Genomic DNA, 72,089 nt, shown 5'->3' on the forward strand with positions numbered 1-72,089 from the left:
TACTTGAAATCTTTATCCGATTAAACTGCCTCCTAACTTCTTCATGTGGCCTATTTTGTTCAGGGTTGTTCCACACTCCGTCTTTAGTCTCAATATGAACTCACACCTTAGGAAAACACAGCCGCCCTGTTTCTATTTCCATAGACTTAACACCGCAGCTAAACGCTTTCAAATTAGATGGTGACTTGGCAAACGTAGCTTTGGGCATTAGAAGATGCGCCTCGTGCACACTCCTTACAACCCCAGCATCGATTGCTTGTGTAGCAAATGTTTGTGTGTTAGGGCGTATTCATATTTCCGAAGCTTCAGGAGCAGATGGAAAGGCAGCTTTCTCAGAGAAAATGGCTGCGCAGAGCTGTGCGCGTTCCAGCTCTGTAACAACGCCAGGACGTAATTGAAAGCTCATTATAAGCTCATTTGTAACAGCAAATGAGAATTTCTACCCAGAAGTCTAAAGCGGTCCTATAGACGGTAAAGTGCATGCCAATGTGCCCGTCTCTTCCCTCGCTCACCTGTATAAGGAAAGGCGTACCATATCTGGTTAGTAACCACTGTTTTGAGAACTGTGCTTTCTTCAGACTTTTGGTTCAATTAACATGTTTGAGCTCTGTGAATGTTGATTTGATTTTGTAGCCATCTCGTTCACCTTCCTAGAGGGACCTTGTCACTTTTTGAGCATGGGAGTATCAGGGGATAATTAATTTATCAGCAGGTAATGCATTAGATTATCAGAAAGTGTCGTTTATTGCCACACATGGCCCATCTTCAGCAACTCCTTGGTAGCAGGGAATACACACCAATGACTTTCTTCACAGGCCCACAGTGTTCCCCGAGCCAATTACCAATTCCACGCAGTAGCATTACCTTCAGATATGTAGAGTATAGTCACGGATGTATGGGTAAAAACATACTTAAATTTAAATGTCAGAATGAGAAGGGCAAACTTTGCCAGCAGATTGTGCTCTCTAACATAGATGGTGCAAAAAGGCAAACATTAATTTTATATTTGAAAATTTGGTCTGATTTATTTCCGAGTCTATCAAGGTCTTCCAAACATTCCTCTAGATTTCAAGTGGGGATGACAGACAATCTTTGGGCTCTCAACGGGCCAGATTCACAGAGCGTTTTTATTGGGATTGCACCATTATAAAAGGCTTCTGTGATCAGGCCCAATGTCTTTTGGATCTTGTTATGCCCGGACTGGGCCCTTGAAAGGAGGACAGACGCACCGATGGAGAATGTACATGTATCTTTATTGCGGTACATTCATGAACTGCCCCTCACACTCGCTCCCCTCCTTCTGACGTACTTCCCCACGTGATGTCTCTCACGTGGCCGTGTTGCAGTCTCTTAAGGAGACACGAGCCCTGCAATAGCATAGCCCCGTAACATCACCCCCGGACGAAATGTCCTTGCATCAAGTTCAGCACTCTTCGACCAGGCGTGCTGGTTTCTTTATGGCGCTTTGGGGCCGGGTGCTGGTGCCTTCTTGAGGATCTTCTTCAGGTCTCTCTGTCCTCTTGATTCCTGGCCGGGGAGAGAACCTTGGAGGCGTCCACAATGTGTCTCGCCCATCCACTATCATCGTCTCAGGGTCTGGGGTTTGGAGTCTCTCGGCGTCTGTGGCTGTTACCAAATTGAACTTTGTGCTGTTCCTTGTTATTTCTCTTTCTTCGTTTTCGGCGGTCACCATTGTTCCTTTAACGGCCGTGACCTGTAGTGTCTGCGTGGAGAACCTTGAGTCGGTCTTCTTCACCGTTGGCTGTTGGACAAAGACCTCATCTCCTACTTGAAAGTCTTTCGGATGTGTTCGCCGCTTTTCATCGGTTTGGGTGCGGGTTCGTTCTTTTCTCTGCGCGTCTCTTTCTAGGAGTTGTGGGTCTGTTTCCGGTTTGTTCAATGGGTGTTGAATGATCCTTGTGCGAACTTGGTACTTTACCATGAGTTCAGCCGGGGTCTTGTTTGTCGCTTCATGCGGCGTGTTTCTGTAGTCCCGAAGCATCCTGCACAGAGCTTGGTGGAGATCTACATTTTCTAGCTTGGCTCTTTGTACTGTTTTCTTGATAGATGACATGAACCGCTCCGCCATGCCGTTAGCCTGGGGCCAGAGTGGCGTTATTTTCTGGTGTTTGAATCCCAGGTGCTTTGCCAGTTTTGAGAAATCATGGCCGCAGAAAGGGGGTCCGTTTGTCGGATTTGATCACATCTGGTATGCCCCATTCGCTCACTACTTCATCGAAGATTGCCGCTACTTGTGCAAAGGCGGTGGATGATGACCTTTTGACAATGGGGAAAAGTGAGTGTTCATCAATGAACAGGAGTAAGTATTCTCCTGACTCTAGGGGCCCGTAGAAATCTTCCGCCACCCTTTCCCACGGACGTTCCGGGATCTGTGTCACTTGTAGAGGTGCAGGTGCTTCCTCTCTGGCTGTGCATTGGCATGCAATGCAGTTTCTTACCCATCGATCAACTAGGGCATCGAGAAAAGGAAACCATACGTGGCGTCGTAGTTGACGCTTGGTGTTGTCTGCGCCTCTGTGACCTTCATGTGCTGTCTTGACTATTTCTGACCCCAGGGCCGTTTGGATTATTATTCTGCACCCTCTGAGAAGTATGGTGCTGTCTTGTACGGCCAGCTCTGAGTGAACTCTTGCAATCCTTTCCAATTCGTCTCGGTTTGCTCCTGGGTGCGTTGACAGTGCTCTCTTGTAGTCTTTCCACTTGTTGTGTTCTGTGAGTTCAATCGCCAAGGCCATGGATGGGTCCGCTGCTGTTGCGAGTGCCACTGTTTCCAGTGACATTGCCGGAGGTAGTGCGTTGGTGGTGACATAGCTTATGTATTCTATGTGACCTTGTCTTGGTGTTGACTTTCCGGAGGGGTGTTTCGACAGATAGTCGGCTGGATTATGCTCGCCCCCCGGTCGATGAATGATGTGATAGTCATATTCTTGCAGCCGGATGCCCCATCGTTCGATTCTGGGGGGCATTTTCGTCCGTGGGTTCCCAAACAGCGACAGGAGGGCCTGGTGATCCGTTATGAGGGTGAATCTTTTCCCGATGATAAAGTTGTGAAAATGTTCACATGCCCAGACTGCTGCTAGACTCTCTTTTTCCGCTTGGGAGTATGCAGCCTCGGGGGACGCAAGTGCTCTGCTGGCATACACCACTACATGCCTCGGGTGAGTGTCAGCGCCGTTGGTCTGGGCGAGTATAGCACCTAGTCCCACTGGACTCGCGTCGACCACTATTTCAGTGTGCCATTCTGGGTCGAAATAGGCCAGTTTCCGCGCTTCTGCTAGGGACTGTTTAATGGAGTCAAACGCATCTTGGCATTCGGCGGTCCAGGCGAAGAGCGTGTCCTTCTGGAGTAACTTCCGAAGAGGTTCCGTGATGGTGGCATAGTGGGGTATGTATCGGGCGCAATACCCTGCCATGCCCAGGAAAGAGCGGACGTCTGCAATCTGTCTTGGAGCTTGCAGATTGAAAATAGTAGCCACTTTGTCGGGGTCTGTTGTCATCCCGTCGGCCGAGAAGATGTGACCGAAAAATTTCAGCTTGCTTTTGCTAAATCTACATTTGTCCACGTTTAGCGTGAGGCCTGCGTCCTGGATGGCTTTGCACGTGGCACGAAGAGCGGCATCATGTTCTTCATGGGTGCGCCCAAATACCAGAATGTCGTCACTATAGTTCAGTGTGCCTTTGATCGGACGTATGATTTGCCTGATGGCTTCATGAAAAATTTCCGCAGCTGACGAAATGCCAAAGTTCAGGCGTTTGTATCGCAACAACCCGTCGTGTGTGGAAAATGTGGTGATTCCCCTGGATTCGGGGTGGAGTACCATCTGGTGGTAACCTTGGTTCAGGTCCAGTTTTGAGAAGAGGGTGGACTTATTCAATTGAACTATCATATCTTCAATTTGTGGACCAGGATGCCTTTCGCGCTGGATTGCTGTATTGGCTATGCGCATGTCGACGCAGAGTCTGAGACGTCCACCGTCCTTTGGTACTATTACCAATGGGGTTACCCATGGGGTTGGACCCGTGGCTGGTTCAATTATCCCATCATTTAGGAGTTGATTGAGTTCTGCCGACACTGCGGCCTGAAGATGGAACACGACTCTTCTCGGTGTTGTGGTACGGGTCGGACGGTGGGATCTATGTGGAGTTTCACAGGTGGTCCTTTCAGTTGGCCTAGGCCTTTGCAGATGAGAGGGAACTCTTTCAGGATGTCATTGCGCGACGTCATTTCAGTTTGAGTGAGCGCTGGTTAGAGGAAGAGCACTTTCTCTCTCGTCTCCGGTGTTGGGTCTGTCGAACGGATTTTGTCCCCTTCACAGACATGTATGTCGATGAGTCCCAGGCACGACGCTGTTCTGTAACTGAGCAGGCATCTGCCTTTGGTAGGGCTGCGAATGACGTGGATGTCGTCGTGGTGGATTGGTTATCATGGATGAGCCGTGGACTGAAAAATCCAATCGAATGCAGAGGAGTTGTGGCACCCCATTGGTAGATCTTAGAGTTTGAGGGTGTCAGGGGCGGCCGGTTGGTGATATGATTGAATTCCTTCTCACCCATTATGTTGACGGTGGCTCCCGAGTCTACAAGGAAACAGAATTGTTGCCCTGCTATGTCAACGGGTATCTTGGGTGCCTCACGGGCTTCGCCTTCATCCATGATGAGATTCACATATTCATCGTGTGGATACTGATTGTATTGGTCGAATTCATGTTGGCTCCCTTGTGAGCCTCCTTCATAGTGGGAAAATTGTGTCGGGGGCCCGTCATATTCGTCTCTGATGTGGGACACTTGCTCCTCGCCTTCGGTTTCTTGACTGTCATCCATGGGGTACACATCTTCGACCACTCTGACGTACCTCCTTGGATTCTAGGCGTATGGACGTTGTTGGTAGGCCTGGGTTTGGGGGTTCCTGATAGGTGTTTTGAATTGAGGGGCAATTGGGAATTTTTGTGTCGGGAATGGTCTGCCTTCTCTGCAGACTGATTGGAAGTGTCCCTCTCTGCCGCAGTTGCCGCATCTCTGTGATATAGCGGGGCAGGTCCCTGCGTGGGGGAAAGACATTCCACATCGGTAGCATTGGCGTTGGGTCCTCGGCGTCGTAGAATAGCTGGGGTTGACGCCTTTGTCCCCTTGTCTTGCGTGGCTGGCCTGTAGTGCTGCCACGGTTTCAGCTTTCTCTTGTCTCGTCGAGGCGGTGCTCGAAATTTGGGACACTTGCTTTTCGACTCTCTCTAGAATTCTGGCCATCTGGCTCACTTCCTCTATGGTGATGGGTTTTTTGAGGAGTTGTTTCTTTAAGGTTTGAGACAAACAGCCTTCAATGATCCTCAACCGTATGGCTTCGTCGAGTGAGAAGGCTTCAAATTGACAGTTGGCCCCTTTTATTCGTAGGCGGGTTATGAACTCATCAATAGTTTCATCGACTCTCTGCGTGCATAGGTTGAATGTGTATCTTTCATAGTCTCTGTTGGGTTCAATAACTAATCTTCTGTTTATGGCCGCTATTAGTGTTGGAAAGTCAGCTTGTTCTGCGGGGGGAATGGTCTTGGCAAGGACTTTGATGTCATTGCCCGCCAGATTTAGGAACATGCTTCGTAGTCGAGGGACTTGTCTTCCCCTCCTGCATCAATGAAAGTGTTAAAGTCCTCTAGCCAATCAGTCCATCTTGGGCCTTTGTCTGCTTGTGGCATCATTGAAAATGGGGGAGGCATGCGCCATGCTGTCGTTGCTGTGTTCCCTGCAGGGGCTGGTGTATTCAGTGGTTGTTGGGCCTGAGGTGAGCTCATGCTGAGGGTTTATGCAGCGGGCAGGGTGTGCCTGAGTATGTGTGGTGGCTGTGTTGTCTGACCCACCTTCTTTGGATGGCTTCCGGGCTTTCGTTGCACGTGTTGGTGGGTCGCCGTGCAGTCGGCGTGGGGCGCCCCAGAAAAGGCACTCCTGGGTGATCAGCTCCTGTTGGGCCGCCTAGCGCCTGGCACGTGAGTTCACTGTAGTAGTCTGGAGCCTGGTGGTGTAGCTGCTGTGTCTCAGATGCGGGCGTGGGGTCACACGCTCTTTATATATATATATATTTTTTTTTTACTTCTCAGGAAACGGGCCTGGGATCAGGCGAAGTCGCTGGGACCATACGGGTGGAGGAGGCGGAACTGCCCGCGGTGCAGATGCACTGTCTGTGCGGTGAGGAGGAGGCGGGCCTGGGATCAGGCTCGGCGCCGGGCTCGGAAATGCCCGCGGTGCGGATGCGCTGTCTGCGCGGTGAGGAGGAGGCGGGCCTGGGATCAGGCTCGGCGCCGGGCTCGGAAATGCCCACAGCACGGATGCGCTGTCTGCGCGTTGAGGAGGAGGCGGGCCTGGGATCAGGCTCGTGCGCCGGGCTGGGAGGTGCCCGCGGCGCGGACTGGAGCGGGATCGCTGCTCGCAAAGGAGGAGGACTCAGTGGTCTGGTAGGTCAACTTGTCGCCAGATGTTAGGCCCGGACTGGGCCCTTGAAAGGAGGACAGACGCACCGATGGAGAATGTACGTGTATCTTTATTGCGGTACATTTATGAACTGCCCCTCGCACTCCCTCCCCTCCTTCTGACGTACTTCCCCACGTGATGTCTCTCACGTGGCCGGGTTGCAGTCTCTTAAGGAGACACGAGCCCTGCAATAGCATAGCCCCGTAACAGATCTGATCTGTCCCATCTTCAGGAGAAACCTGTCGTGAAAATAAACATTAGCAAAATATAGTTAGTCCAAACTAAATTTCACACACTTGAATATTAAACTAACATCTAGTCTAACCGTAGTAAGGGGAGAGTAATGGTAACAGCAGCTATTGTCCTCTTTAATAAGTTTGCAAGAAAGCTTGCACCGATGCAAACGCCATCGTCAGCATTCTTGTGACATCAATTATCCAATAAGAACACAAAGAGGCTCAGTGAAAACCTCTCTTGTCACATGATTTCCAAGTGCATTTATTGTAATACATAAATCTATGTATTCATTTTCCATGCAGACACGTGCTATAGCAGCCATAATGAGAGGATTCTCCATTGGTCATTCCTCACTTAGGGGGTAATTCATAGAATTCAGCGCACAAGTGGCGACGCGGCTGGCGCACAGTGTGCCCATGCGAATCCCTGCACCAGCCGCGTGTGCTAAAATACATTTCCGCGCACAGCGTATTCATGGATTCCAGCCACCAAAACCAGCCGTGGCGCACAGTGGCGCAGCGACCCTGCAGCAGCGCCAGTTACGCCCCCAAGAATGCCCCTTGCGCAGGGAAAAGCATTCAAAATCCCCAATCCAGTGCGAAGGGCTGCGCCAACCCTGTACCAGCACGGCAAGCGGGGTACGTGTATCACTGGGGTGCGCGGGAAGTTTCTCACGTGATTTCAGCTGGGTACGTGTATTACTGGGGTGCGTGGGAAGTTTCACACGCGATTGGCCCTGTGCGAGCGGGGTACGTGTATTACTGGGGTGCGTAGGAAGTTTCACACGCGATTTCAGCTGGGTACGTGTATTACTGGGGTGCGCGGGAAGTTTCACACGCGATTTCAGCTGGGTACGTGTATTACTGGGGTGCACGGGAAGTTTCACATGCGATTTCAGCTGGGTACGTGTATTACTGGGGTGCGTGGGAAGTTTCACACGCGATTGGCCCTGTGTGAGTGGGGTACGTGTATTACTGGGGTGCGCGGGAAGTTCCACATGCGATTGGCCCTGTGCGAGCGGGGTATGTGTATGACTGGGGTGCGCGAGAAGTTCCACACGCGATTGGCCCTGTGCGAGCAGGGTACGTGTATTACTGGGGTGCACGGGAAGTTTCACACGCAATTTCAGCTGGGTACGTGTATTTCAGGGGTGCGCGGGAAGTTTCACACGCAAATTCAGCACGGTACGTGTATTTCAGGGGTGCGCGGGAAGTTTCACACGCAAATTCAGCAGGGTACGTGTATTTCAGGGGTGCGCAGGAAGTTTCACACGCGATTCCATCAGGGTACGTGTATTTCAGGGGTGCGTGGGAAGTTCCACATGCGAATGTCCTGTGTACGTGTATTTCGCGGTGCACGGAAGTTTCACACGCGATTTCAGCTGGGTACGTGTATTACTGGGGTGCACGGGAAGTTTCACACGCGATTGGCCTTGTGCGAGCGGGGTACGTGTATTACTGGGGTGCGCGGGAAGTTTCACACGCGATTTCAGCTGGGTACGTGTATTACTGGGATGCGCAGGAAGTTTCACACGTGATTTCAGCTGGTAACGTGTATTACTGGGGTGAGCAGGAAGTTTCACATGCGATTGGCCCTGTGCGAGCAGGGTACGTGTATTACTGGGGTGCGTGGGAAGTTCCACACGCGATTGGCCCTGTGCGAGTGGGGTACGTGTATTACTGGGGTGCGCGGGAAGTTCAACACACGATTGGCCCTGTGCGAGCGGGGTACGTGTATTACTGGGGTGCGCGGGAAGTTTCACACGTGAATTCAGCAGGGTACGTGTATTACTGGGGTGCGCGGGAAGTTACACATGCGAATTCAGCAGGGTATGTGTATTTCAGGGGTGCGCGGGAAGTTTCACACGCGATTCCATCAGGGTACGTGTATTTCAGGGGTGCGCGGGAAGTTCCACACGCGAATGTCCTGTGTACGTGTATTTCGGGGTGCGCGGAAATTTCACACACGATTGGCCCTGTGCGAGCAGGGTACGTGTATTACTGGGGTGCACAGGAAGTTTCACACGCGATTTCAGCTGGGTACGTGTATTTCAGGGGTGCGCGGGAAGTTTCACACGCAAATTCAGCACGGTACGTGTATTTCAGGGGTGCGCGGGAAGTTTCACACGCAAATTCAGCAGGGTACGTGTATTTCAGGGGTGCGCAGGAAGTTTCACACGCGATTCCATCAGGGTACGTGTATTTCAGGGGTGCGTGGGAAGTTCCACATGCGAATGTCCTGTGTACGTGTATTTCGGGGTGCACGGAAGTTTCACACGCGATTTCAGCTGGGTACGTGTATTACTGGGGTGCACGGGAAGTTTCACACGCGATTGGCCTTGTGCTAGCGGGGTACGTGTATTACTGGGGTGCGCGGGAAGTTTCACACGCGATTTCAGCTGGGTACGTGTATTACTGGGATGCGCAGGAAGTTTCACACGTGATTTCAGCTGGTAACGTGTATTACTGGGGTGAGCAGGAAGTTTCACATGCGATTGGCCCTGTGCGAGCAGGGTACGTGTATTACTGGGGTGCGTGGGAAGTTCCACACGCGATTGGCCCTGTGCGAGTGGGGTACGTGTATTACTGGGGTGCGCGGGAAGTTCAACACACGATTGGCCCTGTGCGAGCGGGGTACGTGTATTACTGGGGTGCGCGGGAAGTTTCACACATGAATTCAGCAGGGTATGTGTATTTCAGGGGTGCGCGGGAAGTTTCACACGCGAATTCAGCAGGGTACGTGTATTTCAGGGGTGCGTGGGAAGTTTCACACGCGATTGGCCCTGTGCGAGCGGGGTACGTGTATTACTGGGGTGCGCGGGAAGTTTCACACGCAATTTCAGCTGGGTACGTGTATTACTGGGGTGCGCGGGAAGTTACACATGCAAATTCAGCAGGGTATGTGTATTTCAGGGGTGCGCGGGAAGTTTCACACGCGATTCCATCAGGGTACGTGTATTTCAGGGGTGCGCGGGAAGTTCCACACGCGAATGTCCTGTGTACGTGTATTTCGGGGTGCGCGGAAATTTCACACGCGATTTCAGCTGGGTACGTGTATTACTGGGGTGCGCGGGAAGTTTCACACGTGATTGGCCCTGTGCGAGAGGGGTACGTGTATTTCAGGGGTGCGCGGGAAGTTTCACACGCGATTCCATCAGGGTACGTGTATTTCAGGGGGGCGCGGGAAGTTCCACACGCGAATGTCCTGTGTACGTGTATTTCGGGGTGCGCGGAAATTTCACACGCGATTTCAGCTGGGTACGTGTATTACTGGGGTGCGCGGGAAGTTTCACACACGATTGGCCCTGTGCGAGAGGGGTACGTGTATTACTGGGGTGCGCGGGAAGTTTCACACGCGATTTCAGCTGGGTACGTGTATTACTGGGGTGCGCAGGAAGTTTCACACGTGATTTCAGCTGGGTACGTGTATTACTGGGGTGCGCAGGATGTTTCACACGCGATTGGCCCTGTGCAAGCGGGGTACGTGTATTACTGGGGTGTGCGGGAAGTTCCACACGCAATTGGCCCTGTGCGAGCGGGGTACGTGTATTACTGGGGTGTGCGGGAAGTTCCACACGCGATTGGCCCTTTACGAGCGGGGTACGTGTATTACTGGGGTGCACGGGAAGTTTCACACGCGATTTCAGCTGGGTACGTGTATTTCAGGGGTGCGCGGGAAGTTTCACACGCAAATTCAGCAGGGTACGTGTATTGCAAGGGTGCGCGGGAAGTTTCACACGCGATTCCATCAGGGTGCTTGTATTTCAGGGGTGCGTGGGAAGTTCCACACGCGATTGGCCTTGTGCGTGCGGGGTATGTGTATTACTGGGGTGCGCGGGAAGTTTCACACGCGATTGGCCCTGTGCGAGCGGGGTATGTGTATTACTGGGGTGCGCGGGAAGTTTCACACGCAATTTCAGCTGGGTACGTCTATTACTGGGGTGCGCAGGAAGTTTCACACGCGATTTCAGCTGGGTACGTGTATTACTGGGGTGCGCGGGAAGTTTCACACGCGATTGGCCCTGTGCGAGCGGGGTACGTGTATTACTGGGGTGCGCAGGAAGTCCACACGTGATTGGCCCTGTGCGAGCGGGGTACGTGTATTACTGGGGTGCCCGGGAAGTGCCACACGCGATTGGCCCTGTGCGAGCGCTGTACGTGTATTACTGGGGAGCGCGGGAAGTTTCACACACGATTTCAGCTAGGTACGTGTATTTCAGTGGTAAACGGGAAGTTTCACACGCGAATTCAGCAGGGTACGTGTATTTCAGGGGTGCGTGGGAAGTTTCACATGCAAATTCAGCAGGGTACGTGTATTTCAGGGGTGCGCGGGAAGTTTCACACGCGATTCCATCAGGGTATGTGTATTTCAGGGGTGCGCGGGAAGTTCCACACGCGAATGTCCTGTGTACGTGTATTTCGGGGTGCGCGGGAAGTTTCACACGCAAATTCAGCAGGGTACGTGTATTTCAGGGGTGCGCGGGAAGTTTCACACGCAAATTCAGCAGGGTACGTGTATTTCAGGGGTGCGCGGGAAGTTCCACGCGTGAATCCATCAGGGTACGTGTATTTCAGGTGTGCGCGGGAAGTTCCACACGTGAATGTCCTGTGTACGTGTATTTCAGGGGTGTGCGGGAAGTTCCACACACGAATGTCCTGGGTACGTGTATTCCTGAGGTGTGTGGGAAGTTTCACAAGCGAATTCAGCAGGGTACGTGTATTTCAGGGGTGCGCGGGAAGTTCCACGCGTGAATCCATCAGGGTACGTGTATTTCAGGGGTGCGCGGGAAGTTCCACACTCGAATGTCCTGGGTACGTGTATTTCAGGGGTGTGCGGGAAGTTCCACACACGAATGTCCTGGGTACGTGTATTCCTGAGGTGTGTGGGAAGTTTCACAAGCGAATTCAGCAGGGTACGTGTATTTCAGGGGTGCGCGGTAAGTTCCACACGAGAATGTCCGGGGTACGTGTATTTCGGGGTGCGCGGGAAGTCTCACACGCGAATGTCCTGGGTACGTGTATTTCGGGGTGTGCAGGAAGTCTCACACGTGATTTCAGCAGGGTATGTGTATTTCAGGGGTTCCGGGGAGTACTACACGTGAATTGGCCGTGTGGATCCTCCCAGGTGTTCGCTCTACAACCTCCACGGCCCCTACAGGCAGCCCACACCACGGGGGACTACCCTGCACCCCTGCTCATGTCCCGCAGGCAGCCCATCCACCATGGGCATGCCCCCCAGCCAAGCCACATGTCACCTTGCACTACTGATCAACAACGCATGTCTCCCAGCACCCCCACCCCCCAGCAGTGCAGGGCACCCTCCACCATGCCCCCACACATGTCTCCCAGCACCCCCACCCCCCAGCAGTGCAGGGCACCCTCCACCAGGCCCCCACTCATGTCCAACTCATGTCCCCCTGCACCCCCAACCCCCAGCACTGTGGGGAACCTGCCAGCAGGCCCCCCTAATGTTCCACTCATGTCCCCCTGCACCCCCAACCCCCAGCAGTGCAGGGCACCCTCCACCAGGCCCCCACATGTCTCCCAGCACCCCCCCAGCAGTGCAGGGCACCCTCCACCAGGCCCCCACTCATGTCCAACTCATGTCCCCCTGCACCCCCACCCCCCATCACTGTGGGGTACCTGCCAGCAGGCCCCCCCTCATGTCCCACTCATGTCCCCCTGCACCCCCACCCCCCAGCAGTGCAGGGCACCCTCCGCCAGGCCCCCACACATGTCTCCCAGCACCCCCACCCCCCAGCATTGCGAGGCACCTGCCAACAGGCCCCCACTCATGTCCCACTCATGTCCCCCTGCACCCCCACCGCCCAGCATTGCGAGGCACCTGCCAGCAGGCCCCCACTCATGTCCCACACATGTCCCCCTGAACCCCCACCCCCCAGCAGTCATGGGCACCCTCCACCAGGCCCCCACACATGTCTCCCAGCATCCCCACCCCCCAGCATCCACGGGCACCCTTCACCAGGCCCACACTCATGTCTCCCAGCACCCCCACCCCCCAGCAGTGCAGGGCACCCTCCACCAGGCCCCCACTCCTGTCTCCCTGCACCCCCACCCCCAGCAGTGCAGGGCACCCTCCACCAGGCCCCCACACATGTCTCCCAGCACCCCCACCCCCCACCAGTCAGGGGAACCCTCCACCAGGCCCCCACACATGTCTCCCAGCACCCCCACCCCCCACCAGCCAGGGGCACCCTCCACCAGGCCCCCAGCACCCCCATCCCCCAGCAGTGCAGGGCACCCTCCACCAGGCCCCCACACATGTCTCCCAGCACCCCCACCCCCCAGCAGTGCAGGGCACCCTCCACCAGGCCCCCACTCCTGTCTCCCTGCAACCCCACCCCCCAGCAGTGCAGGGCACCCTCCACCAGGCCCACACTCATGTCTCCCAGCACCCCCACCCCCCAGCAGTGCAGGGCACCCTCCACCAGGCCCACACTCATGTCTCCCAGCACCCCCACCCCCAAGCAGTGCAGGGCACCCTCCACCAGGCCCCCACTCCTGTCTCCCTGCACCCCTACCCCCCACCAGTCAGGGGCACCCTCCACCAGGCCCCCACACATGTCTCCCAGCACCCCCACCCCCCACCAGTCAGGGGCACCTCCACCAGGCCCCCACACATGTCTCCCAGCACCCCCACCCCCCAGCAGTGCAGGGCACCCTCCACCAGGCCCCCACTCATGTCCAACTCATGTCCCCCTGCACCCCCACCCCCCAGCACTGTGGGGCACCTGCCAGTAGGCCCCCCTCATGTCCCACTCATGTCCCCCTGACCCCCACCCCCCAGCAGTGCAGGGCACCCTCCACCAGGCCCCCACACATGTCTCCCAGCACCCCCGCCCCCCAGCATTGCGAGGCACCTGCCAGCAGGCCCCCACTCATGTCCCACTCATGTCCCCCTGCACTCCCACCCCCCAGCATTGCGAGGCACCTGCCAGCAGGACCCCACTCATGTCCCACTCATGTCCCCCTGCACCCCCACCCTCCAGCATTGCGAGGCACCTGCCAGCAGGCCCCCACTCATGTCCCACTCATGTCCCCCTGCACCCCCACCCCCCAGCATTGCGAGGCACCTGCCAGCAGGCCCTGACACATGTCCCCCAGCCAACACGTCATCACAATCTAGATCCCTGGCCCTTATGGGCAGCCTCCACATGCCAAACACCCACCCAAGTATTGCATCCACCTACTCAGAATTGCCAATTACATGATACAACCCCAATGGCAAGTATGTAAATGAACACATGTCCCTCACATACACACAATGGGTGTAAGTGAATGTCAAAAACCATATCATGACATGCATGAAACCAATGATATGATACTACACATTGAAGTTTGATGAAATTTTTTTATTAAAAGCAACATAAATGGGATTAAAAATAAACAAACGACAATGGGAATTAAAAACAAAAAAGCAGCATGTCCGTAAAATAATGAAAAACCACAAATCATAATCCAAAGGAAAGGTGTCCAAAGTCACAGTTCAAAAAATTACAGCCAAGGGAAAAACAAAACCAAAAACCATTGCTCCATGGGTAAATCAAAAAAAAAAACATAATCCAACAGTCAACTATATATAGATAAACAATCCAGAGACCATGATCCCAACTGAAGAAATGAAACCTATCTAAAAATACTACGTATTAAAAAAAACTATATACAAAAATGTTGGCCATTGTCCAAAAGGTCCAAAATCAAGAAAAAAGCAAAGGAAACCTAACACTAACTACATAACTATTTAGAAGGGCATCGGGCTAGTCTAACGGCTCACTGGATGTTGTCATGGGCCAGGGCATCATCGAACTCCTGTTCAATGGCTTGGAGGTGGGCATGTTCCCTGGCCCGAGGTCTCGCAGGGATAAAGCAGTGCCCAGCTCCAACTCCCTGCGAAGACCCTCGAGGCACTCAGCCCGCCTCAGCGCCCTCCGCATGGAGTTCTCCGCCCTGACCATTGTGAGCCGTTCCTCCTCTGCCCGCTGCCGCTCCGCACCTATCTGCTGGCCCAACCTCTCCCACACGGAAGCCACTCCCATTCCAGGGTTCTCCTGCCCTCTGGCCGATGCCTGCACCACTGATGTTGATGGCCCCGAGCCATGATGTCTCCCACATCGAGCCTGCCGCTGCCTCCGACGCAACTGCCTGTGCCAGCACGACGGCATCCAGGCTGATGGAATCCACCGACGCCGTCGTGCACGTGCCCTGCCCGATGATGCCGTCACATCCTCCATCTGCTGGGGTCCAGTTGCTGGTGTGTCCACCCCTGCTGGACCTCCGACTCCCGACTGTGGCAGGGATGGGATCCCCACCGAGTTGGCTGCATTGGTCGGGGCAGGTCCACAGGGGGCCCTGGTGGCATCTGGGCCGGAAGACGGCATGGAGAACGACTGGCGCATGGTCTCCACAGAGGAGGAGAGGGTCGCCAAAGTGCCCGATACATGTACGAGACCCACGACCACGACCGCTCCCATCTGGGCCACGTTGGCACGGTGCTCTTCGTGAAGACGTGCGTGCTCCCCCCGGGAAGCATGCACCTCATCACGAATGACACCCGTGCGCAACGCGACACCAATCAGGACCTTCTCCATACGGCAAGGGGGCCCCTCGTCCGCAGGTGGAGGGGAGTCAGATGACATTGACATCCCCCCTAACTGCGGACGGGCCTGGGATGGGGCATCCCTGCTGGTGCATGGTGGTGCAGTCACAGTGTCAGGGACAGTGACATGCACAGGCACCTCCACGGCGACCTGTGCTGCCTCCTGCCCCTGGACTGCACCACTTGCACCAGCAGGGATGCCCCCAGCAGGCCCCATGTGCGGCTCAGTAGCGGCCTCCTCCTCCTCCTCTGTGGAAACCACCAACCTGGATGGCTCCACACCGTGTTCCGCCGTTGCAAGCCCCTGTGGGGGCTCACCCACCCCTTCCGCTGCAGCCGTGGGGGCATCCCCGCCGCTTTGCTCCACAGCGCCGTCTCCGCCCTCTTCTTCACTTTGCGCTGTGTAGAGGGAGACATATAACACAAGCATCAGGGTACTGTACAATAGTCCCCTAGACAGGAAGCAATAGCAGATGAGTGGCACTGTCAAAGATCACTTCCATCATGTCCCTCCACAACACATGGGTCAGTGCAGGCAAAACACATGCAGTAACAGGCATGGCACATGCTATGGACATAAGCAAATATGTCCAAGGGACTCTTGAAACATACAATGTTGTTTTTGAACTCACATGCATCATGGGTCATGCCTATCACATTCACACACTTCACCGTACTTTCATCCATCTGGACTCGTACACCCCAGACGCAGTGGATGCAAGGATAGCTAGGCTGCATCAGTTGATCTGAACATTGACACAGACATGTGTCATGCATCCATGGCATTAACAAGTCACAGACACGCAGGTCAGACACACAGACATGGAAACCATACATGTACATGGCATCATCACCCATCCCTCACCCCCACCCATGTCCAGGAACAGAGACTGGCATGCTCTCATGTGTCCATTCCGCATAGGGCTCCCCATGTAGCATTTAAACACATACACCAACCGTGTGCTTCACACATTACTGGTCTCACATGCATGACCATGATGTCCCTGCACACACACATGCGTACATGGCCTATGTCACACATACAGGCAAGTATCAGACAACCAGCACACTGCAACATGCCCTGTCTCACACAGCAATGCCTGGCCACTTACCGCTCGACTCCAGACGGGTCTGCCTCTCAAGGACCTGGACATGGAGCGCTGGGGATATGCATTCCAGGACCCTCATCTGATCTTCCGACAAGTGGCCCCGGCGCCCCTTAGCATCTGCTGCCTTCAAGAGGCGCCGGGCCTTGTTGAGGGTCCTGGACCTGAAGTCCTCCCAGCGCTTCTTGACATGATGTAATAGTCGGACTGCCACCCCCTCCGTGTTGATGGCAGTCACGATGTCCGTCCAGATCCTGTCCCGTCCATCCTTGTCGGCGCGTGATGATCCGAAGAGGGCATCATAATGCCACAGGACATGCTCCACCATGACACCATCTTCCTTCTGACTGAAGCTGGTGGCCCTCTGCCCCTCTGGCTGGGGGTCGCCAGTGGTCTCGGATGGTGTTTGCCCCGACATGGCGACCCCCGAGGCAGGCGTGGGTGGGCAACTGGGTCCTGGGGCTGGGCTGTGGAGCGATGGTATCCCAGTCGGGAGTCTTCTGTTCTAGCAGGGGTGGACACAGCAACTGGACCCCTGCAGATGGCTGATGTGCAGGCACCAAATGGCAGGGCACGGTGGCAGCAGGCAGGCAGGCAGGCAGGCAGCAGCAGATGGCTCGTGGGAGGCAGCTCGGGGATCTGGGGGGCAGTAATTCGGCCTTTTGGGCAGGAGCGTGGTCTTCTGTGTGCTTACGCGTGGCCAGCTTGATACGGAGTGATTTGGCACGTGAAAATTCTGCACGTCAGCGTGTAATTCGAGGAAAGGCCCTTAGCGCGTAAGTGCGTCTGCACGCATATGCGATTTCATTGGACAGAAGGCCCTTCAAGCGCAAGCGCCTCTGTGACGTGACACGCGCAGGCGTGCATGGGCGTTTCAGCGCGTCTGAAAAACTGCACCTCCGCGTAGCAATGCGCGGGAAGTTTCACACGCGATTTCAGCTGGGTACGTGTATTACTGGGATGCGCAGGAAGTTTCACACGTGATTTCAGCTGGTAACGTGTATTACTGGGGTGAGCAGGAAGTTTCATATGCGATTGGCCCTGTGCGAGCAGGGTACGTGTATTACTGGGGTGCGTGGGAAGTTCCACACGCGATTGGCCCTGTGCGAGTGGGGTACGTGTATTACTGGGGTGCGCGGGAAGTTCAACACACGATTGGCCCTGTGCGAGCGGGGTACGTGTATTACTGGGGTGCGCGGGAAGTTTCACACATGAATTCAGCAGGGTATGTGTATTTCAGGGGTGCGCGGGAAGTTTCACACGCGAATTCAGCAGGGTACGTGTATTTCAGGGGTGCGTGGGAAGTTTCACACGCGATTGGCCCTGTGCGAGCGGGGTACGTGTATTACTGGGGTGCGCGGGAAGTTTCACACGCAATTTCAGCTGGGTACGTGTATTACTGGGGTGCGCGGGAAGTTACACATGCAAATTCAGCAGGGTATGTGTATTTCAGTGGTGCGCGGGAAGTTTCACACGCGATTCCATCAGGGTACGTGTATTTCAGGGGTGCGCGGGAAGTTCCACACGCGAATGTCCTGTGTACGTGTATTTCGGGGTGCGCGGAAATTTCACACGCGATTTCAGCTCGGTACGTGTATTACTGGGGTGCGCGGGAAGTTTCACACGTGATTGGCCCTGTGCGAGAGGGGTACGTGTATTTCAGGGGTGCGCGGGAAGTTTCACACGCGATTCCATCAGGGTACGTGTATTTCAGGGGGGCGCGGGAAGTTCCACACGCGAATGTCCTGTGTACGTGTATTTCGGGGTGCGCGGAAATTTCACACGCGATTTCAGCTGGGTACGTGTATTACTGGGGTGCGCGGGAAGTTTCACACACGATTGGCCCTGTGCGAGAGGGGTACGTGTATTACTGGGGTGCGCGGGAAGTTTCACACGCGATTTCAGCTGGGTACGTGTATTACTGGGGTGCGCAGGAAGTTTCACACGTGATTTCAGCTGGGTACGTGTATTACTGGGGTGCGCAGGATGTTTCACACGCGATTGGCCCTGTGCAAGCGGGGTACGTGTATTACTGGGGTGTGCGGGAAGTTCCACGCGCAATTGGCCCTGTGCGAGCGGGGTACGTGTATTACTGGGGTGTGCGGGAAGTTCCACACGCGATTGGCCCTTTACGAGCGGGGTACGTGTATTACTGGGGTGCACGGGAAGTTTCACACGCGATTTCAGCTGGGTACGTGTATTTCAGGGGTGCGCGGGAAGTTTCACACGCAAATTCAGCAGGGTACGTGTATTGCAAGGGTGCGCGGGAAGTTTCACACGCGATTCCATCAGGGTGCTTGTATTTCAGGGGTGCGTGGGAAGTTCCACACGCGATTGGCCTTGTGCGTGCGGGGTATGTGTATTACTGGGGTGCGCGGGAAGTTTCACACGCGATTGGCCCTGTGCGAGCGGGGTATGTGTATTACTGGGGTGCGCGGGAAGTTTCACACGCGATTTCAGCTGGGTACGTGTATTACTGGGGTGCGCGGGAAGTTTCACACGCGATTGGCCCTGTGCGAGCGGGGTACGTGTATTACTGGGGTGCGCAGGAAGTCCACACGTGATTGGCCCTGTGCGAGCGGGGTACGTGTATTACTGGGGTGCCCGGGAAGTGCCACACGCGATTGGCCCTGTGCGAGCGCTGTACGTGTATTACTGGGGAGCGCGGGAAGTTTCACACACGATTTCAGCTGGGTACGTGTATTTCAGGGGTAAACGGGAAGTTTCACACGCGAATTCAGCAGGGTACGTGTATTTCAGGGGTGCGTGGGAAGTTTCACATGCAAATTCAGCAGGGTACGTGTATTTCAGGGGTGCGCGGGAAGTTTCACACGCGATTCCATCAGGGTATGTGTATTTCAGGGGTGCGCGGGAAGTTCCACACGCGAATGTCCTGTGTACGTGTATTTCGGGGTGCGCGGGAAGTTTCACACGCAAATTCAGCAGGGTACGTGTATTTCAGGGGTGCGCGGGAAGTTTCACACGCAAATTCAGCAGGGTACGTGTATTTCAGGGGTGCGCGGGAAGTTCCACGCGTGAATCCATCAGGGTACGTGTATTTCAGGTGTGCGCGGGAAGTTCCACACGTGAATGTCCTGTGTACGTGTATTTCAGGGGTGTGCGGGAAGTTCCACACACGAATGTCCTGGGTACGTGTATTCCTGAGGTGTGTGGGAAGTTTCACAAGCGAATTCAGCAGGGTACGTGTATTTCAGGGGTGCGCGGGAAGTTCCACGCGTGAATCCATCAGGGTACGTGTATTTCAGGGGTGCGCGGGAAGTTCCACACTCGAATGTCCTGGGTACGTGTATTTCAGGGGTGTGCGGGAAGTTCCACACACGAATGTCCTGGGTACGTGTATTCCTGAGGTGTGTGGGAAGTTTCACAAGCGAATTCAGCAGGGTACGTGTATTTCAGGGGTGCGCGGTAAGTTCCACACGAGAATGTCCGGGGTACGTGTATTTCGGGGTGCGCGGGAAGTCTCACACGCGAATGTCCTGGGTACGTGTATTTCGGGGTGTGCAGGAAGTCTCACACGTGATTTCAGCAGGGTATGTGTATTTCAGGGGTTCCGGGGAGTACTACACGTGAATTGGCCGTGTGGATCCTCCCAGGTGTTCGCTCTACAACCTCCACGGCCCCTACAGGCAGCCCACACCACGGGGGACTACCCTGCACCCCTGCTCATGTCCCGCAGGCAGCCCATCCACCATGGGCATGCCCCCCAGCCAAGCCACATGTCACCTTGCACTACTGATCAACAACGCATGTCTCCCAGCACCCCCACCCCCCAGCAGTGCAGGGCACCCTCCACCAGGCTCCCACTCATGTCCAACTCATGTCCCCCTGCACCCCCAACCCCCAGCACTGTGGGGAACCTGCCAGCAGGCCCCCCTAATGTTCCACTCATGTCCCCCTGCACCCCCAACCCCCAGCAGTGCAGGGCACCCTCCACCAGGCCCCCACATGTCTCCCAGCACCCCCCCAGCAGTGCAGGGCACCCTCCACCAGGCCCCCACTCATGTCCAACTCATGTCCCCCTGCACCCCCACCCCCCATCACTGTGGGGTACCTGCCAGCAGGCCCCCCCTCATGTCCCACTCATGTCCCCCTGCACCCCCACCCCCCAGCAGTGCAGGGCACCCTCCGCCAGGCCCCCACACATGTCTCCCAGCACCCCCACCCCCCAGCATTGCGAGGCACCTGCCAACAGGCCCCCACTCATGTCCCACTCATGTCCCCCTGCACCCCCACCGCCCAGCATTGCAAGGCACCTGCCAGCAGGCCCCCACTCATGTCCCACACATGTCCCCCTGAACCCCCACCCCCCAGCAGTCATGGGCACCCTCCACCAGGCCCCCACACATGTCTCCCAGCATCCCCACCCCCCAGCATCCACGGGCACCCTTCACCAGGCCCACACTCATGTCTCCCAGCACCCCCACCCCCCAGCAGTGCAGGGCACCCTCCACCAGGCCCCCACTCCTGTCTCCCTGCACCCCCACCCCCAGCAGTGCAGGGCACCCTCCACCAGGCCCCCACACATGTCTCCCAGCACCCCCACCCCCCACCAGTCAGGGGAACCCTCCACCAGGCCCCCACACATGTCTCCCAGCACCCCCACCCCCCACCAGCCAGGGGCACCCTCCACCAGGCCCCCAGCACCCCCATCCCCCAGCAGTGCAGGGCACCCTCCACCAGGCCCCCACACATGTCTCCCAGCACCCCCACCCCCCAGCAGTGCAGGGCACCCTCCACCAGGCCCCCACTCCTGTCTCCCTGCAACCCCACCCCCCAGCAGTGCAGGGCACCCTCCACCAGGCCCACACTCATGTCTCCCAGCACCCCCACCCCCCAGCAGTGCAGGGCACCCTCCACCAGGCCCACACTCATGTCTCCCAGCACCCCCACCCCCAAGCAGTGCAGGGCACCCTCCACCAGGCCCCCACTCCTGTCTCCCTGCACCCCTACCCCCCACCAGTCAGGGGCACCCTCCACCAGGCCCCCACACATGTCTCCCAGCACCCCCACCCCCCACCAGTCAGGGGCACCTCCACCAGGCCCCCACACATGTCTCCCAGCACCCCCACCCCCCAGCAGTGCAGGGCACCCTCCACCAGGCCCCCACTCATGTCCAACTCATGTCCCCCTGCACCCCCACCCCCCAGCACTGTGGGGCACCTGCCAGTAGGCCCCCCTCATGTCCCACTCATGTCCCCCTGACCCCCACCCCCCAGCAGTGCAGGGCACCCTCCACCAGGCCCCCACACATGTCTCCCAGCACCCCCGCCCCCCAGCATTGCGAGGCACCTGCCAGCAGGCCCCCACTCATGTCCCACTCATGTCCCCCTGCACTCCCACCCCCCAGCATTGCGAGGCACCTGCCAGCAGGACCCCACTCATGTCCCACTCATGTCCCCCTGCACCCCCACCCTCCAGCATTGCGAGGCACCTGCCAGCAGGCCCCCACTCATGTCCCACTCATGTCCCCCTGCACCCCCACCCCCCAGCATTGCGAGGCACCTGCCAGCAGGCCCTGACACATGTCCCCCAGCCAACACGTCATCACAATCTAGATCCCTGGCCCTTATGGGCAGCCTCCACATGCCAAACACCCACCCAAGTATTGCATCCACCTACTCAGAATTGCCAATTACATGATACAACCCCAATGGCAAGTATGTAAATGAACACATGTCCCTCACATACACACAATGGGTGTAAGTGAATGTCAAAAACCATATCATGACATGCATGAAACCAATGATATGATACTACACATTGAAGTTTGATGAAATTTTTTTATTAAAAGCAACATAAATGGGATTAAAAATAAACAAACGACAATGGGAATTAAAAACAAAAAAGCAGCATGTCCGTAAAATAATGAAAAACCACAAATCATAATCCAAAGGAAAGGTGTCCAAAGTCACAGTTCAAAAAATTACAGCCAAGGGAAAAACAAAACCAAAAACCATTGCTCCATGGGTAAATCAAAAAAAAAAACATAATCCAACAGTCAACTATATATAGATAAACAATCCAGAGACCATGATCCCAACTGAAGAAATGAAACCTATCTAAAAATACTACGTAATAAAAAAAACTATATACAAAAATGTTGGCCATTGTCCAAAAGGTCCAAAATCAAGAAAAAAGCAAAGGAAACCTAACACTAACTACATAACTATTTAGAAGGGCATCGGGCTAGTCTAACGGCTCACTGGATGTTGTCATGGGCCAGGGCATCATCGAACTCCTGTTCAATGGCTTGGAGGTGGGCATGTTCCCTGGCCCGAGGTCTCGCAGGGATAAAGCAGTGCCCAGCTCCAACTCCCTGCGAAGACCCTCGAGGCACTCAGCCCGCCTCAGCGCCCTCCGCATGGAGTTCTCCGCCCTGACCATTGTGAGCCGTTCCTCCTCTGCCCGCTGCCGCTCCGCACCTATCTGCTGGCCCAACCTCTCCCACACGGAAGCCACTCCCATTCCAGGGTTCTCCTGCTCTCTGGCCGATGCCTGCACCACTGATGTTGATGGCCCCGAGCCATGATGTCTCCCACATCGAGCCTGCCGCTGCCTCCGACGCAACTGCCTGTGCCAGCACGACGGCATCCAGGCTGATGGAATCCACCGACGCCGTCGTGCACGTGCCCTGCCCGATGATGCCGTCACATCCTCCATCTGCTGGGGTCCAGTTGCTGGTGTGTCCACCCCTGCTGGACCTCCGACTCCCGACTGTGGCAGGGATGGGATCCCCACCGAGTTCGCTGCATTGGTCGGGGCAGGTCCACAGGGGGCCCTGGTGGCATCTGGGCCGGAAGACGGCATGGAGAACGACTGGCGCATGGTCTCCACAGAGGAGGAGAGGGTCGCCAAAGTGCCCGATACATGTACGAGACCCACGACCATGACCGCTCCCATCTGGGCCACGTTGGCACGGTGCTCTTTGTGAAGACGTGCGTGCTCCCCCCGGGAAGCATGCACCTCATCACGAATGACACCCGTGCGCAACGCGACACCAATCAGGACCTTCTCCATACGGCAAGGGGGCCCCTCGTCCGCAGGTGGAGGGGAGTCAGATGACATTGACATCCCCCCTAACTGCGGACGGGCCTGGGATGGGGCATCCCTGCTGGTGCATGGTGGTGCAGTCACAGTGTCAGGGACAGTGACATGCACAGGCACCTCCACGGCGACCTGTGCTGCCTCCTGCCCCTGGACTGCACCACTTGCACCAGCAGGGATGCCCCCAGCAGGCCCCATGTGCGGCTCAGTAGCGGCCTCCTCCTGCTCCTCTGTGGAAACCACCAACCTGGATGGCTCCACACCGTGTTCCGCCGTTGCAAGCCCCTGTGGGGGCTCACCCACCCCTTCCGCTGCAGCCGTGGGGGCATCCCCGCCGCTTTGCTCCACAGCGCCGTCTCCGCCCTCTTCTTCACTTTGCGCTGTGTAGAGGGAGACATATAACACAAGCATCAGGGTACTGTACAATAGTCCCCTAGACAGGAAGCAATAGCAGATGAGAGGCACTGTCAAAGATCACTTCCATCATGTCCCTCCACAACACATGGGTCAGTGCAGGCAAAACACATGCAGTAACAGGCATGGCACATGCTATGGACATAAGCAAATATGTCCAAGGGACTCTTGAAACATACAATGTTGTTTTTGAACTCACATGCATCATGGGTCATGCCTATCACATTCACACACTTCACCGTACTTTCATCCATCTGGACTCGTACACCCCAGACGCAGTGGATGCAAGGATAGCTAGGCTGCATCAGTTGATCTGAACATTGACACAGACATGTGTCATGCATCCATGGCATTAACAAGTCACAGACACGCAGGTCAGACACACAGACATGGAAACCATACATGTACATGGCATCATCACCCATCCCTCACCCCCACCCATGTCCAGGAACAGAGACTGGCATGCTCTCATGTGTCCATTCCGCATAGGGCTCCCCATGTAGCATTTAAACACATACACCAACCGTGTGCTTCACACATTACTGGTCTCACATGCATGACCATGATGTCCCTGCACACACACATGCGTACATGGCCTATGTCACACATACAGGCAAGTATCAGACAACCAGCACACTGCAACATGCCCTGTCTCACACAGCAATGCCTGGCCACTTACCGCTCGACTCCAGACGGGTCTGCCTCTCAAGGACCTGGACATGGAGCGCTGGGGATATGCATTCCAGGACCCTCATCTGATCTTCCGACAAGTGGCTCCGGCGCCCCTTAGCATCTGCTGCCTTCAAGAGGCGCCGGGCCTTGTTGAGGGTCCTGGACCTGAAGTCCTCCCAGCGCTTCTTGACATGATGTAATAGTCGGACTGCCACCCCCTCCGTGTTGATGGCAGTCACGATGTCCGTCCAGATCCTGTCCCGTCCATCCTTGTCGGCGCGTGATGATCCGAAGAGGGCATCATAATGCCACAGGACATGCTCCACCATGACACCATCTTCCTTCTGACTGAAGCTGGTGGCCCTCTGCCCCTCTGGCTGGGGGTCGCCAGTGGTCTCGGATGGTGTTTGCCCCGACATGGCGACACCCGAGGCAGGCGTGGGTGGGCAACTGGGTCCTGGGGCTGGGCTGTGGAGCGATGGTATCCCAGTCGGGAGTCTTCTGTTCTAGCAGGGGTGGACACAGCAACTGGACCCCTGCAGATGGCTGATGTGCAGGCACCAAATGGCAGGGCACGGTGGCAGCAGGCAGGCAGGCAGGCAGGCAGCAGCAGATGGCTCGTGGGAGGCAGCTCGGGGATCTGGGGGGCAGTAATTCGGCCTTTTGGGCAGGAGCGTGGTCTTCTGTGTGCTTACGCGTGGCCAGCTTGATACGGAGTGATTTGGCACGTGAAAATTCTGCACGTCAGCGTGTAATTCGAGGAAAGGCCCTTAGCGCGTAAGTGCGTCTGCACGCATATGCGATTTCATTGGACAGAAGGCCCTTCAAGCGCAAGCGCCTCTGTGACGTGACACGCGCAGGCGTGCATGGGCGTTTCAGCGCGTCTGAAAAACTGCACCTCCGCGTGGCAATGCGTGTAATCCGAGGAAAGGGCCCATGCGCGTAAGTGACGTGACGCACGTGGGAGTTTCCCTCAGCACGGGTTAAAGGTGAGCGGGGGCAGCAGTTCACTGTACGTGCCTTTCGTGGAGACCGACGTGTGTTGCTGCTTCCTGTTGTTTCGCGCGCCATCACAACTTCACAGCTATCAAGGACGTATCTCTTCTTTTGGCGGGGGTATTGGCTATGCGTGTGGTTCTGCATCGCGCTAGTCAGACGGTGAGTCGCACACGTTATTTTTCCCACTGCGGGTGCCCCTGTGTATCGCACCCATTTTCGAGGTCATAGTAGCCTGCGTGTCCCAGCCGTACGCGTTATTTGTGTTACTGGGTGCCACCGCGTACTGCAGGAGGTTGATTCCACGCACGTAGGCTACAGGGTTGCGTGCACGGTTTTACTGCAGTTTTGGGGTGCCTGAGCGTTGCGTGACCCGTCACTACATCACCGGGGTCACATACAACCTTGCAGGTGCAGGGGGGCTGTTAACATCTTGCTTCCCACCCCCTTCATCCCAATTGCCCAGGTCAATTGTGGTGTACACCTCCCATTGGCACTACTCCTTCTGTGCCGGCACTACTACATCTATGCCATGGTTGGGAGGACACCAAAGGTGAGGGGCGCCTCAGCTGGGCGTACTCCTCGTGGTGGGCGTGGTCGGGGACGTGGCCGTGGTGACCAGGGAGTAGGGATACTCCAGGGTGTCCAGGGCAGCCACAGAGGGGGAAGAGGCAGGGGTGCGCCATTTGAGCACAATGTTGTGCCATGTGTCGGTGCAGTCATGCCACCACCCCCTGTGGTTCTAGGGGATGCAGCTTCTGCATCTGCCACTGGCACCCGTGTGACCCGGCAGTCCGTTCCATCGACTGCCACGGGCCCAAGGGTAGTGGTAGCTGCAGGTGCAGCTGTGGACACCGCCACCCAGGCTCAGGGTATGTCAGCGCAGGCTCCGTTGGCACTTGAGGAGCCCTTGGCAGATTTCCAACAGGCCAGGAGGGAAACCATAGGGGCAGGCAGGGCTGCTCAGACCAAGACACGTGTCCCTGGGGCAGTTATGTCATCTGCTGCCCCGAACAGCCGGGTGTTGGCAAGTGCAGGGGCAGATGCACCCAACAACACCCCGGTTGTGAGTCTGCCAACCAGGACCGTTGCGGTCAATTACCCTGCCACAGCTGATGTTGCTGCGCAGGGTCCATTAGAGGGCACCCAGATGCCACTGACACAAGTCAGGCCTTTGGTCGTCCCTCCACCTGCCACTCCCTTGGCTCAATCCACCGAACCCACTGGCCATACTGGTCAGGGCGGCATTAGCCAGCCAGGGTCTGCGCCACAGTCCAAGAGGAGGAAGGTTGCACCTGCAGCACAGGCTGGGACCCCACACACAGCCACGACCTCCTGCACGTCGAGGAAGAAGCCTTTCTGCAAGCAGGAACTGGACTTCCTCGTTGGCTACGTGCGGGGCCACAGCCGTGACATGCTAGTGGGTGCTAATAGTCAGACTACGGCTGCCCAACGTGACACCCACTGGAAGCATGTTGCGGGACATGTCAGTTCTTTCGCCCATGAGGTGCGCACGGCGCAAGAGTGCAAAAAGCGTTGGAATGACATCAAACACAGCACTAAGGCTAAGCGTGCCTCTAATTACAACTTGACTCTGGTGACTGGCGGTGTGCCTGCACCAGAGGAGGAAGAGCTCACTCCGCATGAGGCACTCGTTGCGGAGTTCATACCACCTGAATTGGTCGAAGGAGTGGGAGAGATGCTGGATTTTGATGCCCAGTCCAGTGAGTGTTGATGCGTGTTTGTTGAGGACGTGTGTGTTTCACTTGTGGGATGTGTTGTGCATGATTGCCACTACATGTGACGTGTACATGGTTCTGATGTGTAAGTAATGCAATGCTTCCGTGATGCATGTCTGCTCTGCTGGATGGTGGACATGTGGAGCAGACGGGGACTGTCCGCATCACCACTATTGCACCCTACTGACATGCTGGTTACAAGTATGCCCCTCCGGTCCATGTTCCAGCTCACTGGCCCTTCTGCATGTGGCATGGGGTGACCTTCCTCTCAGCCCATGCACAATGTCATTGCATGACTGACGTGCATGTCTCCTCTGCCCGCATGCAGGGACTCCATGTAGGCATGCTCCCTTGCCCCTCCTCCGCCACACTGCACCCCAGTTTCACCTTTGCACTGGTCTGCTTCAATCTTGCCAATGTGTACTTTCCTGTTCATGCGTCCTGTGTAGATGCTAACTTCCAGCGTACAATCTGCCAGACATATGCCGTGTGGTACAGCCTTAGTACTTGATGCAGGGTACCTCACTTGTACTGTGCATAGGTCAGATGTCCCGCAGGGACATGAGTGCCCATTCATGCTCCATGTGCATTGCACGCCTGCCCCTATGTGTCCTTGACTGGATGATCACTGTAATACAAGTCCTGGGTGACATACATTGCATGGCATCTCATCAGCTTTCCCATGTCAACTGTGGGTCAGTACTGCGCTGCACACATGTTTAGGGTCTGACAATCTGTGTGGCTCACAGGCCTCAGCCTGTTTAATGGCCAATGACTCCAGAGTTTTCATCATGTGTCCTGCTTACTGTCCCATCATCATTTGCAGTGTTGTCACTTGAATCACATTAAGCTGTTGATGCCAGTCAACACTGCCTGTCAATACACAGGTCTATGGTCAGACTTTTGATACCATGCTAGGCATCCCTGCTTTTGTACTTGGGTGGAGGGGTGCTTGGCTTCTAGATATGGTACACATTGAATGCACAATGCACGTGATGCCTGAATTTGACCTTGCACTGCATTCACATTTCCTGACACACACCATGGAGTCCTTGTACATGTAGGTAGTGAGTGGCGTACACATTTTCTGCACTGCATAGACCCACTTCCATGGAAACTGCCACCTTTCAACAGGTCTGATCACAGAAGCAATTCAAAGTTGACCCAGCATGCATGCCAGGTTATATGTTGTGTGTCACATGTCTGTCTGATGCGTTTGTTGTCGGTGTGTGTGTGTGTTGTGTGCTTCTGACATGTGTAGTGACCTTTTTTCTCTCTATTTTTCAGGTGATGACGCAATGGAGGCGGAGGATGGTGTTGTCATGCCAGACACAGGGTTGTTACCACTACATCAACCCGGCACAAGTGGGGGTCGTGGGGTGGTAGGCCACGAAAAAACCCCAAGTGCTACAGTCCATCTTGTCTCTGGCTGCCTATGGTGGTGGATCGGGACGCAGGGTCACCCTCCACACCAGTCACTGATGTGCCTGGGACATCACGTCGACGGGGGCATGTAGTCATGCAGCCGCGGGCAGTGCCAACACAGTGAGGACACCCAGTCCTTGGATCCCGCAGGGGTCAAGCCCAGCAACGCGGTCGCAGTATACTGAGTGGGAGCAAGACATGACTGCCAATTCAGAATGGCAGGGGGCAGCAATGGAGAACATCGCTGAGAGCATGGAGCGTGTGGCCCGATCTGTGCTCCCCCCTGCTAGGCAGGTGCTTCTCCAGCAGCAGGCGGCACGGTCCACGGCCCGCTCACTCAGGCTGGGCATGGCGGCCTCCGACAGGGCACACCAGGCTGAAATGTCGTCTCTGCGTCAAGCAATTGCTGCTCACACAGAGGCGCACATGGATGCCCTGAGGGAGGAGTATGCTTCCCTCAAATCCACTCTGGGTGTCCTTATGATGTCCCAGAGGCAGCGGGCAGAGGAGGGGTTTGCACAGCTTGAGCGTACCATCTCGGCTGAGCTACAGGCTTGCCGGGAGGTGCAGTGGTTGTCCAGCCAGGCCTTGCAGGAGGAACTCCGTGTTACAAATGCTACCTTGCAAGAGGAAGCATGTGTATCACGTGAGGTTCTGCATGCAGACCTACGTCACATCGCCACACAGAACCAGGCTCACCCGTCCGGCAGGCTTGCTGCCGACGAGGGGCAAGCTGCGGCTAGGCATGGCCAGGCTACTGTGCCACGTCCTCCTTTCCAGGATGAGCCCATGGAGGTTTTTTTTTTGGCTCAGCATCATCGCATGTGGGTGTTGAGCAGCACCCTGTACCTCCCCCCTCCTGGGTGCCTCCCCTCCCCCCCGGGTCGTATGTGGCCATTTTGGATTTTTCTTTTAGTTTAGTTAGTTAAGTTTCTGTTTGATAGTTAGTTTAATTAGGTAATGTAGGTTTTTCATAGTTAGTGTAATTAGTTAATATAGTTTAAAATTGCTTGTCTATTGTGCTTTCATGTGACGGTGCGGTGCTTTGTGGCTTTTGAAGGCATCCACTGTCTGTTCCAGCTGGGCCCTTCAGGCTTGTCTTGTGTATGTGTTTGCTGCTTGGGGTCCTTGACTCACATATGCCACTCCTGCCTCCCTTATCCATGGGTTCGCAAGGATGGTTCGGTGTGACAGCCTATTACACAAGGGCTTTGGACTGTCATATCCGTGGCATGTCTGGTGCTGTGTAACTTGTGTTGACACCCCTAGTGGGGATGATTGCGGTGTTATTGTCCACTGTTCAGCTTTTGCTAGATGGGGTGTTTCATGATTAATGTGTACATTCATTGCTATGCATTGTGTAGTATGTTTCTTATCTTTGCTGTACACGTGCTTGTTGCAATTCATGCCGTAGATAGTGTGTTCCACACTTTGGATGTGAAAGACGGACTGATGGTGTGATTTCTGATGTAAGTCTCTGACATGGTCCAGTAATGAGATGCCTGAAGAGACACACACAGATGACTTTAAAGCATTAATCATGTGTTTCATGCCCTTTCTGCAGGGGTATGAGCCTCCAGACCACCTTTGCCAGCAGACATGGCCCATTGGACGTCTGAATTCTGGACACGTTTGTTGGTGCCCTCATGCACATGTGTGCACAAGCACAGGCACAGGGATTGCAGACCTACATCCTAGAACTGCTGACGTGTTCCAAGGAACTCCAGGCAAGGTGAGCAGCACAGGGGGGCCACAACACAGCAAAGCTTGCACCAGGCGAGTTGCACATGCAGGCTTAGTAACAGCACTGAGGGTGAGCTTGGACAAATATTGGTGTTGAAGCACACAATACAGCTCAGATGTGTTGGTGGACTGATGGCTGTTGATTGAAAGGTTGTCTGGGGCACCTGCAGGGGCAGTGGCACATACCCTCCGGTACACCAAGGTCCATTGAGGCACTTGTATCAACCATGTAGCCTTCCGAGACATGGAAAGGGGCAGCTCACAGGGACATACAGCAAGGGACATACTCGGGTGCAGTGCATTTCATTTCCATGTACATTTTGAAACATGCACTGCCTACTTTGTTTTGGTCATGGTGGAACACAACTTGTTCTGAAGTCATGCCTTGCTATATGGGTCTGTCTGCTTACCCAGGGAACATTGCATGTTGTGTGAATTGTGACACATTGGTGTTCCATTTGCCACACACCCACCGGCGGCTGACTTACTGCATTGACTGTGTATGACCCGTCACAGGGGTAATGTTACATATTGGTACGAAGCATCTACACCAGATTGTCTGTTTGTAGAGTAGTTTGTTGCTATGGGGCATATTTGGTGGTGTGTTTTTGTGTTATGGGCACGGACAGATTATTAACTGTGGCTCTCTTTGTAGCATTGAAGTGCTCCTGTAACCAGACCTGAGAGTGCGCAGGCAGGAGGCCAGCACTCAAACCAGAGCTAAGTGTCTTCTTGTTTTTCTTTCAAACTGCTCTGCATATGCTTGCTGGGGGGTGCACTAATGCATGGATGAATGTGTAATTCAATTTGGTATGTTTGTTTTCCCCTAATCACCCGGAGTCCTATCCAATTTTAAACCCTGTACCCTCTACCCGGTGTTCCTGCTTCCCGTACCTATCCAAGCAACGTTCCCTAACCCTCTTTCCCCGCTGGGGCTGCGGATGCCTGTGTAAGCCCCAAACTTGCAGGCGCCAAAACCCTAGAGGCGGTGGTTGGTTCGTGCCACTCCTAAGCCTGGACTACAGAAAGCCATGACAATGATGTCCAAGTTTGTTCGGATTGTGTATGTGTTCATGCAGGTAGTACATTTTCGTGCATTCCCTACTTTCATGTGTCATTCCTCCTCACCTCTCCTGCCACTCATTCCAGTTATCCAGTGTGCCAACACCTGTCCCGACTGCATATCCCTGACCCTCCTTCCCCACCAGGGTCTCACAGGCCTGTGTGAGTTTGACCTTGCAGACACCCGGGCCACGGTGGGGGTGGTTGTTTCGTGCCACTCCTGCGCCTGTACACGGGACCTGTGACAGTACACATCCGTTCATGGTGCATCCACACATGGTTCACATCCTGTTGTGACATTGTTTTACTGTGCTACCTTGGTTGTTACATCATTGTGGTAGTACTTGGCCTTTGTGAGGTACTGCTACGTCAAGTCATCTACTGGAGGGTGTTCTGGTTCGTTTTTCTGGCTTGGATTTTGTGATTTTGCAAATGAGGGTGGACTCTGAGGGTGCAGGCACCTTTTTACACACAAGGTGGGAGATGTTGACGAAGGGGAAGGGTGATCCTGTGGCCAGGTGAAATTGAGGGTTGAAGGCTCCATGACCCAGGTGCAGTTGTTCAGTGGGTCATGGTCATTTGTGAGGGAGTGGGGGTGTTTTGTTGTTGATAGTTACCTTGCCCTGCAGTGTGATGGGAACCCTGACATTGTAATTGTGGTATCCTATGTATGTTGTGTTCTGCTGATCAATGCCTGTTCATGTGTTGTGTTTACCTTTCAGGTGTGAGGGGATAGTTGTGGTTTGACATGCTGGGGTGTACATATGGTGAATGTTCACATGTGATGTGTAGAGGACACTGATGGTCACTTGATTGCACAGGCATATGTTGAGTGCATGTCCTTACTGACCCGCACACTTGCACTATGATGCACTACATGTACAACCACCCTTGGATATCCACATGTACACTGTGTTTGCCTTCTGGTGCCCACTGTGTCCCTGCAGCACATGTTCTGTGACCAATTATGGATCCTGTACATGCCTAATTTGCTTTTTGATGTGGTTTGTCACTTAGATGTGATGCTCAGGGTGTGCATCACACACAATAGCTGTTCACTGTGCTGTTCACTGAGCAGTGTGTTGCAGGAGTTGGACACAGCACACAGAAGCTGCAGTGTTGATTTTGCAATGCACAATGTGCATGTAGACAGGCATTCATTGTTATGTTACGTCTACAACTTTTGTAATGCATTTGGGAATGACTTATTTTGGGTAGGAGGTTGTTGTTCAGTCATTTCGTCTGATTCCATGTCAGGCATCATTGTTTGATGCCACTGTACATTTTTGACATGGCAATGTGTACCTTATTGGTACTGTGTTGGTGTATGGCTATTGCTTGCCATGTCATGTTGTGGTTTGGGAGGGTTTGAGTGACATAACCGTGATGGTCATGGCCTGTTTCGCAGGTGTGTGTGATTCACACCTTGCATGTCAGGGTCATCCGCTTCTCAAAGCAACTAGCTGGGGGTAGATCTCTCTCTGCGGCAGGGGCTTCCCTCTGGAACAGCCTTCATGCCTCACTGGAACTTGAGGAGAACCATCTCCGGTTCCGGAAGCACCTCAAGACCTTCCTCTTTGCTTCTGCTTTCTCTCTCCCTCTCCCTTGCTAAATTCTTCACTGGAACTGCACTGGATCTGCAACTGGGCCACTCTCACCGACCTCGGTCCCTGGCCCAGCCACTCTCCACTTGCACTGCCTCCCTGGCAACCCCTGCACTGTGGGACTGTCTCTCTATCCCTACAGCACCCCCTTCCCAGCACTTGTCTGCACTTACCTTTGGAGTTGCCACCAGCTGGCCTATTTATTTGTTTTTTATTCTACTTACCCTGTACTGCACTCCCCCCCTCCCCTTCCCCTTGCACTTTTCCCTTCCCCCTACCCCTGCACTTGCGCAATCTAAATGACACCTGGCCTAGTAGCATCGTTGTCTGTCTTCCCTTGTTCCCCCCTCCCTGCCTCGTCGCACCTTGAAACACTTGTGTATAGGCACGTTACAAATGACATATCATGTCATGTCATATGTCATATGTGTGCAATTTGGTCACACAGGATAGCTTGTATTTAAGTAGCTAAGGATGCAGTCAATGTGGCACTTCCATGGCAACTATCTCAGGGTGGTAGGGTTGTGACAGTTCACTGTCTCTTTGTCATCATTGATTGTCACCTGGTATGTGCCAGGCCTGTGTGCACTCCGCAGGGGTGGGAGTTTAAGTGAAAAATGTGGCCACAAGCTGGGTCCGGGCTTCCTCGCCACGTGCCCTATCCCCTCCCATGGGCAGTGCCTGTGCCTGTGGTTGGGGATGTGGGGGCACCACCATGTCCACCGGTACGACCTGCCGTGTTGCAACATTGTGCAGGACACATGCTGCCAGGCACTGAACCAGTGAGGTAGCTGGGACAGCGGGCGAGAATGCACATTCTCCGTCTACTGTTCCATCCACCGAGGACTTCCCAGGTGGCGGCATCTGTTTTTCTTTTTTTGTAATGTGGGAGGCATCAGGTAGCATCTCCCTGTTCTGTACCCACCCCCAAACCAAACTGAACCTCTTTCCCACCCCTTTACTACCTCCCCACTTACCTGCAGGACTGGAGCTTTATGCTCCGTTCAGCACACCTCCTACTCCGGCCGCCATAGAAATGTAAAAGGGACTTAGTCCCTTTTCCATATGGCAGTGGCCATCTGTTTATTTCCCCTCCTTTGTAGATTGGCGTTGCTTGCGCCACCAATCTCCAGAGTAAGAAAAAAAAACATTCACACACCGGATAAACCTCAGGGTGTGAATTTGTTTCACCCCCGGTGTGAGGGGCTGCCATAGCTGGTAACGGCCCGCACCCATCACTGAGGCCCTCACTTCGCCCAAGTCTGCAATGGTTCGGCCAGGCAGGTCGTGATGGACCATGGCCGCCCCCCACAGCGGGGGTTATAGCCATATTACTGACCTCACGTCTGAAATGCATCCTCTGCCTACACACTAACACTGCCCCATCTTTCCAAGTTCTGGAATCCTTGCAATGTGTGTTGCAAACAGCAGTGGACAGGCCTAAATGGAGGTCTGGACACTTCCCAGTGAGTCTCTGCATCATGGGCCTCTTGTGTGTGGGTACTCTGCATTTATTACATTGCCACACTACACACACACAATAGCAATGCGAAACAACAAACAGATCTGAGTACCATATGGAAACTGTGATACAGAGCCTTCTGCAACATTTCTTAAAAATGGGTGGAATAGGTACTCCCTCCCGTGTGCAAGCAATAGCATGGTAGGCATCTGCCAGGGTGGGCAAATTGAGGTGGCCATTGGCCAAAAGCTGGGGAACCATTAGGAATCAATTCTCATGCAGTCCTGCAAGGAAGGGAGTTATCTTGTGAAGGGTTCTGGCCTGATAAAGATGGTGATCTGAATTCCAGCGGCCCTGTGAGAGAGTGGTGTTTAAGCTAGTGCAGTTGCCGGATGGCGGGGTCCTTAAAATGGGATATTACATGTTTTATATAATCTGTATCTTTCAGAGGAAATTAGAATTTGAATACTAGCATGGAGCATAAATGTATGTCTTAATGCAGTTACTTGTATTAGACGATTTGAGTACTGTGTACACTACTTGGTTTAAAAAAAATAAGTATACATGCAAGACCCAACCCCTGAGGAATGCGTGGATACTTTGTTTAGGTAGCTCATCCTTCGTAATTGAGGCTTTTATGAACAAGAATAAGGCAACTTCTAGACACAATAAAAAATAAAAATGTTCTCTAGAAAGGATACATGAGCTTGTTCCTTAAACGATACATAAATACACATATTACCTCACCCCCGTCTTTGACTTTGGGTATGGCAGAGAGCAGATATCTTTTCAGCAGCAGGCCCTACCCTCTGCAATACTTTACCTCTTGGTCTGAGGCGGCTGGAAGATCATGCTAAGTTTAGGAAAGCTCTTAAAACTTTCCCTTTTCCTGTCTAATGAGAATTGGAGATTGATGTATGCTTTCTGTCTTGCTGCTATTTCAATTGTGATTTTGTTTTTTTGTCTTTGCATTGGGATCTTCTTACGGTCTCTCTCCTGCTCCGAAACCACAGTGTCAGGATACCCTGGCATGATAGAGCGCTCTAGAAACACCACATAACATAACATAACATAACATAACATAACATAACATAACATAACATAACATAACAGCATTACAAACCGATTCGAAGCAGGCAGATGATTCATCGGGTGAGAGAACTTGCCAGTTCCTGTTTGCAGGAACAGCGCAGGGAGGTACAGTGCACTGTGGCATTAGCGCAGTGTGTGTTCCTGGGGACAAAGCACATTAGTGCAACTGTGATAAATCTCTGTACTGGGGACTTTCCGTTAGCTGTCAACTGTGTTCAGTCCATGTTCTAGGGGATCTGTGAGTAGCAGAGGGAAATGCAAATAAACATAAATGATACACTGACGACCAGTGATATAGCTCTAAACCATTCAATGTTTCACCCACAGAACAAGCTCTGTACACATTACCTTAGATTTGCAGAAATGGGAACTGTGTGTTCATTTATAGTGTTGTAGGCTTCCCTTATGGTGGATGGGGTATTTCTAGGAAGGGGAGGGGAGGTGAATGAGGTAATTGGCCTGAATTTGACTTGGCATAAAACAAAGCTTGCCCTACACTGGCAGATATTTGGTTATAGGCACTGCCCATATTAAGACATCCCAGTTGGGCACACCCTGGATATGAGTATCGTTGTACTTGTCCTAAAGGGCCAAAATGTAGGTGGGACCAATGTGCCGGCACACACCTATGGTTTAGGAGACCCCAATAGTCCAAGACCAAAGGCCGGGTCCCTGGTAGATTAGTCGTAGATGAGACCTGCCATGCTGCTCCTGTAGCGGCTGACAACTGCAGCAGTGAGACATCTTGCTTTGCCCCTGTTCCCTGCCCAAGGAGAAGGTCTCTTTGAAGGCTCTCTACTGCTATACATTCACAGGACTGTCAGGTCAGGCCGATGATGCTTGTCCTGAGACACCTATTGCTGGACTGTCAGCCATTTTTCACTTTTCGCAGAAATTGACCATTTCATAATTATGTTACAGTTATGCAAATCACGTATTGTCATTCTCTTTTGTGGAAGCAAGTGCAACTTTGGACAGAGTTTGCACAGTTATGGTTTCTCTCCGGTCACTTTAAAGGTTAGGGCCATGACTAGCAGACACCTACAATCTGCCTTCCAGTTCCATTAAGAAGCAATGCATACAACTTAATAAGCATGCATGCACTGCAGTTCCACCCCACTCCTTTATCCTCTTTAGCACTTCGAAGTGGCCTCTGGGAAGTGTTATTTATTTATTCAAATGTTTGTTCAGCATTGGCCCTGCCCAGAGGGTCTCTGAGCACCTTCCAAGGTTCAAAGGTTGAAAAAGTGGGAGTTGAAGCAAAAGTTGCAAAATGTTTTCAGGATACGATAGAAAGATAAGGATTAGAACATGGTAGAGGGGAGATGGAGTGGTGGGGTTTTGTGTGTGGAAACAGGTATGTTTTGAGGATATTTCTGGAAGTGGTGATGGAGGGTGCAGTGTGGATGTGAAGAGGTAGGGTTTTCAATGCCATGGGTGCCTAGTGGGTAGATGCTTGTTTTATGTGTGACTGTTTGCAGAGTGGAATGTGTAGGAGATGCTGACTTACTTGTCTGGTGTTTGTGTGGGTGATGGGTTTGAGTTTGTTGTGAAGGTAAGATGAGGTTTTGTGGTTTATGGCTTTTAAAACAATGCAGAGTCGTATTTGAAGGCCATTCATTTGGGTACAGGGATCCAGTGTAGCTGGGCAAAAGTTGGGTGATGTGTGGATGATTGAGTAGTTTGAGGAAGAGTCTTGCTGCCACTTTTTATACACCTTACAGTGGCAAGGAGGAAAGGGTGCTGCTGCGGAGTCCAGTGAGCAGAGCACTGCCATAGACCAACTTGGAGAGCACTAGTGCTTGGACTGCAGTGCAGACGTCATCAGGAGCAAGGACGTGGCTGATCTTGCAGAGAGGTGTAGTTGTAGATTGACACTTTGGTGACAGCAGCTATAAGGTGTGTGAAGAAAAGGTTGGGGTTGATGTTGAAGCCAAGACATGTTACAGGTGTGGAGAGGGACATGTGTGGGTTGTCCACTGTGAGTTAGTTGATCCAGGGAGTGACTTGTGGTATTGTTTCTGGGGCAGATGAGTAGGTGTTCCGTTTTGGAAGGGTTAGGCTTAAGGGCGTGGGTGACCATCCAGTGATGGTGGAGAGACAGATTTTGGGGATGTGGTCTATTTTGAGAGCCAAATTGGAAGGGGTTGAGTAGGTTGTGTGTGGTAATGTGCTGTTGCAGTTGGGGAGTGATAAAGCAGTCCATGGTTCTGGTGAGGTATGGAAAGGTAGTGATGGGCCTGTCATTTTGGGGATTTTAAGGATGAGAGAGGTTTTTTGAGGGGGTTAGATTTGTCCAGTTTTCAGTGCAGATCGGATAGTACCAAATGAGAGGTAGGAGTTGATTTTGAGCTAGTGGGGAGCGAGGGTAGTGATACAATTTGATGTGGCTTGAGGTGGGCATGCAACATCCAGGAAGTGTGCCAGTTTTGCGCTTTGGTAGTAAGGGTGATGAGGGTGTCTGTGTCAATGGGTGGAAGGTGTCCCATGTGTGGGAATGCTTGGGAGAGGGGGGTGGCAGTGGGGGAACAAAGGGAAGGGCTTGCTTGATGTGTAATTTGGAGTTGGAGTAGTCCACAAGAGAGTTGCATTCTGCAATGGATGGGGTTGATAAAGGTGTGGATGGTGGTTTGGAGAGGGATTTGGTAATGTTGAATAGTGTCTGTGTACAATTGGTGGCAGATGTAAGTTCTTGAAGGTAATGGGTGGCTTAGACATTGTGTATGGATGTTCTGTATTTGTTACAGCAGTGTTTGAGTGGTGTTCTCGTGGCAGTGCATGCATTCCTTTGTCAGGCTCTTTCTAGGCTTCTGGCTTCCTGTTTGATAGAGAGGAGGGAGCTGTTGAACCATGGTCTATGGTAGTGCCTGCAAGGTTTTTGTGATTTGGGGGGCAATTTTGTTAAGTGCCTGTGTGATGGTGTTGTTATAATTGTTGAGGACAGTGGAATACTGTGCATATGCCAACAGACTTGTCGCTATTATGTCCATTGTCTTGTTGAGACTGACCTATGCCAACTCCTTGTACCTGGGTGGACCCACATACCAACTTAAACTCCAAAGAGCCCAACATGCTGCTGCGAGACTCCTTCTTGCTCTGTGACACAGGATCACATCTCTCTGCACCCTTCACTGGCTCCCTGTGGGAAGAAGAGCCACTTTGAAACCCCTATGCATTACCCACCGAGCAGTGAAAAAAGACCAGCCCAACATATTTACAAGAGAAGATTAAACCCTACCTCCCATCATGCACCCTACGATCAAGCACTGCCCTCTTACTAGTGATTCCAGCCTCCAATTCAGCCAGGATTGGAGGATCCACCTTCTCAAACGTGGCTCGAAGTCTGTGCAACTCACTCCCCCCACAAATTCGACACACCCAAGACTACATGGCCTTCCACAAAGCTCTTTCTGTAACCCTGATTAAGACCATCTGTGGCCACTGAAACCCTGCAACAACATGGACCACTTTCATTGGTTGGCTGGTTTCCAATTACATTGGAAAGTAATTACAGCCTGCGGACAAATGCTCGAGGAGATACCGAGCAATGACATCACTGAAAATGACTAATAAGTCACCAAGACTGAACCAGGAAATGGATAGCATAGAGGGCATCCTTAGCATCCTGCAAGCGCTAGATGTATGATTGCTGACTATCAGTTTCCTGAGTCTACTACACAGGCCTAGCTGCCTCCTGTGCCATCCCCCTCTGAGTGCAGCTACCACAAAGCTCATGAAGGTAATCCGGAACAGTGGGCTCATAATAATAACTGTCCACTCCAGGCACTCACCTATCCTATCACTATGCTCACTCTCTACTCCACACCAAGACACAATACAGCGCAGCTACACCACTCGATACATTTCGGCCTAGCTGCTCATACCAGGGTTGGTCAGTCCTCAAAGACGATATTTAGGCATGGACAGCTGGGGTTGTTAGTTGTGAAGACAGTCCAGTCGGTGTGTAAGTTGAGATTGTGTGTTGGGTGACGGTAAACCCTACTTTCCGCCCTTAACTGGATGCCCTGGTAAGTACTTTTCTGGATAATTTTTCTGCAGCTCTTGTGGCCTGGAACAATTTGCCCCTGAAATTGAGATCAGAAAACTCCATCCATGTTTTTAGAAAAGGTCAGAAGAGACATTTGTTTAAATAATCTATCACTGGTCTACTTAATTCTTGATCTCTTTCTCACCTTTGCATTTTGCCCAGTTATATAGACCATCTGTTTGTCAGCGCCCGTAAGCCTTCGGGTCAGTGGTTTCTGCGCTAAACAAGTGTTAAATAAATAAATAAATAAAACACATCCCGGATTACATTAGCAGGCCATAGATCGACCCTGGTTAGCTCGTGTAGGTCCCCTGCCATCTGCAGGTTGGCTCAGGCAGCTGGGATGGAGTGGTAAGTGCTACATCAGCAACTCAGGTTGGTGAAGCCTGTTTTTCTGCGCCAATGACCTCCTCTCCCAGTCAGCACACCACTCTGCCTCTTTCCTCCTCCCCACAGTGTTTGGGGTAAAGAATGTGTTATAGACCTTGCAGTATACCTTCCCTCACTTTTAACAAGTAGATGTTATATGTTAGGCTTTTTGTTATGCTATACTAGGTTTCATTCCCTATATATGAAAAAAGTATGCCATGTAGGGTTAGGACCCATGTTTTCTTAATTGTCCTGGGGGGACTCCCTCCAAACCTCTCTAGAGGGGGTTGGCTCACTCTCTATTTTCCTTCACCCGGTGTAATATTATGCCACTAAAAAAAAAAAAAAAACCCTGAACCACTTCTGTTTCCAGTCCATCCGTGCCTGCGCACTTCTATCTCCTAGTCACACTCATTCCTGGGCAATATTGCCCTTAAGCGTGCACGTATGGATCATACTCTCACCGCGTTATTCTAAGCATGATGCATATGACCTGATCACATAATGATGTTTTCATTTGCTTTAAAGCTGGCCAGTTGCAATGAAAGAGTGAATTCAGCAGCTATATTTCTTTCCTCATGAGAGACATGCAGTGCTTGTCCCCTACCCTGTTCTTGAGTGAGGCAACTCCATTTGGAGCTTCTGATCTACCGAGGCACTCTGACACCAACAGAACAGATGCTAGGTCGTGAGTAGTGAAAAAATGCAATTTGCCTGCCTGTGATTGGCTTTGCCTCAGCTCTTCCACCCATTTCAAGAAACACTGCAATTAGGGAGCTTAAGTCCAGGGCAATTCAAAATGGATCTGACCCTGAGTGACTAGGGTTTATCGATTTGTTGACTGAATTATTCTCATGTATTTTGTGAACTCAATCACCTCTGGTCCCAATTGACGTATAGTGCATGCTACAAAGTACTGAGGGTTTACATTTTGTCAGAGGTGCCCGGGTTTCCAATCTTGTAATATTTGTATTCAAATCACTACCAAAATATATGCAATGAGAGGAAAACACCGAGTACATATATAATTGTAATTCTCGGAGAGAAATTCGCGGTGCTTTTCAGAAGAGAAATCCCAGTACATTACCATAATCCTCTGGATTTAAGTCCCAGCCGCGTTTCACCTTTTGTACCTTTCCGCTGCTGGCGTGCTGTAGAACACTCGCTACCTCCCCCCAGAGAGACTCTATTCCCGGGATCCCGTATTAAGGGCCTTGCTAATCTTCTGGATGTGTTCAAACACACTCTGCAGGTTCAGGCGAGGAATCCATAATATCTAGCGAAATTGAGATGTTCGCGGCCTGGCCTGAAGGACATCTGCATTTTTACGTCAAGATGGCAGGCTCCCATTGTAGGCACACATCTTCTACTTCACTCCTCGTCGCCGCAGCACAGAGCAGAAGAGAAGCATGGATTTCAGAATAAAGCTATTCCTCGCAGAGCTCAAAGTAATTTGGAACACGACCTGTTTCATGGCTGCTTCTCTTTCATATTCGGTCGTTATTTGTTGAATACTGTTTTATTTTGATAAAATGTCCTTTAGCTCATTAAAAGGAAACCTTGGAGAATACTTAGTGTGACGAATCAACTTCCAGGGTACCAGTGGTCCAGGGGGTGAATATCAGTTTCTAAACCATCAATCAGCTCCACACCTCTAGTACACCAGAAGGGATCCAAATAGATTGGAATAACAAGCAAATTATAAACCTCCTTGTCCAATTTTGGTAACGTGGACGGAATGGCAGGGTTATCTACAAAAGGTTGTGGATGGTTGGTTAGTTGCAACACAGCAAACATACAATTATTACCCAATGACAAAAGGAACTGTCCAGTCGGGGTTGTATCAGAAATATCTACTTTATTTATACCACAACAGACAGTTCTAGCAACAATACGAAATGCAACCCACCCTGTATAGGAATGCAGAGGACAGGCAGTTTCAAAGAAGGAAAAGGGATGCACTCTGGATACTGTCAGGAGGGTAGTCGGTATGGTTAATAATCAAAACAGTTTAAGGATACTTGGCTTCAGCACAAATGGAACAATGGCTCTTAATATGTCTCTATAGGCCTTCCAGGATGAACCCCGGGGCCAGAACCATAATGTACCTTTTGCTGTAGGTGTTATTGTTGCTCAACAGGGTCAAGTCGACTTCAGGGCGCTTTGCAGGATTCTGTGACAGCATTGAAGATGGGAGTTAGCTGCGGGTATCAGGCGGCAAGAAGGTTCGTCGAGCGAAGCTGAATGAACGTCTGTAGGCTGTCCTACACAGTGGCTTCGGGTCAGGAATCGTTGTCTCAGTAGTGGGCGGCAGTTCTGAAGCACTAGTCGAGATGTCTCGGATGTCTTTACATGACTGCAGCATGACAGCGGTTTACGCTGTAGTCAGTTTCAGCTCGAGGAACTCGAAAGGCTTGAAAATGTCCTTTAAAGCAGACAGCAGTAGATGGTTGTCGAGGCACTTCTCCCAGCTTCTTCAAAGGGCTTGTGTCGTCCTTTAAGGCAGATGGCCCACAGCTGTGAAGTGTGTTGCAAGAAGCTGCCATGTCCTTGGTTGTAGGTTCAGAGACCTTCTCACAGTTCCTACATAGGAAGCTTGCTGCAGAGCTTGTGGTGGCGGGGTACCAGTTCTGGAGAGGCTGGAGGGTTCTCTGAGTTCTAGATCTCCCTCTGTTCCCTGGGAGATGTTTAGGGGAGAGATCTTACTTACCTCTTTGTAAACCCTTGCATTCCTTCTTTGGCGGAATATGTAAGGTAGGCTGTATCTTCAGACAGGGTCCAAGGTTGAATTTTTCTTTGTTACTTCTGGTGAAGTCGTCAGGTGATCTGCCAAAAGAGGGGCTCAGTCCTCTTTTAAAGCCAAGTGGGCCACAGTGATTGGTGTAGACTCCGCCCACCTTAATGACCCAATCCTGGGGTCTCTACCAACAATCTCCTGTATGCATGAGGTCCTAACCAGAGTGCTTTGCATCAGGCAAGGTAAAGGCGTGAAAAATTGTGATACTAAGTTCCACCCATCTTCCTGTCTGCTGTTGATCAAAGAGTCTCTCTGTTTAATGGATGATTTCTCTGTTGTTCCTGATTAAAGTGGCAGGTCTCCCTTGAAGCTGTGGCAAGACCAAACTCTCTGGCTCCTGCAAACCACATTATCGTAAAGTATGAATGGGGTAACCCTACCAGGGTTGCCTACTGTAAACACACAGTCCCAGACATGCCAGCTCAATGTCATTGATTCTGATGGCGGGAGCTAGCTTCAGGCTGACACAGTCACATCTGAAAGGTTGCTGGGTTTGCTGTCTCATTTGTTAACCTCTGCAGCCAGGCCCCATGTGGGCCTGTTTGAATTACCCTCTAATTGGTATGTTAATCATTCTCAACAGATGCAAGGCCTAACAAAATAGCAGAGCAGGTCCATGGCGAGTTTGTTAGTTAATCAGGCTGGCCATGGCAGGGGGAAAGCTGGCCCTCCACCTTCCTCAAGATGACATAGTGTACTCCTGACTGTCACATTTCAACTAAATATGACAGGGCGGACTGTGCCTTTAGGCTGTGTCTGCCCAGAGTACACCGGTCTCTACATCTGCCATGATGTGAGCATAGGAAAATGTTGGTGGATTAGCCCCACACATTTTCCTTAGGTTGGTCTACAATGAAACATTTCTAAAAAAGCCCAGGCGAGTGCACGCCCACCATGCGGATTGTCGAATTCCTCACATGCCCCCCAGGCTCAACATGTGAACCGCCACACTACAGAGTCATCATTTGGGTGAAAGTACCAGTTTAGGCTATCTGCATTTCCATGCTGGGATCCTGGCTTGTGCTGGATGTCCATATCATATCCCTGTAGGGATATGGCCCAAAACAAAAGTGTATGGTCCTCCTGTTGCTTGGCCATTAACCAACTAAGAGGCAGGCGGTCTGTTTGAATGGTGAAGTGTGACCCAAAGATGTGGGGTTTCAGCATCTTCATTGCCACATGACCATGTAAGCCTCTTTTTCAATGATGGCCAACTTCCTTTGCCTTTTTGTTAATCACCTGCTAATGAAGGCAATAGTTTGCTCTACCCATTGAGAGTTCAGCTGCACTAACACTGCTCAAATCCCCAAATCACAGGCATCTGTCTGGATAATGAACTCCAGACCATAGCCTGGCACTTTCCGAACTGGGGCCCTGCACAATCCATCCTAAAAATCCTGAAAGGAGGTTTGACAGGCTGGGGTCCAAGTTACCTTCAAAGGCATTTTCTTCAATCTCAGATCATTAAGGGGCATGGAAATGGTGCCATAGAAAGGTTCTCACCTGTGTCTGTGTGGTGGGGTAGTCCTAATCCTTCACAGCCAGTAGTTTCCAGAGGTTATTTCTTACCTCCACCGATCAGGTGGCCTAGGTAATTCACTGTGCCCTGCGCTATCAAGCACTTTGTGACCTTGATAGTCAGACCTGCATTCTGCAATGCCTGAATCACTTGTTTCAGGTTGGATACATGATCCTTCCAGGTGTTGGTGAAGATAGCAGTGCCATCTAAATAGGCAACACTGAAGTTTTCCAGTGCTTACAAAAACCTGGTTAACCATCCTCTGAAAAGTGGCAGGGGCAGTCTTCAATCCGAAGGCCAACACAGTGAACGGATAATGGCCTTCTGGGGTTGAGAATGCTGACCTCTCTCTCGCTCGAACTGTCAAGCCGACCTACCAGTACCGTGCCGTGAGGTCAAAGGTACTCATGAAATCGTTAGAGCGCCAAGCTTGTCATTGAGCTCATCTGCCAGAGGAATGGGGTGAGCATCTGTCTTTGTGACAGAATTGAGCCCCCTGTGGCACACACAAAAGCGGACTGCAGTCTTCACACCACTGGTCTTTTTAGGGACCTGTACCAATGGGTGAGCCCACAGGCTGTGGGATGGCTCTATCACTCTGAGGGCCAACATCTTGAAAACATCTTCCTTGATTGTGTCCCTGACCTTATCGGACATCTGGAAAACCCTGCTCTTCACGGGTTTACCATCTCCAGTGTCCACATCATGGGTAAACCATTCGGCATAACCTGGAGTCCGTGAAAACAGACCATCAAACTGGCCCAGTAAACGGCAACAGTCTGACAGTTGCTGTTCGACAGGTCCATTGGAACGTTGACACCTTCAACTGACCCATCTGTGGTTTCAGTGTGCAGGAGATCTGAGAGGGGATTGGTCTCCTCCTCAGTCTCTCTATCTGTCACTAACGTTATGAACAAATCATCCTAGCTATAATGGGGTTTTAGCGGGTTGATGTGAGAGACCCTGCACAACTTTCATGTCAATCAGATAATTTTACTCAATACATTTTTCCAGCACACAGTAAGGCCCAGTCCACTTGTCCTGAATGGCATTGGGTTTGAAAGGTTCCATAATCCACACCCACTGGCCTGGAGAATACACTGTCAATGTGGCCTTCTGGTCGTGCCAATGTTTCATCAGCTCCTGGCTGGCCTTTAGATTCTTTGATGACTGTTCCATGTACTTTGTCATTCTAGACCAAAGGCCAAGTACATAGTCCACCATATCTTGTGTAGGGGGTGAGGGTGTTTCCCTCCCATCCCTCTCTCACTAGACTGAGGGTACTCTGTACAGGGTGTCCAAACAGAAGCTCAATGGGTTTAAACCCTACTCCATTCTGTAGAACTTCCCTGTAGGCAAAAAGTAAGCATGTCAGGAGAATATCCAATGGTCTCCTAAGGTGCTCTTTCAAGGCACCCATCATGCATTTCAAGGTCTTGTTGAACTGCTCAACAAGCCAGTTCATTTGTCGATGGAAGAATGTAGAGAACCGGTAGGTGACTCCACAATCCTCGCACATAGCCTTCATATTCGCTGATGTGAAGTTTGTTCCCTTGTCAAAAATGACTTCTTTGTGGAAACCAACACGGGAGAGTGTCCCAATCAGAGCCTTTGCAGCCACAGGGGCTCCTCAGAGGGAGAGCCCCAGTGTACTTAGTGGTGTGGTCTACCACCACCAAGATATATCTGTTCTCTGAGTTGGTTTGGGGATTAAAAGGACCCACAATATCTATTCCTATTCTCTCAAAAGGCCGCCCAACCACGGGTAGTGAAATTAAGGTGGCCTTTGTGGCAACACCTGACTTGCCAGAAGCATGTCAAGTCCGGCAGGACCAGACAAATTCCTTGACTTTTATGCCAAACTGGGGCCAGTAAAAGTGCACAGACAACCGGTCTGATGTCTTAGTGAATCCCAAGTGACCCACCAAAGTAATTGGGTGAGCAAAATTAAAAAGGAACTTTCTGTGTCATGGGGAATCGTCAACCTTCTGGTGCCCTTACCCTCAGAGTCTTTTTGCTCACTTTATAGGAGTCCATCCACCCAGAATACTTTGAACAGTCCAGGGACCTCACCCTCAACCTACTCCTCTGCCTGCTTCCACATTGCCCGCCAGAGTGGGACACACTTTCTGGGGTCTGATCTGGGTACCGAGCTGATGCAAACTCATCCAGCTTGGGCATGCCCTTCAGATCTGAACTCACCTGGTCCTCCACCACTGATTCCTGTGCTGTGCCAGGCAACTCTGAAGTTGCTGAGTCCCCTGCTACCAAAGTAGCATCCTCTGTGGCTACTGGCCCCTCTATCACAGGGAAGGTGACCCAGCAGTCTGTGGAAATGGACAGTTGTCTACCGGCCATGATGTTCCCTCCAACAAGCCCTCTGGAAGCACTTCAGGCCCTAAGGCACTGAAGGCCTTCAATCTGGTGGCCTTTTTGGCCTTTCGATCTTGTAGCCACCATGACTATATCGGGGTACGGCAGATCATTGCCCAAAAGACATGGGACAGAGATTAAGACTTTCACCGCTACACAGTGCTGGTTCATTTCACGTCTCCAACTGAACACTACTATCGCCAAGGTTCACTTACTCTGTCAAACCCACAGACCGTACAATCAGATCCAGCAATATACTGTCCTGGCTGCAGCCACTGCCTTGAGACAGCAGTGAGGCTAGCCGTGGTGTTTCTGACTGCAGTATTTTTGTGTCCATTAATATACACATGTTCTAAGAATAGTTGTGTATTATTGGCAACTGAGATCTCTTTTGGAGACCCGGTACCATTCCCACTCAGTGTAACCAATCCACATTCAGCCACTCCTTGACCTAGTGGGAAGTCCTCCTCTGAGAGGCCACACTAAAGATGGCATCCTCCATGAGTCCAACATTCATTGTGGCTTGCTTGGGTGAGCCCTTAAAAAGCAGGATTTCCTTTCCTATGGCTCAGCTGCTTATATACAAAATAACTTTTAGGTTGTGAGAATCTAGGTGTCCCAGTTTTAAATGTTCCTGCGCTCTGCTTTTAGGAGTGCATGGCTGAACTAGAGTTGCGGAATTTCCTGTCATGCTTTTGGGGAACCTGACTTCGAAGAGGAGTGGTCGGGACCTTTGTTCTTCCCATCCTAATTACTTTTTTTGTCCAAAGATTTCTCTTTTGGTTTGGGTGTACTCGGCTGAGCCTTTTTCTGGACTTGAGAACTGGCAAACTTGTCGGCAGCCTGTGCAAGCTCCCTAGGGTCTGTAATACTCTTGTCCACAAGATGCTGGTGTAGGTGAATCTCACAATTCTTCAAAACATGTTCACACACAATCCAATTGTACATCCCTTCAAATATGTTAACTTTATTACCAGACACCTAACCGCTCAGATATTTCAACAAGTGTATGAATGCTTTAAATGTCTGCCCAATGTTCTTACCAAGCTCTGTGAAGCTCTTGAGATACTGTTCCAGGGTCTTCCAGAACGTCTAATAAAGGGCCGCCTTCATGCTTTTATAAGCGGGTCTTTCTTTAGAAGTTAATTGAAAAATTGCATCTGTTCCCTGGGTCGGTAAGCGACTCATAAGGGCAAGACCCTACAGTACCAACTCCACCTCGTGCAGCTGAAAGGCCAGGTTGAGTACTTCAAACCAATCAAAATAAAGGTGGATTTGTTGGCCTCCTTCTTTTCTTTGATTGCCAGCCTGCACAGCTCTGTGGTGAACCTGTCCCGCTCTATGGCAGCCTTGCCCTGCTGTTTTTGTTCCTCCGGCTCTAGTCTGCTCACCTCCAACAGGAGCTTTATAACTGCTACATCGTTAGCAGCCGGAACAATTAGCAGGCCACTTATAGGCTGTACCAAGGCCTGGGACCTTTGGGATGCCGCACTAGCTCCTGACCTGCCTGACACTCTGGAGTGTTGAGAAACCACACTTCACTCCCAGAGGGATGGTTGTCAAGAAACACCACTCATGCTGTTTTCCTCATCATCTTCCCCTACCCCTCATGAAAGTTCTTCTTCATTCGGGTACATGGGGCCTAGTGCATCCCTGGGGTCTCCTCCCCAGCCACCCATGCTTCTACCAAAGCTTGGCGGGTGGTCAGCGACTCAGGATTATTAACCCTAGTGCTGTGGTGAAGTCCCCTATCTTGACATAGGACACGCAGGACATCTTTGCTCATGCCTTTAACAGTCTCTATGTCAAGATCCATGATTATTACCAAATACCTAGAAGTGTCTAAACGTTGCCTGTTACAGTACTTTTATCATTGATGACTAAGCTCTGTGCAAGGCTCTAACTAGATGTGACCATCTGCCACCGGTATGACGAATTCACTTCCATGGTACCAGTGGGCCAGGGGAGAATCTCAGATTCAAAACCATCAATCTAGCAGTATTGCTACTGTGTATATGATGCATGGGACACACTATTGATACTGTGCATATTACACATGGGAAGCACTATTGCTATTGTGTATGTGATGCTGGGACACACTATTGATACCGTGCATATTACGCATGGGAAGCACTATTGCTACTGTGTATATGATGCATGGGACACAGTATTGATACTGTGCATATTACGCATGGGAAGCACTATTGCTACTGTGTATATGATGCATTGTACACACTATTGATACTGTGCATATTACGCATGGGAAGCACTATTGCTACTGTGTATATGATGCATGGGACACACTATTGATACTGTGCATATTACGCATGGGAAGCACTATTGCTACTGTGCATATGATGCATGGGACACAGTATTGATACTGTGTATATTATGCATGGGAAGCACTATTGCTATTGTGTATATGATGCATTGTACACACTATTGATACTGTATATATATTACACATGGAAAGCACTATTGCTATTATGTATATGAGGCACGGGACACACTATTGATACTATGCATATTATGCATGGGAAGCACTATTGCTACTGTTTACATGATGCGAGGGACACACTATTGCTTCTGTGCATATTACGCATGGGAAGCACTATTGCTATTGTGTATATGATGCATGGGACACACTATGGATACTGTGCATATTACGCATGGGAAGCACTATTGCTACTGTGCATGGGAAAGAGGAAGGCTGCTGTCCATAATATGCATTTAGAGGATCATTGACACAGCATCACCTCTCATGTCAGTCCGTTTTCTTTATAGCCCTCTACAGGGGAGAGTTTGTACTGGTATCATCCGTGCCTATAGGTTGCCTAGAAGCCGTCCAATCACCGCAAGGATGGAGTCTCCAGTGGGTAGGTGAAATGCGATCCACTTTGCCTTCATTAAGTGATAAGAGAGTCACAACATTTGAAGATGTGGTCATAAAAAGACAACTTTGTTTAAAGCAGATCACTCAGAAAACAGCAATATGTGTACGTGTCATATATGAATGCCTTGGAAATATCTAACAGGGTCGTGATTGGAGAGTGTGTTTTATTTCAAATCTAACTAAAATTGATAAGGCAGCTTCAGAAATGCTTATGGTTCTTTTAGCTTCCAGTAACAAGGTAACCTGTTTTCCATTAAATCCCTGGATGTCATGGAATCACATGTCTTCAGTGTATGTTCTTGTGAATGTTTTCAGCTGAAGCACGCTTTTTGTATATGTATTCTGTTTTTTTATTTTTTTGAAGCATGGATAACAAGACTACTTTTGGGGGAGTTGCATGTCTTTCGTATGCAAAAGATGCATTGGCCTCTACGCCAGGATAGAGTGCGAGGGGTTCCTGAAGGGTCTAGGGAAAGTTTGCTAGTAGAGTTTTTACATTTGTTACTATGGTTTTGTTTTTAATCTGCTTTTTTCATTGTTTTCAAATGGTTCCATGTAATAAAGTCCCCGCAAAAATGTCCCCTGACAAATATTTCAGAGTTATTTGCAGAGATAGTATTACATTGAACATGCAGGGCACACCCCTGCAACCCCAGAATTCTTATTTTGTTTTTTACAAGGGGAGCAGAGGACATCCCCGCAACCCGTCCCCATACATAATGTCACCAAATATAATGTCGCCAATGGCTTTTCCCGGTGACATTATGTATGGGGACATTATTACCTAATACCGTTCAAATGACTTACCTGTAGCAATGACAGGCATAATAATTATACCGGTTTGGCAATATTTGCCTCTGCTTTTTTGTTGCCGAGCAAAACAGCAGAGACCCAGAGGAAGCCTGTTCATGTGAACCAGAGTGTGCAAATGCAATTTAACGCCGGGCTATATTCAAGGGTCAGGTGATCGTGTGACAGTCAGGTTCCAGAATCGTTTGGTCTTTCGAACTAATTTGAATCAGATAATGTAATTACTGACATTCACAAGAATAACTTAAAAAAAGAAAAAAATAGATTTAATTTTAAATAATGGCACATGAAAAGCTTCTCCTACTAAAGTATGGTAAACAGGGATGAGGCGAGTTATCACTTCCCTTGCAGCATTTACAAAAACACTCTTCCCTCAATGTTTCTGACTACTACTTCACAGCTGCAGGCAGCTGGAGATGTCCAAATCTGAATTAAGCAGGCACCCTTCTGTCTTCTGGCAGTGTGACCCAGGACAGGTATCTCCCTGATCCTTCCGGGAACCTCCACGGTTAAGGGGCGTGGACCAGACAATCAATCTTTCACATGCAAGACAGAGGCAGACAGGTGTAACAAAACTCAAGTACAAAAGAGCCGAATGCCCAGGACCAAGGAAAGTGCTACAAACCTGGCAAGTCCCAGAGGAGGGACTGTGTGTGGAGCAGATGGGCAAGAGCAAAACAGCAAAGTGAGTACAAGAGTTGAACAGGCAGGGAGATGCTAAGTGCGAGGAACACAGAGTTCCTAAAGTGAGAGGGAATGATATGATGATAAGATATGATATGACATTTATAACGCGCCTATGCACAGGTGTTTCAAGGTGTGAGGAGGCAAGGGAAGGGGAACAAAGGGAAGACAGAAATCCTACTAGGCCAGGTGTCATTCAGATCGTGCAAGTGCATGGTGAGGGGGAAAGTGAAAAGTGCATGGAGAAGGGAGAGGGGAAAGTGCAGTACATGGGATAGTAGAATAAATAAGATAGATAAAAATGGCCGCTGTGCAAGGTAAGTGCAGACATAAGTGCTGGTAGGGGGACTGTAGGGATGTAGAAAACAGTCCCCAGGTGCAGGGGTAGCAGGGGAGGCAGTGGAGGTGGGCAACTGGCGGGACCTGGGCCCGAGAATCAGAAAGGGTGGCCAGGTAACCGGTGCCGTTTCTGCCAAGAGTTCAGCAGGGGAGAGGGGGAGAGAATGCAGAGGCATAGAGGAAGGTTTTGAGGTGCTTCCGGAACCAGAGAAGGTTCTCCTCAAGTTTCAGGGAGACAGGAAGGCTGTTCCAGAGGGAGGCCCCGGCCGAAGAGAGAGATCTACCACCAATGCGGATGAGCGAAGAGCTGAAGAAAGAAGATATTTAGGAAGAGAGAGTTGAAGGTATTTTGGCCCCAGAAGGCCTTGTCTACAATGAAGAGGGTTTTGAACTTAATCCTCGCACACACTGGGAGCCAGTGAAGAGATTTAAGTCCTGTAGAGATACGATCACTGGGCTTGAAGCAAAGGACAAGTCTCGCAGTCCTATTCTGGATAAGTTGCAGAGGGCAGAGAGTAGAGGCAGGCAGATTTAGATAGAGGCTGTCACAATAGTCCAGCCTAGAGAGAACCAGGGCTCTGGAGACAGTGAGCTTCTGAGGGAAGGAGAGGAAATGAAGGATACCTCTGAGGAGGTGCAGCTGGTAGTGAGACTTCTTAGAGACCTCGGAGATGTGTGGAGAAAAGGAGAGTGTGGAGTCGATGATGACTCCAAGGTTTTTTGACTTGCAGGTGGGAGCAGGAAGAGGGCCCAGCGAGGCCGGCCAGAGAGCTGCAGGGAAGGAGGGAGTGGGTGTGCCGATTAGTAGAATCTCAGTCTTACTGGCATTAAGGCAGAGGTCACTGGCGGCACACCACTCATGGATGGCAGAAAGACAGTCAGAGATGAGGGAAGGAGGGAGGAGGCCGAGGGTAGCCTGAAAATGAGCTGTGTATCATGCGCATAACACTGAAAGTTAGGGCAAAGAGCGGCGATGAGGTGGGCAAGGAGTGTCAGGTACTGGTTGAACAGCCAGCGAGAGAGTTTAGAACCCTGGGGGACACCACAGGTGGAGAAAAAGATATCAGAGATGAAGGACCCAAGTTGGACCTAGGAGGGTTGGTCGGAGAGGAAAGAGGTCAGCCACGCCAGAGCCTGACCAGTGATACCCAGGTTATCACAGAGACGGTTGAGCAGGATGGCATGGTTGACAGTGTCAAAGGCAGAAGAGAGATCAAGCAAGATGAGTACACACGGAAATAGGTAGCAGTGTGAGGAGGAAGAAGAGGGTGGAGCCATGGCAGTGGCAGTAGGGATAACACAAGGCAACAGAAGACAGGGGCAACATGGCTAAGATGTTATCCCAAAAGTGTTTTTCAAATATTTAATGAGACGTGTCTTAAGTCACGTCCTGAAGAGTATGTGTTTTTTTCTCCAATCTTAGGTCCACAGAAAGGTCATCAAAAGGCTGAAAGATTGAGAGAGTTTTGAGAGACCCAGCCACAGTAAATCAGTTGTCACTTGTGGTCCCATCTGGCGATTCACTCCACAGCTTCAATATGTCTCCCATGGTATCTTCATAAGGCACAAGTCTCTGTTCAGCCAGAGTCAAATGGGGGCATATTGTCAGCAATGGGATTAAGGCCTGCCTCTGTCCCACTTTGAAGTACCTCTCCCTTTGCCCTTATCCCAGAAAACTACTGAGAATAGCAGTCTGTTAGGTAACAAAATGATAGCTTCATGTTCCTCAGAGTGGATCGCCACACAGTGCATCTGCGACGGATGAAAATGCATAGAAGTGCAAGAGCTCTCTTTGAGCTCGTAAGAACACAACTTGTAGATCGATGTTCTTCCACCGTAGCGCAGACACATAATACCAGTATGGGAACTGTAATGACAAAATAAATACACATGAGCATCCTCAAACAGACAACTCATTGATCAACCAGAAATACGTTACTGGAACTGAACCAAGGTGAACCATATGGTCTCACTTGAAGCTACATACCGTTGGATGAATTGGGTGAATTGAGACACATTATGAACAAATGATTCTTATGCCGGCACGCCCCTCAGTCTTGAATGTGTCCTTCCCTCTCTGGAGGATGCACACCCTTTGTTTCCTTCAGTTCTAAGCCAATCATCACTCGAGCTAAGGCTTTGTCTCTGAGATGGTTTGTTAATACTCAGGAGCCCTTCTATTGGTGATGACAGAGGGTGCCAGGTGATACTGTAGGGGTCTGGGCAGTGGCACAGTAGAGTGGAGACAGTGTGCTGCCCGGATTCACCCCATGGTTATGGAAGCCAGATCTCAGCCAGGAAGGCCATGCTGGATGTTAATGGAGGATTGGGGTGATTACGCTTGAGCATTCCAAACTGCTTGAACCAGAAAACTTCTGAAACAGTGAACAGCAGATCTCTGCGTGCTTGCAAATTATTGTCATATTTCCAGCATCTATTTCATCGGGAAAATCCTACAAGAGATTGCAACAATAGGATAAAAGGAGCAAAGAGACTCCTATGGCCTCCTACAAAAGCACCAGCAAGTTTCGCAGACCAACCAGATGCCCCAAACTAACACTCTTTGTTTATGAAGGGAGACCTCCTGGCAGCACAAGACAAAAACGAATCCTCATATCAATATATCTTTCTGCGGCTTTTGGCAAAAATATGTGATAAACTTGTCATTGGTTTTAGTTATTGAAACACTGTTGCGTTGCGTTTTAATATACCAATTGTTAGCACAAATTACAAGGGAAAACAACTTTATTCCCCCCTTCCCTGCTCCCTCCCCTCCTTATAACTCATTCTAACTATGACAAATATTTCCAGGAATGTAAACACCCCCTTCTGCCCCGGCCCCTCTAGCTACAGGCACCACAGGTACTTCTTTCGCTTTGTTCTTCTAGCCATAACAACCTCCTGACATAAAGAAAGAATGGAGTTCTAGGGGCCTGGAAAATGTCTCATTCCCTCCATGTGCTTGCCCCTCGTTCTTCTCCCCCGCAGTAGAGCGACCCACATTCATGAATTGAATGTCGGGGAACTCAATCTATATCAAACATATTTAGGGCTCTATGTCTCACTCGACACGCTAGCACTCTATTTCTTTTCGCTAAGAACTCAACCAGGCATCCCGACTTTTGAACTAATGCTGACATGGTTTTCTTCAGGTTAGCAGTATTTTTTCCATTGCCAGAATAGACCACAATTTGTACCACCACGAAGTAACCTGTGGGGGTTTTCCCCTCTTTTACAAGCTGCTCCCAGGATTGGTATTGCTCTCAGAAAAAGGTTTAAGGTTAGATGGTATGGGTTCAGATGATCGGGCTGTTTTCCTGGCGGGCTGAGGTGTAACAACATGATGCCTGGATCCCAAAGAATGTCCCTTCCCACTATTTCTGAAATGGTCTTGTTTATGTCTCTCGGGAACGCTTGAACTAGTAGGTAGTCGCACCAAATATGCAATAACCTTCTATTCCTCCCACAGCCGTGCCAACACTTGTCGGACATCTGAGGGGAGATCTGTGCCATCCTGCCTCGGGTCATATAACTTCTGTTTCAGACTTTGTGATTGGGTTCTCTATGCTGCACATATGTGGTGGACCTTCTCAATCTCTCCGCCTCCTCGGACCACTCACGCTGCTCCAAAACCCATCCCACATCAGATTCCCATTTAGTTATATAGGATCTAGTGGGGTAGTTGTCTGGTCTTTCCAAGGTTGTATGTGCTCTTGAGATTAGTTCCCCTTGGGAACTACTTTTCCTCCAAAATCATCACACTCAGACAAAAAATTAACTCCCTCTCTGACTCCCTCTCTTCTCCTCCCCCCTCTCCTCCTTCTTCCAGCATGTCTGTTTTCTCAGCTGTTTCCCCTTCCGAAGTATCCTCCCTTCTATCCAAAGCCCACCCAACAGCCGCCCCCTCTGACCCTCTCCCCTCCGTTCTCATCCCAAAAAATTACCCTCTTCTTATCCCTTACCTTAGCACTTTCTTCAACTCCTGCCTCTCCTCATCTATCTTTCCCTCTGCTTTCAAACATGCAACGATCATTCCTATTCTTAAGAATCCCTCTGCTGATTCACTGCTCACTGCCAGCTACAGACCTATCTCTCTTCTGCCTTTCCTTTCTAAACTCCTTGAACGCCTTGCCTACTCTCACCTCTCTTCCTTTGTCTCGTCTTTCTCTCTCCTTCCTCCTTTCCAATCTGGCTTCCGTCCCAAACATTCCACTGAAACTGCTCTCACCTCGATTCTCAACTCGCTCCTCTCTGCTCGCCATGCGAAGCAATCCTCCATATTTATTCTCCTTGATCTCTCTGCCGCTTTTGACACTGTCGATCATCCTCTCCTACTCCACACTCTCTCCTCCTTCGGGTTCATAGGCCCTGTTCTAAAATGGCTCTCCTCTTACCTTTCCCCTCATTCCTTTGCTGTTTCATGGGGAGGCCAGACCTCTCCTTCCTTCCCTTTGATTTACGGTGTTCCTCAAGGCTCTGTACTTGGCCCTTTCCTCTTCTCTCTCTATACCTCCCTCATTGCCCCTGTCATCTCCTCCTTTGGCATCTCCCATCATTTCTATGCGGATGACACCCAACTCTTTCTCTCTTTCTCCTCCTTCACACCTGACCTCCACCTTAAACTCTCCTCTTGTCTCACAGCCATCAAGAACTGGATGTCCTCACTCTTTCTCTCACTTAACACGGATAAAACTGAAGTCCTTTTCTTCCCCGCTAACTCTCTTCCCCCTCCCTCTCCTCTCCCGTTCATCCACTTTCCGCCTTCCAATCTCCCTATCTCCACTCATGCTCGCAACCTAGGTGTTCTTTTTGACTCTTCTCTCACCTTCTCGCAACACATTACGCTCACCTCCCGCTCCTGCAGATACCACCTTTACAATATTCGCAAAATCCGTCCCTCCCTCACATTCCATGCTACCAAGCTCCTAATCTCCTCACTCATCTTTTCCCGCCTCTTCTACTGCTCCTCTATAATTTTCGGTCTTCCCTCATCTCAGCTTGCCCCTCTTAAATCTATATACCACTCTGCCATTCGAACCCTCTGTCTCCTTACCTCCCGTGACTCCATTTCCTCTTCTCTCTCTCGACTAGGCTGGCTACCTTTCCACCTACAACTAAAATTCCACTTTCTCTGCCTTGTTTTCAAATCCCTTCATGGTCTTGCCCCTCCTTATCTCTCCTACCTTCTCTCCTTCTACTCCCCCTCTCGCCCCCTTCGTTCTGCTGACCACTTCCTGCTCTCTGTACCTCCTTCCCCTTGCGCTTCCTCCCGGTTTCGCTCTTTCAAACTTCTTGCTCCTCTGCATTGGAACTCTCTCCCCCTCTCAATCCGCTCTTCCACTACCCTCATCTCATTTCGCACTTCCCTTAAATCCTTCCTCCTCCATTCCCCACCTTGAAGCCCCCTCTGCCCTCTCTACTCCCCCCGTCTTTCCCCTCTTCTAATCCCTCCCCTCCCTTTCCACCTTCCCTTTTCTATTTTACACTCTCTCTCCCTTCCTTCTACTCTCACTCAATCCTTCCCCGCCCCTCCCTTCACTCTCCTGTTCGCACTCCACTTCTCCACCCTCTCAGTCAATTGCTCTTTGCACTGTTTTGTTGTTGAATGATTCAAGTTGCCACTTTGCTCACATTGTTATTTGTTGTTATTACTCTGTATTTTGTTGTTCCATTGTACAGCGCCTTGGTGTAAAGCGCTCTATAAATAAATAAATAAATAAATCAATCAACGAGTAACCATCAATTCTTTTCTCAAATAGACGTAAGGGATGTGTCACCGTCTATCTGATTTTTAGGCGCATTACCAAATATCAGAGTCGAAAGTATTGGTACTTGCCTTCCTTTTGGAGAAAAAGGTCTGTTTTGCAATCCGTAAAGAATTTTATGTCATCATTTTTAAACATGTGACTAATACACCAACCTTTGTTTCTCCTCAAGTTGAGGAAAGCAGTTCCCTCCCAGGCAGGACCACATTCAGAATGTTTGTGGATCGGTGTGAACACGGAAGGGTAGGCTGTTGGTACTTATCTGTTCTTGCTTCATCCCAGACCTCTATGGTTAATCTTGAAAGAAACAGGAAATGTATAGAGTGAAAGAGGTCTACTCGATTTAGGCAACCAATACCATCTCCACAGGTCATCTCCGCTTTCTGCCAAGTCCATCACCCGCCATTGCTTCTCCCACTCAACCCTGCACTATTCACAAACAATACATAATTGCGCTGGAAGTTAATATTTATTCAGGTTCAGGAAGCCCAGACTCCTTGATGTTAATGGAGCCAGCAAAGTTGCTTTATTAATGTTTGCAATTTTCCCCCACCACACACATCTCAAAAAGACTCTTATTCATTAGGTCTTGTTTAGGGTCCCCCGCAGGAATGGCTTGGAAGAGATAGGGCATCCTGGGCAGAACCATCATCTTAATCGAGTTGATTCTACCCACTCAGGAAAGAGTTAATTTAACCCATTTTGTAACCTCTTCTCTAACCGAGTGAAATAGCATCGCATAGGTGGCCTGATAGAGGTTCGCCAGATTCTGTGACAACTTAACCCCTAGATATTGAATGGAGGAGTGAGCCCATTCAAAGGGGCAGAGATCTCTTATTTATTTCTCTTTGGGGTTATCCTGAGTGTCAATATTTGGGATTTTGTGTTTCTGATCTTGAAACCTGATAGCCCCTCATATTTCTGAAACTCAGTTAGTAAGTGTTTTATGGATGGTTCTGACTGTGCTACCGAGATTACCACGACATCAGCAAACATGGCCCGTTTGTGTTCTCGGTTACCAAACTGTATGCATTGTATATTGTTCATCACTCTTATTCTTTCCACAAAAGGCTCCATGGAGATTGTGAAAAGGAGCGGGGAGAGAGGGCAACCCTGTTTGGCTCCTCTTTGGATTAGTCCTTCTCCTCTAGGCCATTGTTAACCCTTATCTTAACAGTTAGTTAAGGGTACATAGCCAATATCTATTTTTGAAAGGTCTCTCCAAGCCTATAGCTCTCATTCTTTCATCAAGGAAGGACCAGTCCATCCTGCCAAATGCCTTTTCTTCACATAGGGACAGTAGAGCAGCTGAATCCCCATGAAATATGTGACTTGTCAACTAAGTGGCCAACTACCCTGATATTGTTGAATGTCTGCCTTGTCTTAATATATCCTGCCTGATCTGAAAGGATCAAATCAAGAAGCAAGTTTTACAGCCTACTTGACAGGAACGTAGTAACGATTTTGCAAACAGTAATAGCACCCTTACTGAGGTGCCAGCCAATCAGGTGGCTAGGAACGCAGGCTTGAACCACCAGTGCAAGCCTGTGTTCCATCCCACCTGACGACTGACTTCCCCCACCACCATCTTCCCCCACCCTCTGTTTCCTTTTTTACATTTTTTTCCCCTTTTCCCACCCCACTTACCTGTTTTGTTGTGGTGGCACAGGCCGCCAACGCAGCTACTTCTGCAATTCTCCAGCCATCATGGAAAGGGAAGATGGGCTCCAAAGTGCACCGACGTCCCTTTCCATGGCTGCCATGTTAGAAAATGAAATCTGGGGTGCTAATGGTGTTGAGCACTCGTTCCAGGGGCTAAAAATGGTGTTAACGCCCCGGGTCCCTCGTTAAAAGCCCTTGCTTCGCTCAGGCTCTTAAGTTAGGTGACTGGGCCATTAAAACCCATTAGAGTCCATGGAACGGGTGCTTAAGGCTACATTAAGCAAGGCAATTGGTCTGTAAGACCCACAATTTATAGGATCATTGCCAGATTTTTGTATAACTGCTTTTTTGCCAGGGACATGGTCTTGGTGAGGTCCCCTGATGCCCGCCAGGTATCTTCCACTTGCAGTTCATCCATGATCTTTTGGAGAGTTGAAGATGCATTGTGTGTCTGTACATCCAACCCCATTGAGAAGGCTAATGCTTTATATATTATTATTGACTCTCCCTCTGTGAATTGGGATATTATGGGTGCAGTTTTTGAGAGACACGCCTCTTAGTGACTATTCGGGGCGTAGATTGAATCCAGTGTCATTTCATTTTCCCCAAGACCTCTTTACTATGTTCTCCCTCTCCTTCTTATTTCTACAGGACTGCAGATCACTAAAGTGGCACCCACTCTTCATTAGGACAGCGACCCCTGCCTTTTTTGGGGGGCCCGATGAGAAGAACTGGATGGGAAATACTCCCGTCCGTGGGCGCCTTTCGTCCCTAGATAGCAGATAAGTTTCCAGAATATGCAAACATAAACTTGTAAGTTAAAAGTTTTGTGTCACCCTCCAAATCAACTTGCGCCACAATAGGATATATGTAACTCAATGTTTTTATTCTTTGTACAGACTATCTTGAATGTACATTAACACTGCCCTTACAACACGGTAAGCAATTACTTTCACTATGGTAACATGTGCCACGCCATTCACAGGTGCCTTCGCTTGTTTTCAGTTTTATAACACTTTCAATATGTATAACATTCAAGATCAATCATATTTGGTACTGACTTGTAAATCAATACACAATGCGTGGTTAAAATTAGTCACCCGACTAAAAAGTATAAACTGGACATCATCATTAACATGTAACAAGTCTATTTGTGTAGCAATGATTCTAATGGTTTTTTGTTTTTGTTAAATGTTTGTTTCTGTTTATATGGCTTTCTCCAAAACATTCTTCCCTACCCCCCCCTATCTCTGTCTATGTGACATATTTGTTATTTTAGTGAAAGCAGTGCTATTTTTCATTTGATTGCTGCTTGTTAAATAAGCCCAGATTTGAAAAAGGCAAGAAGTTTTGCCGAAACACGTGACATCTAAGGGCAGTGTTAATGTACATTCAGGACAGTCTGTACAAATAACAAAAACATTGACAGGGTAATTCATAGAAATTCGCACAAAAGTGGCGCATGGCGCACAGCGTGCCCGTGCGAATGTCTGCGCCAGCAGCGTGCGCTAAAATCGATTTCCGCGCACAGCGTATTCATGGATTTTCGCATCCAAAACCAGCCGTGGCGCAGCGTGGCGCAGCGACCTTGCAGCAGCGCCAGTTACGTCCCCAAGAACGCCCTCGCGCAAGGAAAAGCCTTCAAAATCCCCAAATAATCGCAAAGGGCTGCGCTAACCCTGGACCAGTTCACAGGGCTGGCAAACAGCAAACGCCAAGCGGGGAACGTGTATTTCAGTGGTTCGCGGGAAGTTCCACACGCGATTGTCCTGTGTACGTGTGCATTAGGGGTGCGTGGGAAGTATCACACGCAAAATCAGCAGGGTACGTGTATTTCAGGGGTGCGCGGGAAGTATCACACGCGATTCCAGCAGGGTACGTGTATTTCAGGGGTGCGCGGGAAGTATCACACGCGATTCCAGCAGGGTACGTGTATTACAGGGGTGCGCGTGAAGTTCCACACCCGATTTCAGCAGGGTACGTGTATTTCAGGGGTGCGCAGGAAGTTCCACACGCGATTGGTCCCGTGCGAGCAGGGTACATGTATTTCAGGGGTGCGCGGGAAGTTCCACACGCGATTGGCCCCGTGCGAGCAGGGTACGTGTATTCCAGGGGTGCGCGGGAAGTTCCACACGCAATTTCAGCAGGGTACGTGTATTTCAGGGGTGCGCGGGAAGTTCCACACGCGATTTCAGCAGGGTACGTGTATTTCAGGGGTGCGCGGGAAGTTCCACACGCGATTTCAGCAGGGTATGTGTATTTCAGGGGTGCGCGGGAAGTTCCACACGCGATTCCATCAGGGTACGTGTATTTCAGGGGTGCGCGGGAAGTTCCGCACGCGATTTGCCCCGTGCGAGCAAGGTACGTGTATTCCAGGGGTGCGCGGGAAGTTCCACACGCAATTTCAGCAGGGTATGTGTATTTCAGGGGTGCGCGGGAAGTTCCACACGAGATTTCATCATGGTACGTGTATTTCAGGGGTGCGTGGGAAGTTCCACACGCATTGGCCCCGTGCGAGCAGGCTACGTGTATTTCAGGGGTGCGAGGGAAGTTCCACACGCGATTGGCCCCGTGCGAGCAGGGTACATGTATTCCAGGGGTGCGCGGGAAGTTCCACACGCGATTTCAGCAGGGTACGTGTATTTCAGGGGTGCGCGGGAAGTTCCACACGCGATTTCAGCAGGGTACGTGTATTTCAGGGGTTCTGGGGAGTACTACACGTGAATTGGCCGTGTGGGTCCTCCCAGGTGTTCGCTCTACAACCTCCACGGCCCCTGCAGGCAGCCCACACCACGGGGGACTACCCTGCACCCCTGCTCATGTCCCGCAGGCAGCCCATCCACCATGGGCATACCCCCCAGCCAACCCACATGTCACCTTGCACTACTGATCAACAATGCATGTCTCCCAGCACCCCCACCCCGCAGCAGTCAGGGGCACCCTCCACCAGGGCCCCACCCATGTCTCCCTGCACCTCCACCCCCCAGCAGTGCAGGGGCAGCCTCCACCAGGGCCCCACCCATGTATCCCTGCACCCCCACCCCCCAGCAGTGCAGGGGCACCCTCCACCAGGCCCCCACTCATGTCTCCCTGCACCCCCTACCCCCCAACAGTCAGGGGCACCCTCCACCAGACTCCCACTCCTGTCTCCCACCACCCCACCCCCCAGCAGTGCAGGGGCAGCCTCCACCAGGCCCCCACTCATGTCTCCCACCACCCCCACCCGCCAGCCACCAGGGGCAGCCTCCATCAGGCCCCCACTCATGTCCCCTATTACCCCCACCCCCCAGCAGTGCAGGGGCAGCCTCCACCAGGCCCCCACTCATGTCTCCCACCACCCCTACCCCCCAGCCACCAGGGGCAGCCTCCACCAGGCCCCCACTCATGTCCCCTATTACCCCACCCCCCAGCAGTGCAGGGGCAGTCTCCACCAGGCCCCCACCCATGTCTCCCACCACCCCCACCCTCCAGCAGTGCAGAGGCACCCTCCACTAGGCCCCCACTCATGTCCAACTCATGTTCCCCTGCACCCCCACCCCCCAGCACTGTGGGGCACCTGCCAGCAGGCCCCCACTCATGTCCCACTCATGTCCAACTCATGTTCCCCTGCACCCCCACCCCCCAGCACTGTGGGGCACCTGCCAGCAGGCCCCCACTCATGTCCAATTCATGTTCCCCTGCACCCCCACCCCCAGCCACCAGGGGCAGCCTCCACCAGGCCCCCACTCATGTCCCCTATTACCCCCACCCCCCAGCAGTGCAGGGGCAGCCTCCACCAGGCCCCCACCCATGTCTTTCACCACCCCCACCCCCCAGCCACCAGGGGCAGCCTCCACAAGGCCCCCACTCATGTCTCCCTGCACCCCCACCCCCCAGCAGTGCAGGGGCAGCCTCCATTAGGCCCCCACTCATGTCTCCCACCACCCCCACCCCCCAGCCACCAGCCACCAGGGGCAGCCTCCACCAGGCCCCCACTCATGTCCCCTATTACCCCCACCCCCAGCAGTGCAGGGGCAGCCTCCACCAGGGCCCCACCCATGTCTCCCTGCACCCCCACCCCCCAGCAGTCAGGGGCACCCTCCACCAGGCCCCCACTCCTGTCTCCCTGCACCCCCTACCCCCCAGCAGTCAGGGGCACCCTCCACCAGGCCCCCACTCATGTCTCCCACCACCCCCACCCCCCAGCCACCAGGGGCAGCCTCCACCAGGCCCCCACTCATGTCTCCCACCACCCCACCCCCAGCAGTGCAGGGGCAGCCTCCACCAGGCCCCGACTCATGTCTCCCTGCACCCCCTACCCCCCAGCAGTCGGGGGCACCCTCCACCAGGCTCCCACTCCTGTCTCCCACCACCCCACCCCCCAGCAGTGCAGGGGCAGCCTCCACCAGGCCCCAAATCATGTCCCCTATTACCCCACCCCCAGCAGTGCAGGGGCAGTCTCCACCAGGCCCCCACCCATGTCTCCCACCACCCCCACCCCCAGCAGTTCAGAGGCACCCTCCACCAGGCCCCCACTCATGTCCAACTCATGTTCCCCTGCACCCCCACCCCCCAGCACTGTGGGGCACCTGCCAGCAGGCCCCCACTCATGTCCAACTCATGTTCCCCTGCACCCCCACCCCCCAGCACTGTGGGGCACCTGCCAGCAGGCCCCCACTCATGTCCAACTCATGTTCCCCTGCACCCCCACCCCCCAGCATTGTGGGGCACCTGCCAGCAGGCCCCCACTCATGTCCAACTCATGTTCCCCTGCACCCCACCCCCCAGCCACCAGGGGCAGCCTCCACAAGGCCCCCAACCATGTCCCCTATTACCCCCACCCCCCATCAGTGCAGGGACATCCTCCACCAGGCCCCCACCGATGTCTTCCACCACCCCACCCCCCAGCCACCAGGGGCAGCCTCCACCAGGCCCCCACTCATGTCTCCCTGCACCCCCTACCCCCAGCAGTCAGGGGCACCCTCCACCAGGCTCCCACTCCTGTCTCCCACCACCCCCACCCCCCAGCCACCAGGGGCAGCCTCCACCAGGCCCCCACTCATGTCCCCTATTACCCCCACCCCCCAGCAGTGCAGGGGCAGCCTCCACCAGGCCCCCACTCATGTCTCCCACCACCCCCACCCCCCAGCCACCAGGGGCAGCCTCGACCAGGCCCCCACTCATGTCCCCTATTACCCCCACCCCCCAGCAGTGCAGTGGCAGCCTCCACCAGGGCCCCACCCATGTCTCCCTGCACCCCCATCCCCCAGCAGTCAGGGGCACCCTCCACCAGGCCCCCACTCCTGTCTCCCTGCACCCCCTACCCCCCAGCAGTCAGGGGCACCCTCCACCAGGCCCCCACTCATGTCTCCCACCACCCCCACCCCCCAGCCACCAGGGGCAGCCTCCACCAGGCCCCCACTCATGTCTCCCACCACCCCCACCCCCAGCAGTACAGGGGCAGCCTCCACCAGGCCCCGACTCATGTCTCCCTGCACCCCCTACCCCCCAGTAGTCAGGGGCACCCTCCACCAGGCTCCCACTCCTGTCTCCCACCACCCCACCCCCCAGCAGTGCAGGGGCAGCCTCCACCAGGCCCCAACTCATGTCCCCTATTACCCCCCACCCCCCAGCAGTGCAGGGGCAGCCTCCACCAGGCCCCCACCCATGTCTCCCACCACCCCCACCCCCCAGCCACCAGGGCAGCCTCCACCAGGCCCCCACTCATGTCTCCCACCACCCCCAACCCCCAGCAGTGCAGGGGCAGCCTCCACCAGGGCCCAACCCATGTCTCCCTGCACCCCCACCCCCCAGCAGTGCAGGGGCAGCCTCCACCAGGGCCCCACCCGTGTCTCCCTGCACCCCCACCCCCCAGCAGTGCAGGGGCAGCCTCCACCAGGGCCCCACCCATGTCTCCCTGCACCCCCACCCCCCAGCAGTGCAGGGGCAGCCTCCACCAGGCCCCCACTCATGTCTCCCCTGCACCCCCTACACCCCAGCAGCCAGGGGCAGCCTCCACCAGGCCCCCACTCCTGTCTCCCACCACCCCCACCCCCCAGCAGTGCAGGGGCAGCCTCCACCAGGCCCCCACTCATGTCTCCCACCACCCCCACCCCCCAGCAGTGCAGGGGCACCCTCCACCAGGCCCCCACTCATGTCCAACTCATGTTACCCTGCACCCCCACCCCTCAGCACTGTGGGGCACCTGCCAGCAGGCCCCCACTCATGTCCAACTCATGTTCCCCTGCACCCCCACCCCCCAGCCACCAGGGGCAGCCTCCACCAGGCCCTCACTCATGTCCCCTATTACCCCCACCCCCCAGCAGTGCAGGGGCAGCCTCCACCAGGCCCCCACCCATGTCTCCCACCACCCCCACCCCCCAGCCACCAGGGGCAGCCTCCACCAGGCCCCCACTCATGTCTCCCTGCGCCCCCTACCCCCCAGCAGTCAGTGGCACCCTCCACCAGGCTCCCACTCCTGTCTCCCACCACCCCCACCCCCCAGCAGTGCAGGGGCAGCCTCCACCAGGCCCCCACTCATGTCTCCCACCACCCCCACCCCCCAGCCACCAGGGGCAGCCTCCACCAGGCCCCCACTCATGTCCCCTATTACCCACACCCCCCAGCAGTGCAGGGGCAGCCTCCACCAGGCCCCCACTCATGTCTCCCACCACCCCCACCCCCCAGCCACCAGGGGCAGCCTCCACCAGGCCCCCATCCATGTCTCCCACCACCCCCACCCCCCAGCCACCAGGGGCAGCCTCCACCAGGACCCCACTCATGTCTCCCACCACCCCCACCCCCCAGCAGTGCAGGGGCAGCCTCCACCAGGCCCCCACCCATGTCTCCCTGCAACCCCACCCCCCAGCGGTGCAGGGGCAGCCTCCACCAGGGCCCCACTCATGTCTCCCTGCACCCCCACCCCCCAGCAGTCAGGGGCACCCTCCACCAGGCCCCCACCCCGGTCTCCTGCACCCCCACCCACACCCCCCAGCAGTGCAGGGGCAGCCTCCACCAGGCCCCCACTCATGTCTCCCACCACCCCCACCCCCCAGCCACCAGGGGCAGCCTCCACCAGGCCCCCATCCATGTCTCCCACCACCCCCACCCCCCAGCCACCAGGGGCAGCCTCCACCAGGCCCCCATCCATGTCTCCCACCACCCCCACCCCCCAGCCACCAGGGGCAGCATCCACCAGGCCCCCACTCATGTCTCCCACCACCCCCACCCCCAGCAGTGCAGGGGCAGCCTCCACCAGGCCCCGACTCATGTCTCCCTGCACCCCCTACTCCCCAGCAGTCGGGGGCACCCTCCACCAGGCCCAAATCATGTCCCCTATTACCCCACCCCCCAGCAGTGCAGGGGCAGTCTCCACCAGGCCCCACCCATGTCTCCCACCACCCCCACCCCCAGCGGTGCAGAGGCACCCTCCACCAGGCCCCCACTCATGTCCAACTCATGTTCCCCTGCACCCCCACCCCCCAGCACTGTGGGGCACCTGCCAGCAGGCCCCCACTCATGTCCAACTCATGTTCCCCTGCACCCCCACCCCCCAGCACTGTGGGGCACCTGCCAGCAGGCCCCCACTCATGTCCAACTCATGTTCCCCTGCACCCCCACCCCCCAGCATTGTGGGGCACCTGCCAGCAGGCCCCCACTCATGTCCAACTCATGTTCCCCTGCACCCCCACCCCCCAGCCACCAGGGGCAGCCTCCAAAAGGCCCCCAACCATGTCCCCTATTACCCCCATCCCCCAGCAGTGCAGGGACATCCCTCCACCAGGCCCCCACCCATGTCTTCCACCACCCCCACCCCCCAGCCACCAGGGGCAGCCTCCACCAGGCCCCCACTCATGTCTCCCTGCACCCCCTACCCCCCAGCAGTCAGGGGCACCCTCCACCAGGCTCCCACTCCTGTCTCCCACCATCCCCACCACCCAGCAGTGCAGGGGCAGCCTCCACCAGGCCCCCACTCATGTCTCCCACCACCCCCACCCCCCAGCCACCAGGGGCAGCCTGAACCAGGCCCCCACTCATGTCCCCTATTACCCCCACCCCCCAGCAGTGCAGGGGCAGCCTCCACCAGGCCCCCACTCATGTCTCCCACCACCCCCACCCCCCAGCCACCAGCCACCAGGGGCAGCCTCGACCAGGCCCCCACTCATGTCCCCTATTACCCCCACCCCCCAGCAGTGCAGTGGCAGCCTCCACCAGGGCCCCACCCATGTCTCCCTGCACCCCCACCCCCCAGCAGTCAGGGGCACCCTCCACCAGGCCCCCACTCCTGTCTCCCTGCACCCCCTACCCCCCAGCAGTCAGGGGCACCCTCCACCAGGCCCCCACTCATGTCTCCCACCACCCCCACCACCCAGCCACCAGGGGCAGCCTCCACCAGGCCCCCACTCATGTCTCCCACCACCCCACCCCCAGCAGTACAGGGGCAGCCTCCACCAGGCCCCGACTCATGTCTGCCTGCACCCCCTACCCCCCAGTAGTCAGGGGCACCCTCCACCAGGCTCCCACTCCTGTCTCCCACCACCCCACCCCCCAGCAGTGAAGGGGCAGCTTCCACCAGGCCCCAACTCATGTCCCCTATTACCCCCACCCCCCAGCAGTGCAGGGGCAGCCTCCACCAGGCCCCCACCCATTCCTCCCACCACCCCCACCCCCCAGCCACCAGGGGCAGCCTCCACCAGGCCCCCATCCATGTCTCCCACCACCCCCACCCCCCAGCCACCAGGGGCAGCCTCCACCAGGACCCCACTCATGTCTCCCACCACCCCCACCCCCCCGCAGTGCAGGGGCAGCCTCCACCAGGCCCCCACCCATGTCTCCCTGCAACCCCACCCCCCAGCAGTGCAGGGGCAGCCTCCACCAGGGCCCCACTCATGTCTCCCTGCACCCCCACCCCCCAGCAGTCAGGGGCACCCTCCACCAGGCCCCCACCCCGGTCTCCCTGCACCCCCACCCACACCCCCCAGCAGTGCAGGGGCAGCCTCCACCAGGCCCCCACTCATGTCTCCCACCACCCCCACCCCCCAGCCACCAGGGGCACCCTCCACCAGGCCCCCATCCATGTCTCCCACCACCCCCACCCCCCAGCCACCAGGGGCAGCCTCCACCAGGCCCCCATCCATGTCTCCCACCACCCCCACCCCCCAGCCACCAGGGGCAGCCTCCACCAGGCCCCCACTCATGTCTCCCACCACCCCCACCCCCAGCAGTGCAGGGGCAGCCTCCACCAGGCCCCGACTCATGTCTCCCTGCACCCCCACCCCCCAGCAGTGCAGGGGCAGCCTCCACCAGGGCCCACCCATGTCTCCCTGCACCCCCACCCCCCAGCAGTGCAGGGGCAGCCTCCACCAGGCCCCCACTCATGTCTCCCTGCACCCCCTACACCCCAGCAGTCAGGGGCAGCCTCCACCAGGCCCCCACTCCTGTCTCCCACCACCCCCACCCCCCAGCAGTGCAGGGGCAGCCTCCACCAGGCCCCCACTCATGTCTCCCACCACCCCCACCCCCCAGCAGTGCAGGGGCACCCCTCCACCAGGCCCCCACTCATGTCCAACTCATGTTACCCTGCACCCCCACCCCCCAGCACTGTGGGGCACCTGCCAGCAGGCCCCCACTCATGTCCAACTCATGTTCCCCTGCACCCCCACCCCCCAGCCACCAGGGGCAGCCTCCACCAGGCCCCCACTCATGTCCCCTATTACCCCCACCCCCCAGCAGTGCAGGGGCAGCCTCCACCAGGCCCCCACCCATGTCTCCCACCACCCCCACCCCCCAGCCACCAGGGGCAGCCTCCACCAGGCCCCCACTCATGTCTCCCTGCGCCCCCTACCCCCTAGCAGACATTGGCACCCTCCACCAGGCTCCCACTCCTGTCTCCCACCACCCCCACCCCCCAGCAGTGCAGGGGCAGCCTCCACCAGGCCCCCACTCATGTCTCCCACCACCCCCACCCCCCAGCCACCAGGGGCAGCCTCCACCAGGCCCACACTCATGTCCCCTATTACCCACACCCCCCAGCAGTGCAGGGGCAGCCTCCACCAGGCCCCCACTCATGTCTCCCACCACCCCCAGCCACCAGGGGCAGCCTCCACCAGGCCCCCATCCATGTCTCCCACCACCCCCACCCCCCAGCCACCAGGGGCAGCCTCCACCAGGACCCCACTCATGTCTCCCACCACCCCCACCCCCCAGCAGTGCAGGGGCAACCTCCACCAGGCCCCCACCCATGTCTCCCTGCAACCCCACCCCCCAGCAGTGCAGGGGCAGCCTCCACCAGGGCCCCACTCATGTCTCCCTGCACCCCCACCCCCCAGCAGTCAGGGGCACCCTCCACCAGGCCCCCACCCGGTCTCCCTGCACCCCCACCCCCCCCGCAGTGCAGGGGCAGCCTCCACCAGGGCCCCACTCATGTCTCCCTGCACCCCCACCCCCCAGCAGTCAGGGGCACCCTCCACCAGGCCCCCACTCCTGTCTCCCTGCACCCCCTACCCCCCAGCAGTCATGGGCACCCTCCACCAGGCCCCCACTCATGTCTTCCACCACCCCCACCCCCCAGCAGTGCAGGGGCAGCCTCCACCAGGGCCCCACCCATGTCTCCCTGCACCCCCACCCCCCAGCAGTGCAAGGGCAGCCTCCACCAGGGCCCCACCCATGTCTCCCTGCACCCCCACCCCCCAGCAGTGCAGGGGCAGCCTCCACCAGGGCCCCACCCATGTCTCCCTGCACCCCCACCCCCCAGCAGTGCAAGGGCAGCCTCCACCAGGGCCCCACCCATGTCTCCCTGCACCCCCACCCCCCAGCAGTGCAGGGGCAGCCTCCACCAGGGCCCCACCCATGTCTCCCACCACCCCCACCCCCCAGCCACCAGGGGCAGCCTCCACCAGGACCCCACTCATGTCTCCCACCACCCCCACCCCCCAGCAGTGCAGGGGCAGCCTCCACCAGGCCCCCACCCATGTCTCCCTGCAACCCCACCCCCCAGCAGTGCAGGGGCAGCCTCCACCAGGGCCCCACTCATGTCTCCCTGCACCCCCACCCCCCAGCAGTCAGGGGCACCCTCCACCAGGCCCCCACCCGGTCTCCCTGCACCCCCACCCCCCCCCGCAGTGCAGGGGCAGCCTCCACCAGGGCCCCACTCATGTCTCCCTGCACCCCCACCCCCCAGCAGTCAGGGGCACCCTCCACCAGGCCCCCACTCCTGTCTCCCTGCACCCCCTACCCCCAGCAGTCATGGGCACCCTCCACCAGGCCCCCACTCATGTCTTCCACCACCCCCACCCCCCAGCAGTGCAGGGGCAGCCTCCACCAGGGCCCCACCCATGTCTCCCTGCACCCCCACCCCCCAGCAGTGCAAGGGCAGCCTCCACCAGGGCCCCACCCATGTCTCCCTGCACCCCCACCCCCCAGCAGTGCAGGGGCAGCCTCCACCAGGGCCCCACCAATGTCTCCCTGCACCCCCACCCCCCAGCACTGTGGGGCACCTGCCAGCAGGCCCCCACTCATGTCCAACTCATGTTCCCCTGCACCCCCAACCCCCAGCACTGTGGGGCACCTGCCATCAGGCCCCCACTCATGTCCAACTCATGTTCCCCTGCACCCCCACCCCCCAGCACTGTGGGGCACCTGCCAGCAGGCCCTCACTCATGTCCAACTCATGTTCCCCAGCCAACATGTCATCACAATCTAGATCCCTGGTCCCTATAGTCAGCCTCCAAAATCAAAACACCCACCCGAGTATTGCATCCACCCACTCAGAAATGGCAATAACATGATAGAACAGCAATTGCAAGTTTGGAAACAAACACATGTCCCTCACACACACCCAATGGGTGTCAGTGAATCTCAAAACCCATATCATCATATGCATGAAACCAATGAGATGATACTACACATTGAAGTTTGATCAAAAAATATGTATTAAAGGAAACATGAATTGAATCAAAAATAAACTAACAGAAATGGGAATGTAAAAAAAGTAAAAAGAAGCATGTCCGTGAAAAAATGCAAAACCAAAAATCAGAATCCAAAGGAATGGTGTCCAAAGTCACAGTCCACAAAAGAAAATCCAATGGGAAATTATAATTGAAAGCCATTGCTCCATGGGTAAATTGTAAAAAGAAATGAAAATCCAACAGTGAACTATGTACAGGTGAACAAGCCAGGGTCCATGATCCCAACAAAAGAAATGAAACCTATCTAACAACACTACCTAATAAAAAATAACTATATAAAAAAATTTTGGCCCATTGTCCAAAAGGTCCAAAGAAAATGCAAAAACAAAGGAAACCTAACACTAACTACATAACTATTTAAATGGGCAGCGGGCTAGTCCAACGGCTCACTGGATGTTGTCATGGGCCAGGGCATCATCGAACTCCTGTTCAATGGCTTGGAGGTGGGCTTGTTCCCTGGCCCCGAGGTCTCGCAGGGATAAAGCAGTGTCCAGCTCCAACTCCCTGCGAAGACCCTCGAGGCACTCAGCCCGCCTCAGCGCCCTCCGCATGGAGTTCTCCACCCTGACCATTGTGAGCCGGTTCCTCCTCTGCCCGCTGCCGCTCTGCACTTATCTGCTGGCCCAACCGCTCCCACACGGAAGCCACTCCCATTCCAGGGTTCTCCTGCCCTCCGGCCGATGCCTGCACCCCTGATGTTGATGGCCCCGAGCCATGATGCCTCCCATGTCGAGCCTGCCGCTGCTTCCGACGCAACTGCCTGTGCCAGCACGACGGCATCCAGGCTGATGGAATCCACCGACGCCGTCGTGCACATGCCCTGCCCGATGATGCCGTCACATCCTCCATCTGCTGGGGTCCAGTTGCTGGTGTGTCCACCCCTGCTGGACCTCCGACTCCCGACTGTGGCAGGGATGGGATCCCCACCGAGCCGGCTGCATTGGTCGGGGCAAGTCCACAGGGGGCCCTGGTGGCATCTGGGCCAGAAGACGGCATGGAGAACGACTGGTGCATAGTCTCCACAGAGGAGGAGAGGGTTGCCAGATTGGCCGTCACATGTAGGAAACCCCCGACCATGGCCGATCCCAACTGGGCCACGTCGGCACGGTGCTCTCCGTGATGACGTGCATGCTCCTCCCGGGAAGCACGCACCTCATCACGAATTGCACCTGTGC

The sequence above is a fragment of the Ambystoma mexicanum genome, chromosome 3p (assembly GCF_040938575.1).
Source record: "Ambystoma mexicanum isolate Mex_15411 chromosome 3p, UKY_AmexF1_1, whole genome shotgun sequence".
Classification (NCBI taxonomy): Eukaryota; Metazoa; Chordata; class Amphibia; order Caudata; family Ambystomatidae; genus Ambystoma; species Ambystoma mexicanum.